The sequence below is a fragment of the Muntiacus reevesi genome, unplaced genomic scaffold (genome assembly GCF_963930625.1).
Source record: "Muntiacus reevesi unplaced genomic scaffold, mMunRee1.1 SCAFFOLD_232, whole genome shotgun sequence".
In the NCBI taxonomy this organism is placed as follows: Eukaryota; Metazoa; Chordata; class Mammalia; order Artiodactyla; family Cervidae; genus Muntiacus; species Muntiacus reevesi.
Genome location: NW_027077937.1, coordinates 1 through 71254, shown reverse-complemented (window position 1 = coordinate 71254; position 71254 = coordinate 1). Strand labels below are relative to the sequence as shown.

Here is a 71254-nt window from a genome sequence, read left to right as displayed (position 1 = left end):
TTTTCCTGCTATGTGAGGATGCAATAAGAAGTCTACAACCCAGAAAAAGTCAGCAGCCAACCATGTTATCACTCCGATCTTTTGATGTACAACTTTCAGAACTCTGAGAAAGTTCTGTTATTTATAAATTGTCCAATTTATAGTGTTTTGTTACAGCAGCCCAAGTGGATTAAGACACCAAGTATTTGCTAAGAGTGTTTTTGGATGAGATTAAAATTTAAATCGGCATATCGAGTAAATCAGATTGCCCCCCCTAATGTGAGTGGGCCTCATTTAATCATTTGAATGCCTAAATAGAACAGAAAAGCTGACCTTCCCCTGTGAAGAGGGAATTCTGCCAACTTGTGTCCTTTGAACTGGGACACTGACTTTGCTCCTGCCTTTAGACTCAAACTAAAACATTAGCTCTTCCTGATCTCAAGCCTGCTAGTTTTTAGAATGGAACATCATCATTGGCTTTCCTGATTCTCAGAATTGTGGACTTAGGCTTGAGTCTTCAGTTCTGACTTACCACCCTGCAAATACTGAGACTTCTGCATCTCTCTAATCATGGGAGCTAATTCCCTGTAATGAATGTGTTTGTGTATAAATATATACATATATTGTTATAAACACACATATATACATATTTATGCCCTATTGGTCCCATTTCTCTCGAGAACTCTAATGCATTGCCTGATATTCTTAATTTTGACTCTGTTGACCTCAGCACTCTATTATGGAACATGGTATAATTTTTATTTAGCAGTAATTACCTTATTGAATACATTTTTGAAGTAGGAGGAAAGATATTTTCTTTTTTGCAGCAATACAGAGTTTTCTTTTTTGCTATAGATGTAGATCCCAATGATTATTTCAATTAGCTGATTTAGTATTGATGAAAATGATGGAGAATATTTTTAAACCAAATTCCAATTACATAATCATAAACCTTCACACTTAATTAATCATAGTTTACATGTTTGGAAAATTAAATCACTGTTAAGGAGCCTAAGTAGTTATTTATGTATACTATAGAAAATTACAGAGGCAGGAAATTTGTTGATACTCCTTTTAAGGTTCTTTTGAATTTCCAAAATATTTTATAAGGTTTAGGTTACTTTGAAGTAGGATTCGCATTTATAAAGAAGTAATCAAAGTTGAAAGAAGGAGCACAAAACTAAAAGTCAAGTCTCTTAGAAACTAACCTTGACTCTGACAATGATTAGCTTTTAACTAGTTCACAGCAGTGGATCTCACTTTCATTATGTATGAGTACTGGTAATAATCAGATAATATGTATGCTTTTAGTATTATTTCATCTATAGGCAACAGTGTGAGATAAGTTTCTTTGTTCTGACTCATCTAAACTCATCTTACTGACTTGGGTTTTTCTCATCCTACTTCTATGACCACAGAATGACTCCCTCCTCTGGCCAGACTGCACTAGGGAAAAACAAATCTGATATTCATCTGTCATGAGTTTAAATAATTTAAAAGGGATTCAAGTGTGATTGACTCTGTGTTGCTGCATTTGTTTTGCATTTTAACAAGACCGACATTTTTAGCTAAATGAATGAAACTCAAAAGTGGAATTTCAGATGACAGTATAGTTTGGGACAGAAGTTTTCTTAGCCATTTGAAGAGCTTTCAGGGTGATTGTTTATTTGTCTTACCTATAATATTGAGAGAAGAATGTACAAGTCAGGATTGGCCAAGAGATAGAGGAACTGCTGCCAACCATACTTCATTAATTTTTAATCAAGTATTATGTACTAGGCATTGTGCCGGTTCATAGGTATGTAGGGTTAGCGAAGATGGTGCATAGAACTTATTAACTACTTGTGCTTACTTGTGACCATGAAATCTACAAACTTAGAGAAATATTGAAGACCCCAGGCCCACAATGCCCTACATCGCATAACAGTCATCTATTCTTACTTGATAGAATTTGAAACACTGTTAAAAGCTGGAGGAAAGATTAGAACAATTCTTCATATCTTACTTCAGCCCTGAAATAACCTCCACATTTTCTCCTGTATCTTTCTTTCTTTCTTTTTTTTTTTTTTTTCCTGTTTTGCTTTAAGGAAGAAAGGGCACTTAAAACAGTAAACAGGGTGATTGAGATAGAGACAAGTAAAAAAATAGTATCAATGCATTTTGATAATTGATCCCTCAAATTGTACAAATAGTATGAGATAATTGTATAATTAAATTGTAAAATTGTATAAACGTGTATGAGATTAAGTTTAATTGAAAAGAGTATTACTGAAAATGATTAAATACCGGTTAGCAACATTTATCTGCTACTATTCAAAGTCACAAGCTGGACACTAATAGTAATGTTCAAATTTATAATCAACAGTAAGTAATAAATAGACTAGAAAAAATTCTTTTATAGGACTTCTATAGCCTCTTAAATTAATTCACCAAAACTCAAATACTGTCCTTGATAGCATTGGAGATGAAAGCTTTACTTTTTAATGGGAAATCTGCATCTCATTGTAAAAATGGAACACTTCATTCCTGGTCTATACGTATTTTCAGAAACAGTAGTTTTTGGATTGCCAAATACTTCACATAAAGACAGTCTTGAAAATTCATTTCAGGCATAAGACACCTATATATATAGAAAGAGGACTATTAAAATGAAATAACCACTTCCTGGGACCAAAAGGTTATAATGATGAAAACTCTTCAAAGTGATACCTTTTGCCTTATGTTTTGCAATCCTAAGCCTGCAAGTACAAAAAAAGATTGAAGAGTGAGAAATAGATACAATTTATGATGATTATTGATATAATTGCAGTTCCTGGTACTACTTGGGTCAACTATCAAGGAGCAGGGAGAATTTCGGCAGTAAAACAGTCTTATCAGATTTATCAAATTTTTTCTTAAACTTGATCATTAGTGTCTCCTACATGCAACCATTATTACATTTTTCCTTTTGAAATTTTCCTGCTTTGCTAAGAAAGAAAATATATATTAGACTGGTAATATAGAGCCTCAAGTTTTGGTTCCAAGTTTGTGATTTGGAATAAGTCCTGTATCTTATATAAGCCTTCTATTGTAAAAGTAAAACTTCCATTTCCAAAGTTTTAGAGAACAATATTTACAGTGGGTTTAAGTTTATGAAGATTTTTTAAAAGTCCTATATAAGAATTCCCTCTAGATTTGATTATATTGACATTTGATTATAAATTTAGAAGGTGGATCATGACCCCAGTTACCAGTGCTGGGTACTTTCTACAACACCAAGATATCTCTCACCTTGAAGATCAAAAAAGTAAAGTGTGTTCAATTCAGGTTGATCTGATCTGACACCTTGGTGTTGAGACTCAGGCTAACTAACATTTGTTAATGAATGTAAGCTGTCTCTCAGTAATGTGAGTAGATCCGTTGGTATTTAGATTGAGTTTAAAGTCAACCAGTTGGAATATATATTTCACAAAGTTACATGCGTTTGTAGATCAAATGATCCTGGGATTTCTATGACTTTGTTGTGAAATGCCTAACTGATAGAGCCTCAGAAATTACCTGTAGTTTTTGTAGGAGAACATAAGGACAATGTGGCAGATGTGGCTAATGGACTGATAATGAAAAGTCATACTTTCCTGAGCTTGTTTGCAGAGAGATGGGGCCCTGTGGCTGCTTCCCCCTAAAATGAATGTAAATGAGAGCAACACACACATCTTCAGGGCCAAAGCAGTTAAGGACAGATGCACCTTTCCTAAGGTCTCTTTTCTCCAAATACACAGTGAGAGGATCCCAAAGACTGAGCCAAGGACAGGATTTCTGAAGGCCGTTAAATGAGGAAACCCCACCTGGCCATTCAAGTGTCAGAAATAACATCTGTTGTGTGAAGGCACTAAACTGTGGAGAGTTGCTGGCCGTACTGAATTATTACCAGACCTTCCTAATACAGAATTTGATTTTTTTCCTTTTCTTTTTTTTTTTGCTAGTGATAGCACTAACTCAAAGATATTTAAGGGCTGAGGAAGAATGATACCATCAGTTTGTTTGCAGTCTCTCAGTTTATATGGTTTACATTTATGTTTTTGTCCTGTTTATGCTGTTTGTCCCTACTGGGGAGTTGAGGGGCACAAATCCATAAAAACTTTACTGGAGAAACCGAGGGTTTAGGGGACTTCCCTTAGAACACATTGCCAGTGAGTGTCACAGTGCAGTGGAGATTTGTAACTCAGGCAAATGGATCCAAAGCCCACACTTTTCCAAAGTTCTTCAGCCTGAAAAAGCCTACAAGTTAGTTAATCCAAGAGATCCATGGTGGTACAGATGCAGTCTTAAGGTCCAACTATGTCCTTCCTTTGCAAGTTTTATTGAGGTGTATTCTATGTAGAGGAAAGTACAAATATCATGAATGTTTCATTTCAAAGACTGTGACAAATAAAGCACAACTGTGCACCCATCATGCAGATGAAGGCGGAGCCCTCCATACCCCCTGCACTAGTTCCTTTCAGCAGCTCCTCGCCTCCTTTAACCTAGAGACTAGTTTGACTGCATTGCATTTTATATAAATTTGGTAATATAGTGTGTATTCTTTGGTGTCTGGCTCTTGTTTTTTTTTTTTTTTTTTTTTTTTTTTGGCTGATTAGCGTATTTAAGAAAGCCTCACTGTTGGGTGAAGTGAAGATGATTCTTTTTCATTGCTTGTGTTTTCTTCTTGTTTGTGTAAATCACAATCTGTTAATCCATCCTTCTACTCACGGGCACTTGGGTAGTCTTCACTTTGGGTTTATTGGAAATAATCATACTCAGTGAGTCCCACATTTTCCCAAGGGAGCACACAAGTGACAGGACCAGAGGGCGCAGTGTCTCCTGCTTGCCGCCTCCCCTGCGTCCCAGCCCTTCACGTTTCGCTGGTCGGACTCTTAAAGGAAAGGGAACCAGAGGACCCTTGGCATCCACCTTCTATCTGATTTTACACTGTGTGTTTTGGTATTTTTACTCCTTGGATACTCTGTATAGGTTTACCTTTTTGAGTATGCTGAATGTAGGAAGTCTAATTTTAATTTATTCTTTATATACAATATTAAAACAGTTAATAAACATTTCAAAGTTGAAAATATCAATTTAGTATACAGAAAAGATCATTGGACTTTGAATTCTGGAAAAGTAGATTTAATTTGTATCTCAGGGACTTTGTTTCAAAAAAACCATCTTCAAGACTAAAATTTGCAATCTGCGTGATGGAGCTATATTCCTGCTGCAGAAACTTTTAATTGTGCAGATGTTACATTTGTGAATGCCTTTGGTAATCCTAAGGGCAGTACACAAATATTGGTCATTATTAGGGATAAACTTGCAAAGAAAGTGGGTGCTAAGTCTGAGTGTTCATAATAGCTGAAACAAATCTAAGGTCGAATTTGTTGAGATTTTCTTCATTTAATTTTCTTTTCTGTGTGTGTGTGTGTGTGTGTGTGTATGAATGTACTTTTAGGTCTACTTTTATTTACTTAGACAAGAGAGTGAAAGAAAAAGAGAGAAGGGAACGCTATCCAGGAAAAATGAAGCTTAAAATTCTTGCCACAAACTAGACAGGCTCCCCACAGAGTGAGGTGTTACGGTTATGGACATCCGTTGCCCCCTCTCTTGGGACTCATAAACTGGCTAGATGTCCTCCAATTTCTACCCCAGACATAAAACAGCTCGGGTGCATTGTCAGCAGTGATTACACCCTCCCCAAGGGACCTGAAGTTTCAAGCACCCACTCCTAATCTCCCTGCTACAACAGAAGTCCCCTGCAATCAGACAAATTTGTAGGTCAATGAGTTGAAAATTGGTTGTCTTTAACTTTCTGATTTTTAAATACATTTTGTACAAATTGGTTCCAAGGAAAAATAGGTTGGGATGGTGAAAAATAAGAGCTGCCACCTTGCATTAATATTCACAATATTGTCGTCTACTTACTTTTGGTTTCTGGATTAATGTAGCTCTGACTTGGCTCCTGTCTCTGTCAGTAATAAAAAGATAATAAAATGGGTAAATGGAAACCAGAGAATTTGCAAGCTGTATGATAAGTGTGGTTTTTCATGTTTAAAAAAAATTGTTCATCTGGGAACAAACTAACTTAAAGATTTTAAAAGCCAATTTCAGCTTAGCGGCTGGGGTTTGTTTGAAATCTTAACCACTGACTGAGGTGTGACACTTACATTTGATACAGTAAATCTTGTCGACTGTTATTTTAAAGGACTGAAATGTGCTTTTATTGCAAAATCGTCTCAGATAAAAAATGCATTTTTACAATCTCACTCTGTCATAAACTTTCATGTCAGGTTGTGGCTCCGCAATGCATGCGGGGGAAGCATTATACAGAAATAAGAAGGAGACATGTATAATATTTTATTTTCCATTTTAAGAGAGGAACAGAGATGGTCTTATACCATTCTTGTTATCAAAATACTAAATATTACATACTTGATCGGAAATGATCTGTAAGCATATCTCAAGTCATAAGACTCTTGCTTATTGTTGCAGAATCGTTTTCTTAGTTTGATATACTATAATGTCATATATATAAGAAGTTCTGTGAAATGTGTTTATACTTTCTCTCACTTATCATATTTCCTGAAATAATTATTAAAAACTCCAGGCCAAAATTCTACAGGAGAGGGGAGCTTGATTTATATGATTCTCACACTAACATTTCAAAAAATTGAGTTTCTCAAAAAAAGTTTTCAATGAATTGTGTTGTAATTAATTAAACTGTAGATTTGTCACTATTATAAGTCCTATGATTTCAAGTTTAAAAGTACTTGAAAAGATTCCATTTATATGAATAAAACGTCTACTGAAGTCTGTGTTTGAGAATGGAAGGATACAAATTTGAAATGACATTGATTAGCACAACCATTGGCATATTTGTCAATAGATATCAATGATAGAAAACAAACTGGCAAGCAGTTTTTGTCTCAGGGCCATTTCTTTTTAGAATATATTATTTGTTTATTGACCTTAGAAATCTGGGCACACATTAAAGCTTTTAAACATAAAATAATGATGGTGGGAAAATTAATTACAAGGCATTGCTCACATGTTTCAAAACACCAAAATGCTATAATTCTCAAAGAGAAGTCCTCTGCCCTTAGCCTTAGGATTTTAGGGCTTCAGTGTATTTATATATAGGCATACCTCAGAGATTCTGTAGGTTCAGTTCCAGACCACTGCAGTAAAGCAAATATGATAAAGTGAGTCACATGAATTTTTTTGGTCTCTTGAGTGCACAAAAAAGTTATGCTTACACTATACTGTAGTCTAGTGTGCAACAGTATTATGTCTAAAAAAGTACATACCTCAGTTGAAAATACTTTATTGCTAAAAAATGCTAACCATCATTTGACAACGCAGTCTTGCCACAAACCTTCAATATGTGAAAACCACAATGTATGTGAAGCTTGATAAACTAAGCACAGTCAAATGAGGTATGCTTGTATGTGTATATTCACAAATAAAGAGGGTTGTTCATATTGTTCCTTCCCTTACACTGGCACTAGAAAATGCTCTTAGGGTAATTCAAACAGGATAACGAATGTTAAAGTGCTTTGCAAGCTAAAAAAAAAAAAAAAAAAGCTTTGACTCCTGTGCCACCCCCCTGAGTTTGGTATACTCTTCACATCTGTTGACTTTTAGAATGACTTTTGTGATTATTTTTGCTTGACATGAGAGTCTCAAGTGAGCTGTGATTTCCACTTGATATGTGGGTGTTGAGCGCTTCCTTGGTGGCCCAGCAGTGAAGAACCCACTGATAATGCAGGAGACACGGCAGGAGCTGAAGGTTCAGTCCCTGGGTCGGGAAGATCTCCTGAAGAAGGAAATGACAGCACAATCCAGTGTACTTGCCTGAAAAATCCCATGGGCAGAGGAACCTGGTGGTATCTCTAAACAGTTCAACATGACTTAGCGACTAAATAGCAACAACAGCAGCAGAGGCCAACTCGTTCATAAGATTTCTGACACCAGATGTCTGGGATTTTTCCCACGCTGAATCTCCAACACCAGCTTGATATCCTTTATTCAGTTCTGACACTAACCAGCGGTAGCATAGAGGCTGCTGGTTAAGGGTTGTGAGACTGCCCCTCCCCCAACCCCTAACTTCAGATACTAATCACTAGTATAATCCTCGGGTTGCCTAAAATTTCTGACCAACTTGGCTGCAAATTGGAGGTTCCCACAGTACCCTCCCTGGATTCAGTAATTTGATCGAGCAGCTCATAGAGCTCAGGAAAACAGTTCACTGATTTTATATTTTATAAAGGTTACAAATGAAAAGCTGGATGAAGACATACGTAGGATGAGGTCTGGAAAGGTCTTGAGTGCAAGAGTCTACCTTTTATAATTGAAATGCGCTGTCCTCCAGGCACGTAGGTGTGTTCACTAACGGGGAAATACTCTGAACCCAGTACTTTTAGGGTTTTTATGGAGGATTCCTAATGTTAGCATGATCACAAACTGCACTTCCAACCTTTTCCCCTCCTGGAGAATAGGAGATGGGACCAAAAGTCCCAAAGTTCTGCTCCCAGCTTGCTCTTTCTGGTGACCATCCTCCATCCAAGAGAACAGAAAGATATTCCTATCACCTAGGAAATCACAGAGGACTTAGGAGCTCTGTGTCAGATGGTCCCATCACTCAGTAAATTAACGAAAGTCTCAAGAGCTTTGTGTCAGGAACTTGGGTCAAAGAGTAATGATAGTATCTCTCTCTACAAGTCCAAGAGATCTGTGTCAGACACTGGGGCCCTGACCAATATATATGCATATATATAATGTTTGTTTCTTATTTTACAGAGGGTCTACACTGCTGAAGAATGAGACAGCTAGGCTTTTAATCTAGGCTTCCATGATAAACTCAGGGCACTGAGTTTTCTATCACATTAATAATTCTAAGGAGATACTAGCATCATTAAAATGTTATTTAATTATACTTTTTATTAAGACGTGTTAATGTGGTTACCGAGTGCTGCTGGATTGTTAATAAATAATCTTTCCAACAAGAATTTTATGATCATGATATACTAAATAGAAAAGCTCTTTAGATTTATCCATGTTATGATTTTGAAAAGTAGTCAAGTTAGGTATTTCTGATGTCAAAAACCCAGTAAGAGTAAGCTGCTGAATTCAAGTTAGTAAAGATATTGAGACATTTCTTATCTGTATGAACAGCAAGAATCTGAAAGCATAATTCCAGCAAATACACTCTTTGAGAATCAGCCCATATGTCACTAGAAGTCTTAATATTTAAGGTGAACTAGAAAATAAGACCAGAAAGATTTCATTTACTTCCAATCTAATTCAACAAACACTTATTGAACTCTTATTAAAGGAAGGTTCTGTTTCAGAGACTGTGCATATATAGATGAATAAAACGAAAACAAACAGAAAAAGCCGACTCTTGCCGACCTCATCCGCAGCATTTATGGTGGTTGAGCTTGCGCTACGTAAAGCCTGTTTCCTCTGGTCTGCCCTACTTAGACCAGGACAGAGACTCTGGGCATCTGCATTTTCCCAGTGAAGATTAAGACCTCTGCAGGAAGAATCGACAATGATTTGCGGACCTGCTCAATCATTTCCTGCTGATTGCTATTGAAATTCCTTGGAGACTGACACTGGCTTATACATAGCTATCGCTATAGTCCCTACACACTTGTTGCTCAAAGTATGGCCTGTGGGCTAACAGTGTTTGAGTCTACTTGAAAAGTATAGATGACAACTTTTCTCTGTTTGGTAGAATTCACCTGTAAAAGCTATCTAGTCTTGGCATTTTGTTTTGGGTGCAGTTTTTAAATTATCTGTTCTGTTTCATTACTGGCAATTGGCCTGTTCCTATTTTGTATTTCTTCCTGACTCAGACTTGGGAAAATGTGCATTTCTAAGAATTAGTTCAGCACAGAGGGCCTTGAGACAACTCAAACTCTTTATTTAGTACTGAATTATGATTGGGTAAGTGTGTATGTTTCATGCTTAAGTGATTTTTATCCCACTTGTGTGTTCTTTTGGAGTTTAGATACCTAAATGTATTAATGCAGACCAGGTTATATCCTGTACATTCTAGGTAAGCATTGTGATGTGTGTTTACTGAAAATGCCCAGTGCAGTCAGTGAGTTAGAATGCTGTCTCCTGCAGTAGCTGGTCTCTGTTAGGGTTCCATAACCAGTCCCAGCTGCAGCTTCTCTCAGAGTCACTCTGTCTGACGCTTCTGGAGACGCCGTGTGGAAACAGAGCTTCGGGCGCTGAGCTGTGTCTCCTGTGCGTCGTGGGCTCAGTTTTGTCCAGCTCTCTGTGGCCCCGTGGAGCGCTGAGTTTCACATGGTCTCAGTCCTTCCTCCTCAGATCGAGTGTGTTGTTTTATTTAAGATCGATGAAACATATCTCATTCCTGTCATCTATTATTTCCATTATCTAAGATACTTGAAATTTCACTTTTGTATTTCCTCCCGCAAGTGGTTAATTCTATATTTATGTATGCATTAACTTCTGAAAGATTTGCCTTCTTACAACTAGAATACAAGTCCCATGTATTTAGAGAACATTCGCTTTGTTAACCATTATGCACCAGTTCCAAAAACTTGACTCAACCTATAGTAGTTATTAAAACATATTTATTAAAAAAAAATTTTTTTTAAACATATTTATTGAATAAATAAGTACATTCCCATACTGTCAAATACCTTTAAACCTCTTTTAGGAGTAGATTACTTATCATATTATGAATGATTTAGTTCAAAGCCCTTCTACATGTTCCTCTGTTTTTCTCTTTAAAATGCTGTCTTTATAAAATGTGGCAAATTTTACTGCTTCTCTAGGCTGATATGATCCTCTGAGTTTCATTTTTCCATTTTAGATAATTTCTACACTAATTAGAAAGCAATGAAAAACATACTATTATTTTTAGTCTCTAAAGCATGAGACTGTAGTGCATTTGTTCTTCCACTATAGTTATTTTTAAAATAAAAGGCAGTGTTTCAGTTTCATAGGTTTCTCTTAACTGCCTGGTGAATGCAGTCTTTCTTTTGGGAGGTACTTTCTGACATATACTTGGAGAGTAGAGTATAAGAGCCTGTCTTTAAAAACTCACTGTCCAATAGAATATAAAAATCTTAAGGGGTGTGCCAACAAACAGCCCCTAAAGATCAACAGAAAATCCTGAATCCAGTAAAGCTAAATTTATTTGACATATTGCAACAAGGGAAAATACACTATAGCTGTCACACTCTTGGTAACATCTCTGAAGGGGAAAACCGGGGAGGTGGGGAATAGTTGCGTGGTTTTAGAATTTTAGAGAGTAATTTTCAGGTGAATCTTGCAAGAGAGGGAACCAGCTGGGACCGGGCAGAGTTTATGCTGTAACTGCTTTGGGTTGGCACGTACAGGGAAGTGAGGGTTTTGAAGTGCGGTGTGACAAGTAAGTCTCGTCTCCACAAGTCAACTGCTCTTATTTGCTCAGCCTTCTCTTCTAGGAGGGAGTATTCCCTGGAGCAAAAACCTAATTTTACTTTGCTTATTCTCAGTATTGTTTAACATAGTCAGAGGAAGTTTGCTCAGTCTCTGTATTGTTTAACACAGGAAGAGAAAATTATTTTGGCATCAGGTTTCAGTCCTTCGTTTTTGTGATTTATCAGCTTTGGCTGAAGAAGACTATTATCATCTGATCACATGATAAATTATATATGTATCACTGTTTGAGCTATCCAGCTCTTTGGGAAAGACCCTGATGCTGAGAAGGACTGAGTACCGGAGGAGTAGGAGACCAGAGAGGATGAGACAGTTGAACGGCGTCACCAGTTCAAGGAGTCTGAGCAGACTCTGGGCGATAGTGAAGAGCAGGGAAGCATTCTGCGGTCCTTCAGGGCACAAAGAGTAGGACATGATTGAACGACTAAACACCAGCAGCACTGTTTGATGTTATGGCTGCATATAAAGTTTCTGATAATAATCACTGCAGCTGTTTAAGATTTTCTTCTCTATTGGGGGGCAGGTAATTTATTATATACATATTGTTTGATGGAATTGCAGCCATGAAACAATATTTAAGACTGAAGATTAAACAATTGAGCAGTACAACACAGACACATACTAATATGAATTATTATCATCAGAACTGTGGTTCACTTCTAAGCCAGAAATAGTCCTCATTCTTGAGAATAGATCAAATCCCACACCCACATTATCTCAAATTATATATGGGTATTTCTTGTATTTGTCCAGTTTTGGCATCAGGGTAAATTGAAATAATAGAATGAGTTGAGAAGTATTCTGTCCTCTTCTGTTTTTTAGAAGACTTTGTAAGGAATTGGTCGTGTTTTCATTAACTGTTTGACCATAAAATTCTTTGGAATTCAGCCTCAAAGCAATCTGTACACTGCATTTTTAAAAAATTGTTCATCAACTCACAAATCTACAAGTTATCTGAAAAGTTTATCTGTAAAACTCTACCTTTCCGTAGCTTCATCACATACTATGGATATTACCTTAGCACTTTATGGAGCAGTGTCACATACAAAACAAATCCCCTCTTCTTTTTCCTGAATGTAAAGTATTGTTGATTTGTTACATTGAACTCATAGTGAGCAGCACTATAAGTCATGCTTGAATGAAGCTTATCTAACACACATTTTTTCCTGAAAAGCACATCACAGCCGTCTTGTGCTTGTAGACAGCACTTCACTACAGTTGAGGCCATTTAAAATAGCAAAATCACAAAAAAAGCACAAGAACATGAAAAACTTGACACTAAGTATACGTCAGAAAAGAAACTTGTTCCGTGTGAGAGCCGAAATGACAGGGCAGTGTGTTGCCTGATTTGACCTCAGTTAGAACATGTTTTGGGTGACTCAGATGATTCATTACTTTTTATATAAGTTTGTAAATGACTGTGAACTTGCGCTGAGTGTCCGTTTGGGGGGTTACAAACACATTTTGCAAGTCGTCAAATTTGCAAATGCAGAATCCATGCAGAATGGATCCGTTCGTTAGTATGCTCAATAGTGTCCTACATTTCTCCAAGGCTCTCTTCATTGTTCCTCATTCTTATTTTTTTTCTGCTCTCAGATTCTGTGATCTCTATCAACCTGTCTTCGTGTTTACTGGTTTATTCTTCTCCTAACTCCCATTTCCTGTTGACCCCTGAAGCAGAATTTTTGTTTGGTTATTGGGCTTTTTGAACTCCAAAGTTTCCTTTTGGTTCAACTTATCATTTCTATTTTTCATTGATCTTTTCTAATAGATGAGACATTATCATCATATCTTCCTTTAATTCTGTAAGTGTGACTTTCTTTAGTTCTTTGAAGGTATTTGTAATAGCTACTTTAGAGTTTCTCTCCTCAAAGTACATTTGGGCTCTCTAAAATGCAGTTTCCTTTGCCTGTTCTTTTAAATCCTGAAACTATGCTTTCTTGTTTATTTGCCTTTCTCATAGTTGGTACTTTTTTAGTTCCAAACTGGATATTTGATAATACATTGTAGCAGTTCTGATACTAACTCCCTATTTCTAGGACTATGATTGTTAACTAGTCTACTTGTTTGTTGGCATTTATTTTCTAGTTAGTTGCTTGTTTTAGCTGAGTGAAATTAGTTTTTCCCCAAATGTGCAACCCTTAATGTTGAGCTTAGAGAGTGCAGGCTTGAGTATGACTCCTCCTACCCCACTGGGTTAAAATGGTTTTATCTCTGTCCTCTTTGATTATCTCTTTCAGTGAACTCCCTTTGAGGATACTGCTTTAGTTGCAGATGACATATCTGCATTGGTATCAGATGCCACAGTTAGCCTATGCTAATTTCTAGCTGATTGCTCTATTGTTTTGACAACACCCTGGTAAATAAATTACTCTGAAGTCTGATCTGATTCTGCTTGAACAGAAACAATCTGATTCCAGTGCTTCTACAACTTTTGTAGGAGTTGTCTTTGAGGTCACATTTTAAGGCTTCCGCCACCCCCAGGAGGACCCTGCTACTTCTTTCCTCAGTTATTTCTACTAACCTTCTAGCTGTTCTGCCTTTTCTCGTATTGCTGTTACAGAGCTATAAGCCCCAACTAATTTACTTATCACCAAAATCACCACTGGTGATTCCAGTGTCCTTAGGCTTGAACTTCTCCACACTCCATTCAATATAAGATGAGTCCTCTTAAGGAGAAGTATGGAGTGCTCTGTGCTTTTAGGCTTCCTCTTCTTCCCGGGCAGAATGTACCTGCTACTGCTTCAGAGTTTAAGGTGAGGACAGCACCCTGTTTCTCTTGCAGAGACACCCATGTTCTATGAGCAGAGTTCTAGGCAAAGATACTGTATGGTCGTCTTGGCTTTCTCCTCCTAACATGGAACCTCAGCTATACTCGTGAACTAAGACGAGGATGCTTAAGGTCTAGTATTCTCAGCCTGTCATGGCTGCTGTGGAACTTTTGTCCTACAACAAGGCCCAGGTAGAGGAAGAGAGCCTCTACCTTCTCAGTCATTTTTGCCTGAAATAGAGCTTTAGCCACATGAAGCTGGGAGAGGAAGGGATGAGAAATAGGTGGTCTGCTCCTCTTGGCAGATACCATAACCCTAGGCTTGGACTGTCATGAAAGACTTACTCCATCTTCTTAACTTCCCAAGCCTAGATTAGACCTCCTGTCACTATACCTGGGAAAGGAAGGGGGCAAGGCATGGTTCAGATGGCACTGACTCTGTTCTTCTAAAAGTTAGCAGGTTTTCTTGAATTAGTATTTCTCCATTTGTTATATGACCTTAGGATGGCTTCCAGACATATTTAAATTGTTTTCCATACTTTGATCATTTGTTTTTTATTGGGAAGAGGATCCACAGAGTTCCTCACATCACTATTCTAGAAGTGCTTCTGACTTGACTTTTCTGGGATGTGTCACTGTTTATAACATCTTTGCATGAACAGTTCCCTTGATATCTCTAATTTTCTTGAAGAGATCTCTAGTCTTTCCCATTCTATTGTTTTCCTCTATTTATTTGCATTGATCACTGAGGAAGGTTTTCTTATCTCTCCTTGCTATTCTTTGGAATTCTGTATTCAAATGGGGATATCTTTCCTTTTCTCCTTTGTCTTTCACTTCTTTTCATAGCTGTTTGTAAGGCCTTCCTAGACAGCCATTTTGCCTTTTGCGTTTTTTTCTTGTTGATGTTCTTGATCACTGCCTTCCCTGCAATGTCACAGACCTCTATCCATAGTTCTACAGCCACTATCAGATCGAATCCCTTGAATCTATTTGTCACTTCCACTATATAATTCTAAGGGATTTTATTTAGGTCACACCTGGATGGTCTAGTGGTTTTTCCTACTTTGTCCAATTTCAGTCTGAACTTGGCAATAAGGAGTTCATGATCTGTGCCAGAGTCAGCTGCTGGTCTTGTTTTTGCTGACTGTATAGAGCTTCTCCATCTTTGGCTGTGAAGAATATAATCAGTCTGATTTTGGTATTGACCATCTGGTGAAGTCCATGGGTAGAGGCTTCTCTTGTGTTGTTTGAAGAGGGTGTTTGCTCTGACCAGTGTGTTCTCTTGGCAAAGCTCTGTTAGCCTTTGCCCTGTTTCATTCTGTACTCCAAGGCCAAATTAGCCCAGAGACTTTGAAAGATGGGGCCTGACTGTTCTCTAATTGTGATATACATCTATCATCACCGTGGTGGTTTGTGAACTTGATAACAGCTGTGAAGTTTGGCACTTCCTCACAGTTAATACATGCCGGTATCTGAAATTTGTTTGTTCTGTTGTGGGATAGGCATTATTTAATTAAATAACTGTAATGTATGGATGTGAGAGTTGGACTGTAAAGAAAGTTGAGTGCAGAAGAACTGATGCTTTTGAACTGTGGTGTTGGAGAAGACTCTTGAGAGTCCCTTGGACTGCAAGGAGATCCAACCAGTCCATCCTAAAGGAGATCAGTCCTGGGTGTCCTTTGGAAGGACTGATGTTGAAGCTGAAACGCCAATACTTTGGCCACCTCATGCGAAGAGCTGACTCATTTGAAAAGACCCTGATGCTGGGAAAGACTGAGGGCAGGAGGAGAAGGGGACGACAGAGGATGAGATGGTTGGATGGCATCACCAACTCGATGGACATGGGTTGGGGTGGACTCTGGGAGTTGGTGATGGACAGGGAGGCCTGGCGTGCTGCAGTCCATGGGATTGCAAAGAATCGGACATGACTGAGCGACTGAACTGAACTGAACTGAACTGAAATTCATGAATGAGCAAACTGTTCAGAGTGAGAACTGCCTGTATAGCATATGTTGAGTAATGTCCCATGGTAAGAAACAAATACCTAGAGGCCTGTAGGATGAGAATTTGTATCTTGTTATGAGGAAGTCTTTCTCTAAGCGGAGTGTGAAATTGAGATATAAAGGAAAAAGAGAGTTGCTTTGACTTCAGAAAAATGAAAGAATTCTGCATAGCAAAAGGCAACCCAAATAGAGTTAAAGATAACTGGCAAACTTGGAAACATAAACATTTGATGATGTCTTTGGCCAGCAATTCCCTTTTTTCACCGTAGAATGAGGGGGAAATCTCAGTGAGCCAAACCTCATGAATCAATAGATAAGAGGTTAGACTAAATTTCTCATATGGTGTGGATTTAATTTTATGGAATGCAAAGTATCTTCCTGTAGGAAACACGGAGTATTAGCAGTCTTATCCAAATCCTTAGCAGTGCACGCAGGTAAACCTTGCGTAACTGTGTGATGGGTGAGTCTCTTTTCTGTTCTATAAGAGAGAGAGAACAATGAGCAGAATGTGTGTTTCTCCAGGGCCGAATTCTAGTATTGTCTCTGGACCACTGAGCTTTTCAAAAAATCGAAACGCACAGTCTCTCGCCAATCACTCTGAAACAATCAAGAGGGAAAGAAATGGAAAGGTTGATGAACTTGCCAGTCACCGTTGTGGTCCTGACTCCTGAAAATAGTGATGATGGGGAGGATGAGATGTCACATATCTGAAACTTACAGGGCATGAAGATTCAGATGTCCAGGGTGTAGATTCACATGGAGTAGGGAAGAATGCCTCTCATAACCTACCTCAGCTGAATTACTTATTGGGAATTGTTGATTAAGAAATGAGAGGATACAGGCAGGAGCAACTCCTGAAATAGTGCCTAAATAACTCAAATATTCCTAAGGAATCCTGCGGGCAACTGTGTCAGAGAGGAACTGACAAATGGAATATAATAAGCACAGAGATCATGCCCTTGTCAGCTAGCATACGGAGAGCATTACTGATCCTCAGCAAATTGCCGGGAGCCAACACCCGAGACCCTACCCCTAAAGAGGCCATAGGGGAGAAAACCTGACGGGCAAGGCGAATCAGGTTTTCAGGGGTTTTGGAAAGCTGCCCCCGGCTCTCACCTTAAAGATGATATCTGTCTTTCTGATGCCTGCCTCAATGGACTACTCCCTAATTTCTCTGACACAGGCAGGAGGGCCTTCCCCGATCTCTTCCCAAATAAGAATCAATTTAGAATTTTAATCAATAAGTTTCCCAGGTGGTGGTATTTTATGAGATTATTTAGGGTGAAAGGAGTGTTTTAATTTAAACTCCTTTGCTGGTATTTTAGTTTGTTTGGCAAATGCGTTTAGGTCCTTGGTACTAATATGCATGATTGCTTATAATATCCTAATCATAAAACAGCATAAAGAACCTGATCACCTAAAGTCTTTAGTAGGCACAGAGCCCTTCGGGGGTGAGGAAGCCCTATGAGAGAACATAAAAATATTATTCTAAAAGTGGTTATAGTTAAAGATTTAGAAAAATAAGAGTTTAAATTTGTTAATTTTAACCAGGAATGCTAAACAGGGGCTGCCTCACTGGAGCTGCAGAGTCTTTGTGTGGTAAACCTTTTAGATAAATTTAACTGATAACTTCTGCAAAAGGATTGACCTTTGTGTTCATTAAAGAATAGATTACGGAAAACAGCTTTGCATTCACCTAGGTCATAAAATGTCAATAGGCCCCAAGGCCAGAAGATAATGTACAAGACCCTCATAAACAAAGAAGTATGCAGAAAACACCCTGGTTTCGTGAAGGACAAGCTGACGTAATGTTAAACTATCTTCCCCTTAGAAATGTACAAACTTAGGGTATAAAAGCTATGGTAAAAAATAAAGCATTGCCAGACTCTTCCAGACTCTCTGCACCCGCGTCTGGTCATATTCTCTCTCTCTCTCTCTCTCTCTCTCTCTCTCTCTCTCTCTCTCTCTCTCTCGCAGACTTGGCCCTATCAATGCTAGTCTCTCGTCTCTCTCTCTCTCTCTCTCTCTCTCTCTCGCCGACGCCGTTCATCCTGAGGGTATCCCCTGGATCCTGCCGAGGCTGGACCCCGGCAGCAAATCATTACTGATCCTCAGAAAAATGTAATGTGACTGGGCCTAAAACCTGGTTGGAATTTTCCATAGATGTGTGATATTGGAGATGTGTTTGCAGCTGCACTTGCCAAATCTCCTTTTCAAAGCACAGTAGGTCATGGCCAGAGGAGCAAGGGCAGCTCTGCTCGCTCTCAGGCAGAAAAGGATTTTAGAAATGTCAGGTTCTCTCCCACAAAGGAAGGGGTTAGCAGATTATGAATTGGTGATTAGTACAAGTGTCTGTGATCCCTCAACTAATTTCCATCTTGAAGCTGGGATATAAAGACTCAGGTGCTGGGTGGTGAGTCACAATCTCTGAATAGGTGCTTAGTCAGGACGGATGGGCTGAATCCGGGTCTCGGCATCTGGTACCCAGCTCTTTTTCCAGCAGGATGCCTTTAGACATGACCCTGACACCTTTGCATCCATAGCTTTTTGTTGTTGTTTGGTTGTTTGAGTATATAAAATGGTGATAACACTACTTGGCATATTCAATTAAAAAAAAATAGCAACCTTTCATTACTCAGTGCAAATCAAACAGGAAATGCTTTCTCTTAGTAACCCTGCTTAACAATTTTCTGGACTCTTCTGCGCTGGGCCAGATTCAGAAATACACAAGTGAAAGATGAGACAGTACATCATGTTTTATTCAATTGGGTCTTGATACCTGTGTGTGACTCTTAACCAAGTAGTATGCAGTAGTTAAAGACACAGATTGAAATTGTTTAGAGTGTGTCCTAAACTCTGACTGCCAGGATTTAAACCTCAACTCTGGAGATTGTAAAACCTGGGAAAAATTGCTCTCCTAAACTTCATTTCCTGCAACCGAGAAACATAACTGTATCTTCCTTGTTGTGTACTGAATAATACCCTTGTCCCTAAATATCCATATTCTAATGCCCAGAACCTGTGAATGTCACATTAAATGACAGAAGGGATTTTGCCAATGGGATTAAATTAAGGTTATTGATAGGAAGATTCTCCTGGGTTACCTGGATGGGCACTCAGTCATCACTGGTGTCCTCACGAGAGAGAGGTAGAGGGAGATTTGACTCCAAAGAGAAAGTGATGATGAAGCTAGGTTTGGATTGATGCAGCCAGAAACCAAGGAATGCTGACAAGAAAACAGATTCTGTCTTAGAGCCTCTAGAGGGGGCATGAATGGTCCTACCAACTCCTGATTTCAGTCCAGTGAAACTGGTTTTGGACCTCTGTCTTCCAGAACCGTAAGAAAATGTGTTTCGTTTTAAGCCACCAAGTTTGTAGTAATATTACAGCAACCGTACCGAACAAATGTGCACCTCTTAGGAACTATTACCCCAGTTAAGATGTGTGCCTGGAAGCACACTTAGTGGAATAGCGGCATGCAGCAGGTTTGCCATCATAAGCCATTCTTAAAAACCTGAATCCTTGGCTTTGCGGGATCATCAGATCCAGTACAGTGGTTGCCGTTTTTCTCCTTGTTCATCCTGGTAACATGTCTGGACAGCTAGTAGAGAGAGCTCTGTCCTTCTCCACAGGTCCTCTCACCTCTATTAATTAGAAGGAAAGTAAAAGTTGCTCGGTCATGTCCAACTCTTTGGAGACCCCATAGCCCCCCAGGCTCCTCTGTCCATGGGGAGGCTCCAGGCAAGAATACTGGAGTGGGTTGCCATACCTTGCTCCAGGGGATCTTCCCAACCAAGGGATCGAACCCAGGTCTCCTGCATTGCAGGCGGATTATTTGCCAACTGAGCCACGAGGGAAGCCCAAGAGTACTGGAGTGGGCAGTTTCCCTTCTTCAGGGGATCTTCCTGACCCGGGAATCGAACTGGGGTCTCCTGCATTGCAGGCAGACTGTTTCCCAACTGAGCTACCCAGGAAGTCCTAACGAGAGGGAAGAGGTTACTTAAGTAAGACGTTACTTAAGCCACCATCTTCTTTTCCTCTCCTTTATGACTCTTCATCCAACTGGTCTTTATAAATTTTAAAGAAAACAAAGTCATTTCTCAATGGATTCAGATACTACCCCAAATTAATATTCCCCAAAAGTTCTTATTCTTATTTCTAGACCTCATCACCAGAAATTCCTGAGCCTAAACCCTGCCTAGCTTCTAGGATCAGTCATTTTCTCATTTCTCCCTTTTCCTTTTAGTTGAGTCTTGTCATTTTTGTCCCTTCCCTAAACATAACTTGTAATAAGGTGACATAGCAAAGTGATGAAAGTATAGATGGTTTGTTTTAATCCTGGGTTTTTGCCATCTACTTACTGTGCGACATTGGACAGGCTCTTTAACCTCTCTGGGCCTCAGTTTCAAAAAAATAAGTCAGTATTATAAATAATACCTACCTAAGATTGCAATTGTGAGGATTAAATGGGCTTAAGCACTTGCTAAGCACTTAAAATAGTACTTGTTGTAGTGTAAGCACCGTAATTGTGCTTGCTAATAATCATAAGTGCAATTCCCAGCACATAACTTACTCAACTTTCTGTCATCACTTTGAGGTATGTATTTGATGAAATCAGTAAAATCATTCTGTTTCAAGGGGAACAGAAAAGTATTTTTGAGCAATTGTCCATGTGGCTATTTCACCACATTTAGTGTTTTCAGATTTCTGTACAACAGCCTGGGCTAGTCCAGCAGCAAATTAAAAATGGACAGAGCTTATGTTTTGCACCCTTTATCTCACTGTCCCCCCGCCTCCCCCACACACATCCCCATCTCTTTGGACATAAGCTTTCATTTTTCCTCCATGTTCTGAAAACCTACTTCTAAGAAAGTGTCTCGGTTCATCCATGTCGCCACAAAGTAGCATTGGCATATAGACACTATCACGTGTGAAATAGCTACTAGTGGGAAGCTGCCGGATAACCCGGAGAGCCCAGCCTGGTACTCTGTGATGGCCTGGAGGGGAGTGAGGGGAGGGCTGAGGTAGGCTCAAGAGGAAGGGGAGATACAGATATAGATAATTATATGTTTATATTATATATAATGTATATATTATATATGTATATATAATTATGACTGATTTGCTTTGTTGTATGGCATAAACCAACACAACATTGTAAAACAAGTATCTGCCAGTTTAAAAACCAAAGGTGTGTGATCTCCAACTTAGCGTGAATTTAAGACAAAAGTGCCACTTGTCTCAGAGAGAGAACTTTTCAAGCCTGGTTCTGTTTCTCAAGGTTGTTTTGTTTTTCTGTCTCTCCTAGCCTTTCCACCTTGGGCAAATACGGGAGGTCCACATTGTGGCTCCAACACTTAGCACCCGCGGCGTTCTCCAGGCCTGAGAGGAGCGTCTGAGGGCGGCACCCCTGTCCCGGGGCTGCTGAGGGACCGCGCCCGGCTCCGTCTCACGTGAGGCGTCAGCTGCTGCTCAGGCAGCCCCTCGCCTCTCGTCACCCTGGGTGACGGCAGCGCCCGGTCCAGGGAGGGCCTGGGTGGGCTCAGCATAGGCAAGGGTGTTTCTGGATCTCTGAGAAGAAAATATCGGCGACAAGAAAGACATGCATTCATGAGTCTGGGATTCTCAAATCTTCCACAAGCCGCCTGCTAATTCTTGAGAGGTATATGTGGGGAAAATGCCCTGCTTGATAATAACGAGAGTTTTAGCCTGAAGTTCCACACAAAATTTCTAATCTTAAGAAATGTAAGAGGCCCTAGGTGAGATCTCACTCGTGGCCTAGACCAGTATTGGGCACAGTATGGAATAAGGACTACCTGGCTCATAATGACCTGAAGTACTGGTTGAAATCCAGATTGTTAACTCTCCCACAAGGCAAGGAAATTAGGAGTGATGGGGCCAGAATTATGCCGTTTTCATGATCAGTAACTAGTGGTTATTTCCAGTCTAACCTGAAAGCAATTTGGTCTCTTTTCTTTCAGGGTCTTATGCTTCCTTTGGTCTTAGAGCTTCAAACTGAGGAGGGGGAGGGGCAAGGGTTCTGAAAGAGGAGGGGATCCAGGCAAGGAAACAGTGTTGCCTTTGAACATTTTAAAAATAGTTTATTCTGGGGAAATGGTTCAAGAGAACAAAAGAAGGTGGGTCAGATTTTAGGAGAAGTGATGACATTTTGTGAGAAAATAGCAGTTGAAGGAAAAAGCAAACTGAAATACAGCATGAGTTTAAACAGTTGATGATAGAGACAGAAGTAGGAGCATCATGCCTACAGAGAGGGAAATACAGTTCTACCATTCTGTTGTCCCCAGGACCGAGCAGAACTTAGTTAATTTAACTTACTGGTTTTCAACCCATAGCATCAACCTGTAAATAAAACACAGGACACTTTGTTGTGTTTGCATAACAAATTATAAATATTATCATCACAGGTAAAGCAAACATGCTATTGCCCAAAGGTGAGCTGTACAAGGGGAAAGACAGAACTGGGGGCACAAGCAGTCTCAGGCATAAAGAAAATGATGAGATTAGAGTGAAAGTGAGTACTGTAGCTATGTCCTATAGCTAATATTTCCTGAGAGCTTCCGTGTGTTGGACATTGAAGGCTGCAGATGTGTTATTATTTGCATCATCACGAGCAACTCCACGCAGTGGTGGTTATCATCCAGTTCCTCATCATACAGGTGAGGAAACAGAGGCCCAGGAAGGTTGAGTAAATTGCTCAGGATTGCAGAGCTAATATACTGAAGAACAAAGCTTCCAAGCCAAGTGGTCCATCTCCAGAACCAAGGCTTTTAGCCACTAGGCTACTACTTCTCCCTTCAATAAAAGCCAGCAAAAATTGCATGGCATTACAGAAGAGAGGCAGCAGAAGTGATGAAATGAATATGATGTATTGGAGGGAAGAGGGATGAGAAGTAGTGGGGGTAGGAGTTTATCTTCCTGCCTCATGCTAGGGTGCTAAAATGGATCTACACTGGATACAGCAGATAAACATAATGTCTAGAATTATGGGGGCAACATTCCTGTGGCCAAAAACTGTCTCTGGAGAGGGGAACTGGGGTTAGAAAAGTTGAATTTCTGTATTTGAGATGCTATCATGTCCACATAGTATTTTCATAACAATATTTCCATTTATTTAGATGTAGCTTCAACTGTGTAAATGCATTAAAACATGAAATTCAAAATCATCTTTATATCTCATACATTTGCTAAGTGCTTGCCTTATCAGAATTGTTGTTTTCAGCTTTGAAGGATTTTTGTTTTTTAATGAAAAGCATTATAAATTTTAAAAGTTAAAAATTGTCCCTGGTGATGTTGTCCTGCATGGCCGAGAGAAGGTGTGGAACTATTAGAAGCAAACTGTATTTCAGCCCTGCTTCTGGTAGGGAAGGAGAGTGTCTGAAGTCAGGCAACAGGAGCTTTGATCCTCTGGAGTCGGGAGGAACAACTTGGAGTAAATGAATCAGGCGGCAGGGTGCCGGGAGGAGGCTGTCGGCCTCTCTGTGATGGTGTTCTTTGTTTTGCAGGACTAATCTCAGAAATGTTGCATTAGGCTCAGTGCTGTGCATTTTTAGGCTGCAGTATTTTTCCATCTGTATACTTCATGAAAGCAAGCACTTTTATGCTCCCTTTAAAATGGGAATCTCCTATTTGAATTGCCTGGTGAGGACATTTGAAGTAATTCATTAAGCATACATACGCATGCTCTATCTCCATCTATGTAGCTATCAGTTATCCTTTCCCTACTCACCTGCCTGTATTAGTCTGCTCAGGCTGCTATAACAGAATAGCATAGACTAAGTGGCTTAAACAAGAGACATTTCACACTTCTGGGAAGTCTTAAGAGCAAGGCAGAAACACTTCCAGGTGAGTCCTCCATTTTTGGCTTGTAGATGGCCATCTCCTTGCTGTGTCCTCCTCACATGGTGGAGAGAGAAAGCTTTCGTGTTTTTTCTGTTTCTTAAAAGAGCTAATCCTATCATGACAGCTCTACCCTCATGGCCTCTTCTAAACCTAGTTACCTCCTAAAAACTCCATCTCCTAATTCCATCACACATAAGGGGATAGGGCTTCAATATATGAATCTGTGGAGGGGGACAAAAAAATTGTCTTAACTCTCTATATCTGTCTGTCTATCTGTCTTTATGTGTAGAATAATAACAGTGGCTTATAATTCATTTCCCTGTGTTATTTTATCCTTCCAAAACTCGTGTGAGGTAAATTGGCCATAGGAAAATCACTGATTTCACTGAAACGTTTGAAGGTTGAATTAACTTTGTGATCACACAATCAATAAATGATGATGCCACAATTCAATCCACATCTTCGCCATCCTCCTTTCCTCTTCTCTTCTCCCTTCCCACTTTCTGACTTTCTTCCAGCCGCATTATTTACTAGCTTTTCCCTTAGGGCATTGGTGTCCTTCTTCTGGGCCTTGCAGAGGTTATTCCCATTATCTGGAATGCTTTTTCCTCAGGTATCTGACTCAGTTCCCTCCCGCTACACTGTTCAAACTCCACCTTCCCAGTAAGACTTATCCTGTTCTACTGTTTAACTGGAACACCTTGTTTCTCTGCCCATACACTGCTCAATCTCTGTTGCGTTTGTTACTAGGCTTCCCTGGAGGCTCAGTCAGTAAAGAATCCACCTGTAATGCAGGAGACCTGGCCCGATCTCTGGGTCAGGAAGACCCCCTGGAGAAGGAAATGGCAACCCACTCCAGTATCCTTGCCTGGAAAATCCTGTGGACAGAGGAGCCTACAGGTGGGCTACAGTCCCTGGGGTTGCAAAGAGTCTGACACAACTTAGCAACTAAACCACGCCACCAGCTTGTCAGATAATTTACACTGATTTCTGTTCTCCCCTCTGACTACAGGATAGGCTACAGAGAGTCAGGAGTTTTGCCTTTATTGAACCTCCTGGAGGCCCAGCAAAACTCTAGGGTCTGCAAGAACTGGACACAGTTATACCTCTTATGTTTGGTATTTTAGCAGCGTATCTCAGAGCCAAGCCAGTTATTGAAGAGAATCTTTTCTGATACTTTAAGCAGTATGATCAACTTGAAGTAAACTTAAATTTTCAACAATTACAGAGCAGGCATGGACTCTTCCTTTGTTTCTCCAGACACATGAACCTGGATACAAAGTCCATCCTCTCTGGGTGAAGTGGGAACATACAAAGATGACTGGCCTAAGTTTCAATTGGATCAGAAGATGCACAAAAGAGACATTTAAACGTTTTCAAAAACGAAAACCATCAAGTGTGTTTCCTCTTCACACATCAGGGATTGTCTGGCCTCTGGTGTGGTTCGAGTGGTGCAGGGGCAGAGAGAGAGACATAGAGAAGTAAGGATGAGCTGCCCTGTCTCTCCCTCCTCTGGACCTTAGTTCTTCCTGGACTGTCACTCCTTACACTCAAAGCAGATTTCAGAAGTCAGCACACATGGTCATAATGTATGCCTAGCTCCACAACCCAGCCACTGGGACCCAGAAAATTTTGCAACCTTAAGTCTGCCTCAACACATCATGACTCATATATATCAATGGGTAAAGACACACAAACAGTAGTAGATTAACAGGAATAAGTTTTTACTTATATATAAATTACCTATATACATATTTGTCCATAAAGCTGGGAAAGATAAGTGTCCATTGAGGCAAATGGGTAGGGGGAGAGGAAGCAGCTAAAGACAGCTGTAGAACTTGCCAGTTCCAAGTGTAGGGAAATTATCCAGAAGTTTGGGTCGGCCAAGTTTACAGTCAAACCAGGGATGGCATAGTGGATGATACATGCAGATTACTTTCCATCCTCCACATGGAACTTCTCAATTCTGGTATGTAGTTCTGAACTGGGCTCAGATGCTTCTCAGCCTGCACGACACACACACCCACCTTCCTCACCCATGCACATACAACACACACCTACCCGTGCATATCGCTGAGCGTGTGGTCCTTTGGCTCATTGCTGCTAAAGGCAACATCGTGCTCCTCCAAAGTCAGAGGGGTGCCCTGAGTTGGGGTCCCAGGAGTTCTGAGTGCAGACGTTCCTCTCTAAATATATATGGTGCTATCCCCCATCGTACTACGTGGGTTTGGGCTGGGGAGGCCTGGGTGCTTTGTGTGAATGGGACAGCAGAAGTGTACCCAGTCACAGCGGGTGAGGTGCTGGCCCCCGTCACCCGCTCTGTGCTTTGCATATATGAGTTCCGAGCCCAGTGGCAGGTGCTGACACTGGGGCCTCCCATCCGAGATGAGATGTGGCTCCTTCCATGTGTTCACCCATGGTGTATTGGCCAGGTGGGTCCCAGTTGTACTGATGGGAAGTGTGGATACCAGGTCCTCCATTCCTGGGAATGATGACGTTCCCTCCTATACCACCACCACTTGGATCTTGGACAGGTGGACCCGTTGTGTTTGGAAGTCAGGTGGAACTTCTAGTGGGTTTCAAGCCAGGGTTGGGTCTCACAGTTGCAAATCCAATGGATGCAGTGTTGTTCTAGTGAAAAGTTGAAATTGACTTGTCCCTTGACACAAATTTCTTCTTCATGGTGATGGGATTTGTAACTGTAGATTGTCTACACTCATGTGGGTCCTGGGTGCAGTGATGGGAAGTGGTAACACCCCGACCTCTAACCATAAGGATGGTGGTTTCCCCTGCCGTGACTCTACCACCTGGACTTGGCTGAAGGAGACCCCAGGCGTTTGGATTCAAGTTGGAACCAGATATGTGCCCGGATGCTGGGATGGGGGCTTGCTGTTCCTACTGCAGCAGCCAGCTGCAATGAGATGAGCCCAAGGTGATCTGGCCACAGTAGGAACACAGGTGGTGCTGGGTGTCCCACACAGTTCTGTGCAAAAGTGAGGTGGGCCAGATGCTTCTGAATAAGTGAGGCCTAGGGCATTCACACCAACCCAAAACTCCCACCAGCCATAGAGGCTGCAGCCCCATTAACAGTGGGCCTCATGTGGTACTAGCAAGACAGCAAGCTACTGTCTCCAGGACTGGGCACTGTGGTATCCATTCCAAAACCAGAAGTAGCAGATACATCCCTGGGGAAAATACCTGAGCTGTAGACAGAGGGCGGCTGCATGTTGATGGTGGTGGTGGAAGACAGGGGATCTGGTAAACCCGAATCCATTATCCTTCCTCTGGGTGGCTGGACTGCAGAAGAGGTTAGCTTTTCATCTTGTGCTAGGGCTAATGGGTTTCCCAGTGGAATAGACTTGTTAGGCTTCTTCCTATTGTTGGCCCCAGATGTGGGTTCAATGGTGAGTTCTGGGTTTCAAGCTTCACTTGAAACATGGGTACCTCTGTTGACCACGTCCACAGGTAAATAAGTCGAGGCTCGGGTCCAGGCATCGCTGCCACTGGGTGCTGTGTTCTCAGAACCAGGAAGAGCCATGTGGTATGAGTAGTGGTTGTCCTTGGAGTCAGAGGTAGACTAGAAAGTAAAGTCTGAGGAGGAGGTGCATCCATAGCTTTGATGTCAAAGACTGGTTTGACATCTGTAGAGATGCTGACTGCTGAAGCATAGATAACTGCCGAAGCCATAGGTGGGGGGCTGGGGGAGGCAGGAGCCGAAGCCATAGATGGGGGTTTGGGGAAAACAGGAGCTGAAGCAATAGATGGGGGGCTGGGGGAGGCAGGACCTAAAGCCATAATTTGGGGACTGAGGGAAAGAGCCAAAGCCCTAGAGAGGGGGCCAGGGAAGACAGGACCAAAAGCTGTAGATGGGGGGCTAGGGGAGAGAGTGGGCAGAACCCTAGATGGAGGGATGGGGAAGACACTGGCTGGAGTCCTACACAGTGGGGCCGGGGAAGACAGGACCCAAGGCCGTAGATGGGGTTCCAAGGGAGACATTAACCAGAGTCCCAGGTGGGGGCCCGGGGAAGGCGCCAGCCGGAGCCCCAGATGAGGGCCCGGGAAAGGTAGCAGCCTGACCCCCAGGTGGGGGCCCGGGAAAGGCGGCAGCCTGATAACCATGTGGGGGCCCAGGGAAGGCGGCAGCCGGAGCCCCAGATGGGGGCCCGGGAAAGGCGGCAGCCTGACCTCCGGGTGGGGGCCCGCGGAAGACGACAGCCTGACCCCCAGGTGGGGGCCCGGGGAAGATGGCAGCCGGAGCCCCAGATGGGGGCTTGGGAGAAACAGAGGCTCTCTGCTGCCCATCAGTGGCTGCAGATGTAGGGTGAGGGTTGGTTTGGGAGTGAAAGGCATAGTTAAAGATTGAAGCAGGGCAGGAGACCGTCGGCACAAATAGCGCTGGTGGTGTCTGGTCTCCCTGCAGTGCGTGTCTGCTCCACCCCAGTACCTGGGGGAGACTGAAAGGTTACAGCATGAGCCGGGGGAGTAGTGTCCATGTCAGTGACGTCCTGATCTGAAGGAGACAGGAAGGTTACACTTGGAGATGCTGTGACTGTGGTGGTAAAAGGGACTCCAGTAGAAGTTGTAGCAGGGGGAGCGATGGGGCGGTCTGGAAGAGGGGTGAGTAAGTATGAGGGAGGGGGAGAATCTACACACATGGGTGTTGGGGATTCATTTTTGTCGGAGGGTGGCTGGAAGGGGAGGGTTGGGGTGCTCAGGGGTGTGGAGAGGTCAGAAATAGAAGGTGGTGTTGCTCTGACTGCACACGCAGTGCCCGCATCCTCCTTGAGGGTAGTTCCCACAGTGGGATTGGAAACTGGAGGCAGAGCATCTGCAGGACTAGCAGAATGAGAGTCCACGGGGGCTGTGTGTCTTGCCACCCGATCCACATAAGGTGTCAGGCAAGGTGGAAGGCCAGCCAGATTGGGGAATCTGGAGGACAGGTCGGCCAAGTTGGTGGTGGTAGGAGGGACCTGCAACGTGTGACTGACCGGAGGCAGGGAGCCTGTGGTCCCTGGGGCAGGCGGGGCGGCGCTGCGGCATCGCATGGCCTTCCTTGCATCCCTCAGGATTCTGTTCCTCTGACGGTCCCTGTTTTGTTTCAGGGTGCCCCGGGTTTTGGCGCGAGTCATGGCTGGAAGCTTCGGAGGCGGGGGAAGGTCACTGCGACCCCAGAGCAGCGGCAGCGGGGGCGGCAGTGGCGGCAGCGGGGGCGGCAGTGGCAGAAAAAGCGGCGGGGGCGCCCACTGCCGGCGGCTCCTAGGGGAGAAGAGCTTCTCCGCGGGGTGTCTGAAGGTGGCTCACGCTGCAGCGCCTTCCCGGACATCGGTGACTCTGGGCAGCCGGGTTGGTGGTCTTCACCCAGCACCACTTCTCCTGGCCTCTCGGGCAGCAGGCTGCAGCGCGGACTTGGGGCAGAGAGCACCGTGGCCAGGGGGCCAGGCTGCGAGGGAGGCCGGCCGTCTCCAGCAGTGCCGTCTGAGCAGATGGCGGGGCTTTGGGAGGAAGGCTTCGTCCGAGACACCTGGGCTTTCTCACTGAAGTTGCCTCCTGGGTGCCCCGGAAGGAGGTTTGGAGGCTCGGGAGGGCAGTGGAGGGGCGGGAGGAGCCCGCCGGTCTCCTGGGGCCTAGGTGTCATTGTCATAGCCCCGCTGGGGTCCGGACTCATCTTTCCGTTGTCCTCTCCTTCGGCCTCTGTGTGACCTTCCTCCTCTGTCACGCCTTCCCTTTGATCTTCCTGGACCATGGCCTTACTCTCCTTTGCGCGAGGAAGTGGGCGGTAGACTGGTTGGTACCGGCTTCCCAGCCTTGGCTACCTGAACAGGTAGCTCAGGGAGTGAACGCAGGAGAGTAATTTTGCGCCCCGGTGGAGGAATTCTGACGGTTCTCGAAGGTCCGAACATCATGGAATTACGAGTGGACAGGACGGGCTGCTGCTTCGGCCGCTCCCTCAAGTTCGCCAGGGGTAGCCCGCCCACACGGGAGTACCCAGCCTGCTGGATTGGGTACCACCTTTTCGGCATGCTGTAAAACCCGGACGATGAGGGCACTGGATCCTGGTTGAGCAGCCTGCGACCAGGTTGTAAAGCAGGAGCTGGGGCGGCGGGGTGACCCCGGCCAGATGTGGTGGCACCCCGAGGGCGCAAAACCAGCGAGCGCCGGCCCAGCGGGCGCCGGCGGCGGAGCACAGAAAGAAGTTTACACAGTAAATTGCCCGTATTGTGCGCCAAATAACCCGAGAATAGAATGTGAAACTGCGAGAGCGTCTCCCTAGCTTCTTACTCCTCTCGTGGTCAAACACGCCCTGGAGGGAGGAGGACTCAGCCTGGCAATTGTGACGCGTCCATGGTATACGTGTCACAGAGAAACTGCAAATTCCGGGGCAAAGGGCGGGCCCCAGTGCACGACCCCTCCCGGGCTCTCTAGCCGCTGAGACCTCCCACTGTGGGTGGCAGGTGTTTGGCACCAGATGGGCCACCGTGCAGAGACTCTTCAGGACCGTGGGGGCCTCCTTCTCCAGAGCTCATCCCATCTAGCTCCTCATCATGCAGCCCCCTTGGTGCCTGCGTGTGTATCTGCCGGCCCTTCCCTGCCTGGGTCTCAGAGACCTGTGCAAAGCTGACTGCAGGAGCCACCCACCCTCCCGGGGGTGGTCCAGCACCTGTGGGGACCTCTCCAGCTTCTCTGCGAGGCCAGGAGCAGCTTCTCCGCCGCGGCTCCTCTGCCATCATCACCAGCCGGAATGCAGAGCCCTCACCTGGCCAGGTGCTGCACCCCACCACGTCCTTTTCTGGCGGGTAAGCCTCTTTCTTCACTTCTTTTTAGAAATTTGGTACAACAGTTAAATCTTAGACTGTTCTTCAGGGTGTGCAGATGGTAATGGCTTAGCCAGGATGTGACCCAAACCTGCTCTGGGCTGTGGTGCCTCCCCGCCATACATGCTTCACGTGTTACTGTTCTTTTCTTGTCCTCCTTATGGCACTTAGCCCTAAGTGTCATACCTATAATGAGTCTATATCCTACCCTGTAGGTTTTCTTTTGCTCAATTCATGAATTGATCACCTGCTGCGTTGGGTTCTGATCTCAGAAGAGGCAGGTTAAGGACCACCAGTTGTCAGCATAGCACCAGCGGAGGTTTTCCCTTTGGTATAGTTTGAAGGATCCAGATATGTAAAGATGATAGTCTAGATAAATCATGGGCTTTCCCGAAAGAAATTTACCAGTGCATTATTCTGTATGGATTAGAAGCCTGTTTCTGTGGCCTTCCTGGAGTGTGTTCAGTAAGGCAGCTCATTCATGTTGAGAAAGCAAACACATCACTTATTGCAGGTTCATAGTGGAGCCCTGTGTCAGCTTCAGTCAGTCAGTACAGTTTGGTCACTGTGAGCATGTCAGCTGGGTCCACTCTTTACTACCATATATAATTCTAAAGATTCTTATGCCCAGGAGAGAAGTCACACTCTTGGGTGTCTAGGACAAGGGAGACATGTTATTATTCACAAGGTAGAAGCTTCAAAAGAATAGGATAGGACTGAAAACTCCTAGTCTAACATGGCTTTATCGAGTTTGAATCTTGTTTCTTTGGCTTACTTCATTGGAGTGTTTTCTTTCTCCTGGGCTGACATTGTGTGTTACACAGCAGGCATGTGACATGTAGAGGTTTCAGAACCCAGAATTGTATTGATCAGTGAAACTTTATTTATATATTTTAGTTTAAAATCTATTTAAAATAACACTGGACATAATTCATATATTATAAATTAGTTTGCCCTCTGCTCTTGAGATTCTTTTTATAGTATGTCAGAGTAAATTTGGACTTCCATCCCCAAGAAGATTTGAGATTGGAGGACACAAAAGGTTTTTCTCAGACCTAAATTATGTCTGAAAAAAGCGAGAAATATCATAAGCCCTATCTGACCTCTCTAGGAGCAGAAATGATTTACAGCTGTGGCATTTAACCATAATTCCTTGATCTCATTTGAGAAGAGTTCAGTAAGGAACAATCTCTTCATTTTTGTTTCTTCCTTATTTTCTTGTCTTGCTTACCAACAATCCATTGTAATCCATGGATTGATATGGCAGCAGGCTGAGTGGTCTCTGGAGCTCATACAAGTAACTTTTTTCCCTAAAATAACTTTAATTTCCTTGTTTTTCAGCTCCTCTTCTTTCCTTGCCCTTTGCTATAACCAGAACTCACCGAAAGCTAACTGGCTTTGTGCAGACCCTCCTTAGGACAGTCTTTCCTTAGTTATTTTATTCATCACTCTGTTTCATTTTTTGCCTTCTCGAAATATGTTGAAATCTTTCTGTAATTGATGACTTCCACAACCTCTTGGCTTTTACTGGCTTATTAATTTTGGTATTTCTACACTTTTATTTAAGTATGGTTTCAGAAGGAACAGAAAGTAAATGTGTCCTAGTCTGCCATCTTGAGCTGAAAATCCCTGTCAGTTTTAGCATCCAGCATTCCCATGGGGTGGGGCGGGGACCTTGGCATTAATAGGTGTAACACTCAAGATTTCAGCTTTTCTTGGGCAGTCACTAAGGACATAGTATGTGGTAATTTCTAATGGGAAAATAATAACTATTTCATGGAATTTATTTGAGGATTACATTAGATAATGAACATACAAATGCTTTCTAAAGTTTCAAAGTCCATAAAAATGTTTCTTGTTATTGATTTGGTGCTACTTCAGTTTTACTTGACAGTGATTTATGACCTTGCTTATGTGAGAAGATGCCTTCTGAAACAATTATGATCATTTAAAATATTTGTTTATTTTAAATGTTTACTTGTGTAAGGAGCTGTGCAGAATGAACTGGGCATCCCCTGCCCCCTAGTGGCTAAAAAGCTGCACACAAAACACTTTTAACATTTCCAGAGTGACTTGGAAAGGGCTGAGAGCTGGGAGACGCCGCTCTAGGGGACTTGCGTTTGTGTACTGCAGTCTGTAATTGCCTGTGCCGAAAGTTTTAGCCCCTCTTTTTTTTCTGGCATGTTATCTAAAGCTGGCTAATTAGCATTCTTAAGAGTAAATCATTTGTTACTTTGAATTAGGTGTGTTTTGTTCAAGGACAAGTTAACATATGTCAAGTCATGCTGAATGTAGATTCTCATTTTCATACAAAATAATGAATATCTAAAACACTTGGAATTTATGTCTTAAAGCGTGTCCTGTGAATTGTTGAAAATCAGTAACTTTGTTTCGAGGTTTATTTAAGGGTAAAATTATTTTTTTCATTTTATCTCTCGATCTCAAGATTTATGTAAAATCCCATATGCTGAGTCTGTTCTTTCCAGAAAGTGAACTGAAACATTTATCTAGAAAGCATCTCAGTTCTGACCTCCTGGTCTTTTGTTTTGAAGCAGGAAGACAGCTGAAATTTTTGTAGTTTTACACAGCCATGATGTTGTTCTTACTATACAGATATTGAGAAAGTTTCTATTAGCTGATCCTTAGAAATTTTATAAACACATGTGAAAAATTTTTACAGAGAGAAATGGAAAGTTCAGTTAATAATTTCATTGCCCAAAATAAATTATGAATTGTAGATGCATTTTTAAAATTTCAATTGAAAGTTATTTGGAGGAAAACACAAAACATAACAAAGATAGAAAGAACAAAAATAACAGAAGAAGGTGTTACCTGGAAAAAAAAGGAAAGCAAATTGTTCCTCATGTGTCCTGAATTATAAGCATTATTGTATTAGAGCAACAGTTATCTCAGGTAGAAAAAAAAAAAAGGTTAGGCTTGTACACGTGTTTCGTTTCCGGTTTTATATTTGTTTTATAGTTTAATTATGTTTTGGGAAAGTGTGACTAAGGCCTGTTTTAACACAAGTCAATAAATTAGACTGCATGCTTTTGTTATAATAGACATGTTAACATACGCGGTTCTTCATAAAAATAAGTTTTTTTTTCATATATTTTGAATCATTTTTTTTCCTATTTTTCAGCCTCTAAATGTGACCTGTGCTTATAACTGACCTTACCTGTAAGTACAATGCTGTTGTCCTTCCTAGTTTTTTACTACTTTATTTTTAATTTTTACCCTCTTTTAAGAATCTGTTCCAAGTGGAGAAAATCAGAGTGTGACAGGAGGTGAGGAAGAGGCAGTGGATGAATGCCAAGAGTTAAATGCAAGAGAAGAGCGGGATATTGAGATAATGATGGAAGGCTGTGAATATGCAATTTCTAGCGCCGAGGCCTTTGCAGAAAGGTTGTCCAGAGAGCTGCAGGTGTTAGATGGGGTCAGCCTTTCTTGTAACGTGTGGCTAGTGATGTGTGGTAAGCTGAGGAGACTGGTGATGTTCATATTCTGCTGCCGCTGCCTTTGAGCCTAGACGGTGGGATCGTTGCTGTCTTTCCCTAGAAGCGCATCACCAGCTGCCTCCCTCTGTCTTTCACTGTTCTTGGTCCAGAGACAGAACCATTCCTATTAGGCCAGTGAAGGCAGTTGGCTGAGGTTCTGGATTTGGGGAGGTTCTTGATATGAAGTGATGGAAGTAGAAAGTAGCCAACCTGAAACCACCCTGGGGGTTGATTCCCCCAGCCTCTGGAACACTTCAGAATAGTTCAAGGCTAGAGAATATAATTTTTGTGGTTTGGGGGGAAAAAAATAGGTACAAGTTAGAAGGAGAGAGAGTGAGCTGAAAGAAGCGAATCCTTTACCCAAAGAGAGCAAAATAGTGTAGTGAAAACAGGAGAGCCAGGGCAAAAGGATGTTTGACGACTCCTCTGAACTGCTGTGGAATAGATGCTGTTTATTTGTATGCACATATCTGAGCTTGTACCTACATGTACATCTTTAGGAAGTAAAAAGCTACAAGTAGCACCTGTCTTACGAGAAAAATCTAAAATGAGAGTGTTTTGTGAGGGGGGTGTCGTTTTGTTAGGCAAAGTATGAATTTAAGAAAAACTCTGAGAATAAGGAATGTTTTTAAGACTTAAAAGAGTGTTGGCATTTTATACATGAAAGGTACAGAAGTTGTAAGGTTGAACTGAGGTCCAGAGATTACACCAATAGCCCAAGCTTACAAATTTGTAGAACTCTCTGGAAGTAAAGCCTAGAAGAGACTTCAAGATGTTGAAGTGAAAATTGTCCTGGATCAGTTCAAGTCACAGCTCTGCTGCTTAAGATTCAGTGGGTCAGAGCTCTGCTGCTTTACAGTTGGGCTGCATCTCCATGGGAGTTATTATGAATAGTATATAAAATAACATGTGAAATTTTAGCATCACCCATACAATGATACTATTTTATTTCTTTATCCAAATTTTTTCCTCATATCATGTTATCTGCCTTCTTAATGTGGCTTTGTGGTTTGTATTTTCTAGTTAATGTTGCATCTGTGTTTCAAGTCATCATATTACTTTGCAGTTTAATTTTGGGTTTGAAAGCTTCCATATTTCAGGGAATTGAGAATCAATAGAGTCTTTAGAAAATATTAATAAGGGGTCGGTGGTTTGTTGCTACTTTGTCTGGGGTAAAAAAAAAGTAGTTGCAAATGAAAGAGAAAAGAAAGAATATTGTAGAAGGAGCTATCTTATGGCAATAGACTCTTCCACATCCTATTAGTACAAATCATGCTACAGTTATAAATTAGTTCCATGTATCTGTTAAAGACTGGCATGCTACTGCTACCCTCTTAACTAAGGTATTAGCATAGGTGATTATTATGCTTTTGTTTAGGATTTTACATAAATGTTGCAGATTATAGAAAATGTCTATAGTTGATAGAGCTGGAAGCAGCGTCAGAGATGGTATAACCTAACGGCACTAATGAGAGTCCACCATTGCTGATGATACATCATGGCGCATGCCCTAAATATGCGGTATTGAGATCTGGTCCCTAACCTCCACATAAGGGGACGTGTGCTTCCCTGAAATACTGTGTGAAAAAGTGGAGTGTAAACACAAAGCAGCCAATTAAAGTAGACGTGTCGATGTGTGTGTCAGCCTTTGTTGCCGCTGCTGCTGAGTCACGCTGCTGTCAAAGATTTATGGATATTTCATTTGAAGAATATGAAGTATTACTTCTCTTTTTAACTGTGTAGGCCAACATCCAGTCTATCATGGCCTCTGAAAAGCAAGTCAACATCCTAATGAAGTTACTGGATGAGGCTCTCAAGGAGGTGGATCAGATTGAATTGAAACTGAGCAGTTATGAGGAAATGCTCCAAAGTGTAAAAGAACAGATGGATCAGATCTCCGAAAGCAACCACCTCATTCATCTCAGTAACACTAATAACGTAAAACTCCTGTCTGAGATAGAGTTTCTTGTGGTAAGCATGGTTATAAACTACTAACAACAATTAAAAAAAAACAAACTATTGATCTCTAAAGCCCATTTGCAAGTATTTTCTAGTTTCCTTAGGAGAGCAAGATTTAAAAATACTGAAGTTTCAAACACCCAGTAATAGGATTGCGTAGCATCTTACCTGTAAACTTCCTAAGAGTACACAGACAAATGGTGTGTTTATTTACTTTCCAGAGCCACATGGACCTGGCCAAAGGTCATATAAAGGCACTTCAGGAAGGAGATCTTTCTTCTTCCAGGGGCATTGAGGCCTGCACCAATGCTGCAGATGCCCTGCTGCAGTGCGTGAATGTAGCTCTTCGACCAGGTATGACCATAAAATCTGCCCAAGAACCTGGGACTAAGCTTCTGACTTAGTGTAAAGCTTTTGACAAGAAGTCCATGAGGCAGGTGGTTTAGGGTTAGATTATTAGCTATTGAAACAAGTTTCACTTACTCTCAAACATAATTTATATTGGCACGAAGAACTTGTTCATTTCAGTACCTTCTGATTGACCATCAGTGACTCTGCGTTAACACCAGCATTTTTCTTCAGCGCTGTTCACAGGACCTAGCACAAAGTAGATGTCGTAAGGCTTTGCTAGACCAGCGGTTCCTAAACTTGAGCTTGCATCGGGATCACGGCTAGGGGCCAGCGCAGAAGCAGTAGGTCCGCTCTGAGGCCTTAGAATCCATGTTTCTGACCGTTCCCAGGTGAGGCTGAGGCAAGACCGCAGCGTGAGGATCGCTGAGTTACACTGTTTTTCCCCCTTACCTTTCTTTTATAAACACACGCATAAACCAGCAAAAGGCTGAGTTCTTCAGAACTGAAATACGGCTTCTGTTATGAATGCACTCCTTAGACATCCGGGAGCTCTCTAACCCGTTGAATAAGCTGTCACGATTTCAGGCCATGACGTGCTTCTGGCAGTTGAGCAGCAGCAGCAGCAGCAGCAGCAGCAGCGTTTCAGTGATTTGCGAGAGAATTTTGCCCGGAGACTGGCCAGTCACCTCAACAATGTTTTTGTTCGACAGGTAATTTTATCTTATTATAGTACTGGCATGTTCCTGTAGCTTGAAATGAAATGGTCACAGAAAAAAAATTTTAATGTATTTAATTGGGAGCACAATATGTTCCTTTCTATATTTATTTGATTTTAATATTTTTAGATATGTATGTATTTGCTCATAGATGTTTTGGGGGCCTCAGTGGTCTCCTATGAAGACAGTTCCTTTTAGCCAAAATTCCCTAAGTTTTAAATAATTGTGCTTGCATGTTACATATACCCCATTTAGACAATCTTGTTTCTAAAAATAAGTCCAAACTTGTTACGTTTTTAATGTTTGGCCTGTTTTATTTTTCAGTATTTTCAAGTGAGAACAGGGACTTGATTCCATGTTTTCAGTATTTCATTGGCTCCATATACTTATAAATATGAGAAAAATGACTAACTCAATTGTAAATTCTAGTTGATTTAATCTTATAGAAAACCTTTATCTCTATTTCTATGTGGAAAGGGTGTTATAATTAAGGTTGTGGCAATGATATAAATGTTGCTGTTAAGTATACCTTAGAGGGATTTGACTAGAAGGTGCTTTTTTTAATAAATAATAAATTAGACTTAATATTTCTTGAATAAATTAGGTGTCATAAATTAGATTTTGTGTATTTATGATCTCTTTAATAGGGATTTGGGGCCAAAAAAAAGTTGAGTGAAATTTTGTTCATCAAGAAATGCTGACTGATATTCCAGGTTCTTATTTTGTTTTCACTTTGTAGTATTCTGAAACAATTGTATTTACTCTATTTTATTTCTGATTAGTTTACTCAGGCCCTCCTTCAACTCTATAACAGGTCCTACTTTCTTTCCGTGCCTGTGAGTACATCAACTTTGGCTCCAGCTTCTCCGATTCTTTTTTTTCCCCTGTAAGGTTTACTAAGCTTAATAGCAGCAGAATCTTTATAGTTATAATTTACTGATTTGAGCTACCTGTTAACCATATTTGTGGCAGTTTTTTTAATGTCCCATAACAGAAAGTTTATTTAGATCCAAAGGCATTTAATCTCATTCTGCTTGCTTTTCTTTCTGTCATTCTTTCATTCACTCACTCACTCCTTTATTTGGAAGTCATTTGCCAAGTGATTAAAGATGCATTCCAGACATTTCATTGGAATAGATGAGAGGCTGATTCTTTGCTCTAGTTGCTCACGATCTAGAGAAGGGCGACAAACAGACTGAGGGAGGGTGTATGTTATGGTGGTACCATGGGAGTAAAGGAAGACCAGCTAACTAACCGCGCAAGGGGGAACCAGGGGAAGACTCTCTTAACATTCCACTTGACTTGAAAAGCTTCAGGAAAAAAGTAAACCTAGGAATCACATAGGAAATACTAATGCACATTTTTCTTACACTATTATTTCAATAATATCTATTTTTACACAATTCCCTAGTTTTTTTAAATTATCCTGTTGACAGGCTATGGTCCACATTTGTAAATGGTATGGAAAATACCAGTCAGTAAATGATAATCCTTTCTCCACCCTTAATTGTTTGTTATAACATGCTATTATTTGTGATTTTTGCTTCCTTGCCTTATAAACTAATGGCTTTGTTTAAAATGAATGCATCCCAGTTCTGAAAATCTAATATGCATTGTTACATGTGAGTAATGCATGTTAAAAACCAGAATGTTGCAACAACCTGGAATGTGCTGAAGAAGATGAAAGACAGTGTCCCAAGTGCAGAAAAGAGATTTTCTGTGTGTTAAATTGAATACTTCGTGTCACCTAGCAAAGAGTTGGGAAACAAGGGGATTTCTGTTCCTGGTTGTGGGACACACGGGGAAGATTCGATTACCGCACTGGGTTACATGTCTTTGTTCACCATCAAATTTTGATTGTGTGTCTGATTTGTGTGTTACATTGTATGACAGGACTCACTGTCCTCCATATGTAAGAGTAAGAAATGGCTGCTACCCTCAAGATGCTTGTGAGGATGTGGTAAAGGTAATGTACTTAAAACTCTACAGCAGTGTATAGGGGCTACCTTAGGGACACCACAATGAAGTGAATGTGTCAGTAAAGCAAGTCACACAAATTTTTTGGTTTCCCAGTGCATAAAAAAGCTATGTTTACACAGTATTGTAGCCTATTGTGTGCAATAGCATTATGTCTAACAGAAGAATGTACACATTTATTTTAAAAATACTTCATTGCTAAAAATTGCTAAGCACCCTCTGAGCCTACCATCTGAGTCATCATCTTTTTGCTGGTGGAGGGTCTTTCCTCAATGTTGAAGGTGCTGGAGGACCAAGGCAGTGATTGCTGAAGATTGGGGTAGCTATGTCAATTTTTAAAAATAAGACAAGAGTGAAGTTTGCTGTAATGATCAACTTTTCCTTTCTCAGACAATTTCTCTGTGGCATGCAATGCTGTTTGATAGCATTTTACCCACAGTAGAACTTCTTCCAAAATTGGAGTCAGTCTTCTCAAATCCTGCCACTTGTTTTATCAACTTAGTTTATGTATTAATTATAGTCTAAATCCTTTGTTGTCATTTCAGTAGCCTTCACAGCATCTTCATCAGGAGTAGATTCTCTTTCAAGAGACCAGTTTCTTTGTTCATCCGTAAGAAGCAACTTCTCATCCATTAAATATCTGTTAAATGAGATTATAACAGTTCAGTCACATCTTTAGACTCCACTTCTAATTCTAGTTCTGCTTTCTACCACATCTATAGTTACTTCCTGTACTGAAGTCATACCCCTCAAAGTCATTCATGAGGGTTGGAATCAGCTTCTTCCAAAACTCCTGTTAATGTTGATATTTTGACCTCTTCTCATGAATCATGGTGTTCTTAAAGGCATCTAGAATGGCCAGTCCTTTTCAAAAGGTTTTCAATCATCATTACTAATTTATTTATCTCTAATAAGAAACTTTAAACAATGTCTTAATTTTTAAAGTATATAAAGAGTAAAATTCTTAGCACGATTGAATTCTAGATATGATAGTTATCTATATTATTGATTGAATTAAGCAATTTAAGTATTTTTTCTCCTTCCTATATATTTTGAAACCAGTTTCTCTTAAAATCTTTCTGTTAACACTAACAATATTTAATATATCCTAATAGTCTGAAGGTAATAATGTTTTTATATCAGTGAATTTTCACATGATGATGATCTGGAAATGCTACTTACAGTAGAAAGTTTTGAATAGTAATATATGTAGAAGAGCTTTGTAAACCGTAAAATTCTCTATAAATGTTGGTTCTTCCATTTTGCAGGAGAGATGAAGGTTTTTAATTGAAGAGTTTTCCTGACATTAAATTAAATAGTACAACTTAACATGCAGTGACCTGAGTAAACAGCTATAGAAGAACATAAACCATGATTTTGAGTCTTGAATTATTGAAAAAATTAATGAGGAAGGATAATGGAAATATATCTAATGTTATTATTAATAAGGGTAAAATATTTGGAAAACATTTATCAGCAATAACAAGTTTGTCAAATACTCCTTCCTTTTAGTTAGTGTAACTTAATTAAGGCACAATTTGGAGACATTAGCAGACTTAAAACTAATCTCTCTCTGTGTACAGTATCTAATATCTGTGAGTCAGTGGAATCTCAGTCATCCTTCTGATGTGGTAAACATTTCTGAAATGTAATGTTTGTAATGACCTTCAGCAGTTTTTGAGTCTGGTTAGAATGGTTTTGTTTGGCATGTTTTTAAAAGAAAACAGAAGTGAGACTCACATGGCTGAGGTTCAGATTCTAGCCTTCCGCCTGTGTGGCCTGTGTGGATCACTTAGCCCTTTGAATTTCAGTTTGTTCCGTTGGGTCAGCTGATCTACTGGATCCATATACTCTAGAACAAAAGTCAGGATGCATCGTCTGCCTCAGGCTGATTGAAAACGTGCTCATTTATATAAGTCATGTCAAGGATTAAAAACAAAATTATATAGTTGCTTCTGTAGAAAATTAATGGAAAAATTAAAATTACATTATTATTAGGGGTTATCCTGGAAAGGGCTTCCCAGGTGGCTCAGTGGTAAAGAATCCGCCTGCAGTGCAGAAGACATAGGTTCAGTCCCTGGGTGGGGAAGATCCCCTGGAGGAGGAAATGGCAACCTACACCAGTACTCTTGCTGGGAACTCCCATGGACAGAGGAGCCCGGCAGGCTACAGACAATCTATTGGGTTGGCCAAGAATAGGATATGATCCAGCAACTGAGCACTGAGCGCTGCCCTGGAAAGCCCAGGAAGCAGTCATCTGCAGTCCTTCCTAGTTCTGACATTCTGTGTCCTGTGCATTTTCACCTGCTGTTTAAATATCGTAGACTCTAATGGAGATATCATAGATGGAGACAATTTGTTTTGAATGACTTCCCCTGTTCGGTGTGTGTGTTTCTTAGTAACAGTTTATATCATGATATTTATTTGCTTAGTCAATTGTAAAATGTTATGGGAGAGGTAAAGTTGATTAAACTATTCATTCTCAACTACTCTAAAAGATAAAATGAGTCGATTTATCAGAGAGTCATTCTTGTGTGTTTATGACTATTTTATGGTGGTGGTGTTCAGTTTGTATACACAGGATGATTAAAAAAAGACAAGTAAGTACTCAGTTCTTATATTTCTATGTTCTGTTGTTTTTGCTTGGCCATGCTTGATCATTATTAAGGATATTTAGTTACAACAATGTTTCTTTATACTGTCAGTGATAGTTATGTCCTTATTTATTCACTCTAGGGTCATGATCAGAGTTCAACTCTTGCTCAGCGCTCTATTGAACTGACTTTACCTAATCATCATGCATTTCATAGAGACTTACTCCGATATGCCAAGCTGATGGAGTGGCTAGAGAGTACGGATTATCGAAAATATGAGGGACTAACAAAGGTATGGATTTGACGTCAGTTACTCACTGAGTATAGAGCATTATCTTTTAGAATCGAGAGGTCGTGTGTTCAGTTCCGCAAGTGACATTTGAAGCACTGTTGTATGTTCTTAAAAAAGCAGCAAGTAGTTGAATTTCTTAGTGCTCATTAGCTATGGAGAACATTTTTTTTCTTTTTCATTTATTTTTATTCGTTGGAGGCTAATTACTTTACAATATTGTAGTGGTTTTTGCCGTACACTGACATGAATCAGCCATGGATTTACATGTGTTCCCCATCCTGATCCCCCCTCCCGTCTCCCTCTCCATCCCATCCCTCTGGGTCTTCCCAGTGCACCAGCCCTGAGCACCCGTCTCATGCATCCAGCCTGGGCTGGTGATCTCTTTCACCCTTGATAGTATACTTGTTTCAATGCTCTTCTCTCTGAACATCCCACCCTCGCCTTCTCCCACAGAGTCTAAAATTCTGGAGAACATTTATTTTATGTACTTAGATGGAGAATAGCTAAATTTTGAACTTCAATATAGTATTAGGCCATACTGTAGCTTGAAGCATCATTTAGTTTAGTTAGTTAAATAATTATTTCCTGAGTTGCTTTATGTGCAATATAAAAACTAGAGAGTATGAAGTTATATTTTCAATGAGGCATTTGCTTTATAAGAACCTGTAATCTGTTCTTTTAAGCACATGCAGTGTGCCTCTTTATTAAGCAGACATTCCATTGTTCCAGGCACAGAGGAACATGGGTATTTCTGTTCCTGATTGTGGGACACACTAGCTGGAAAAATTGGATTATCATATTATGGTACATTTCTTTGTCACTCACCAGATTTTCACTGTGTGCCTCTTTTGTACTCACTAATCCATATGTAAGAATAAGAAGTGGCTCCCACACATGCTCCTACTTCCAGAGAGCGTCAGGTCTGCCCGGGAAGAGCAACTATCCTTAGCAGCCGGCCAGAGTTAAGTGCTGAACTGGATATGAGTTTAAATGTATAGCATGTTAGAGAAAGGAAATTCATGACCTGTAGCCACAGGAGAAAACTTCATAGAAAACATTGGACTTGACTCTTTTCCCGGGACTTTAAGAAGACCAGCCTGACTGAAGCTGAAATTCCATATTCTAGAAGAGTGAGAAGTTAGGTTGAAAAATCTGAGTCGTGAGTCCTAGCAGCATTCTTCAGACACAGGAAGAGACTTGATAGGGGAAACTAAGAACCTAATACAATAATGAACTGAAATGAAATCTTGGACGAAGAAGATGATAGTAGGAATAGAGATTATAAGTCACAAGAGAGAATCCCAAAACAAGGGACAGGATGGTGCCAGACTTGTGAGACGCAGAGATTAAAACAGTGATAAATACCACTTGGGCTTCCCAGGTGGCGCAATGATAAAAAAAAAATCCACCTGTCAATGTAGAAAATGCAGGCTTGATCCCTGGGTTGGAAAGATCCCCTGGAGAAGGAAATGGCAACCGACTGCAGTACCATTGCCTGGAGAATCCCGTGGAGAGAGGAGCCTGGTGGCCACAGTCCGTGGGGTCGCAGAGTGGGACACGACTGAGTGGCTGAGCACACACACACACGGATGGCCACAGCTGGACAAGAAAGAGCCATTCACACGTTCCCTTAGCAAACGCGCTGAGCATCTGCTGTGTGCTGACACTGTTGTATGCACGAAAGAGAACGGCGCTGAAGGAGACAGGCGAACACTTGCCTGTTCAGAGTACATATTCCAGTGGAGAAGGACCAACATAAAAGTCAACTTCATAGTCTGCTGGAAGGTACTGCTGAGAGCTCTAGAGAAAATAAAGCAGGGAATGCTAGGACATCAGAAAGGTTGCGGTTTCAAAAAGGGTGGTCCGAGAAGGCAACATTTGAGCACAAATTTTAAAGATAAGCAGGGGTGCGCAGTGGGAATTTCCGAGGAAAGCTTTCCCAGCACAGCACAAGTGCCCCAAGGCAAGAGCAACCTGGAGCACTGGAGGAGCAACCAGGCCGTGGTGGTGGGAGCACGGCGAGTCAGGTTCAGGATGGGAGGGCGGGCGTGAGAGGTGCGGTGGGGGGCGGGGGGCGGGGCAGGGCAGATCTGGAAGGGACTGGGCACCGGTGTTGGAATTTGGTTTTTACTTGCAGAGAGATGAGGGAGGGGTGTTGATGGGCTTTGAGTAGCAGAATGACATGCTCTCATTTAGTAAACGGCCATTGTAGCAGGAACCCTTGGGCTCAGGACTCTACTGTTGTGTTGTATTCTGATTAGTTTTGAGTCAGCAGAATTCTGATTTGGAGATAGTTTACAGAAGAATATTTGCATGACTGGAATCTTTGCCTTCTGAAGTTTTAAGAGGATTAATACTGTATTTTGAATGATTAAATATTGTTACATCTTAAGAGTTTTGTGCCAACAAGTGCTTTGTCCCCTAGTGAATATTCAAATGAGTAAAATAATCAATAAGCTTTTTGCCTGATTGTGTTCTCAGTGAGTATTATTGCCGTATCTTTATATATACGTAGCTTCATGAATGTAATTTAAAGTGAAGAAGCAAGCCAGTAGCCAGTCTAGTGCTGAAGTATGGAATCATTCTCTGCTCATGGTATATTTTCAATTGACAGTATTGATGTGCTTTTTTAAATGAAATTATCTTATTTCCAAAGAATCTTGCTTTGTCTTGTGTTTGAACTTGTGACAGACCATGCAGTTTTATGCCTGATAATCTAATTTGGTTGCTCAAGTGTTTTCAAAAATAGGAATCTTATTAATATGACAAAGAAAGGAATGAAAGGAAATGGAAGGAAAGGAATGAAAAAAGGAACCTGACAAATCAGTGTTTCTTTGGTAAGAAATAATAATTAAATCCAGATGCTATTTGTACTTGATCCTTTCCATGTAGTGTGTGCTAGTGGTAAAGAACCCGCCTGCCAATGCAGGAGACATAGGAGATTCAGCTTCAGTGTCTGGCTCAGGAAGGTCCCCTGGAGAAGGAAATGGCAACCCACTCCAGTATTCTTGCCTGGAGAATTCCATGGACAGAGGAGCCTGGTGAGCTCTAGTCCATAGGGCTGCAAAGAGTTGAACCTGATTGAAGTGACGTAGCACTCACCTTTGTACTTGGTTATTTGTACCCAGCTCACACTTTTTGGCAGGACCAGGAAAAGCTTGTCTTCATTTCTTTAGGGAAAAGAATAACTAGGCCCTGCCCCAACTCTACTTACGGCTGAATCTAAGCAAACCCCTGATTTGGGGTGTATGTAATTTAGAGCCTAAGGAAAATAGAGGTGCGTTGGGCATGTAATAAGCTCGGCTGCCCAGAATCCCTTCTGCCTAGCTGGGGCAGTAGAGCATGTAGAGCAGTTGAGCAGGGAGATGGTTTATCCTTGTTTAGGTAGGAACAATCTTTCCTCTCCCAATAGCCCCTTGAGGCCGACACATTGTCTCAGCCTCAGTCCTATATTTGTAAATATAGAAAATAAAACATGGTGTTATCTGTAAGACTCTAAAGTGAGCACAAGAAAAAGTTGGAAATACTGCCTGAGATAACAGTATTTAAGCTCAAGATAGTTGGATTTTAAGTTAGGTGCTGTATACAGGATGCTAAGAGAAATAAATACTCCCAGTGAGAAGCTTCTCTCTGAATTCAGTAAGTGAATGAGCTGGGAGTCACGCCTGTCTGTGGGCTTCCCCACCTGTGGGTTCTGTTGAGAACCTGGGGGAAGGTGTTCAGTCATTTCAATTGTATTGAAAAAGAAGGTGATTTTCAGTAGTCTGCTCAAATCACTGTTTTAAAAATAGCGACTGTTTAAATTGCTTGGGTAGTAGTGTGCACTTAGTTTGGGTATTGGAATGCAGTCTGTTATATTGAGTGAGTTGAGTAGAAATCTAATGAAGATTTTATGAATTATAAGTTGGTCAGCCATTTACATTGATTTCCAGTGATCAGTGTTTTTGTGATAATTTAAAATTCAACGAATGAGATGCTGAAAAGTGAAATAGCTGAATGAAATAGGAATAATTTTAGTGTCTTTTTAGCTTTAGATTTGCTTTTAAAGTTACACACAAAGATCACAGGAAAAAATTTCCTATTTAACTTTCCTTACGGAGAATCTGTGGGAAATGTATGTGGCATGCAAATTGGAAAAAAGAAGGCTCTATATTATGTTTCATCCAAAAATTTTTTATAAGGACATATCTATCAATAAAATATCTAAATATATATAAATATATCTAATATATTTTTATATACTTATAAAATAACTTAAAAAAATCAATAATGAACTATGAGTCAGTATACAAATAATTTAAGTGATATACCTTTGAAAGTTACATCTGATGTTTAAAGCAAAGTAAACTGTTCTAAAACTGGATGTGTTTGAAATTGAAGTGTAGATTTCATGATAAATTTAAAAGAATAACTAGGCATAGGAGTTTTTCTGCTGTGGATTTATTTAAATTTAGTGAAACTCTACATAAGGCATTTAACATAGGATTTGGAAAAATACATGGCCTCCCGCTGTTGACTCTTTCATCAGGGTATAAAATATTTTTGTATGATAATAAGCATAGATGATGAGGGAATGAGTTTGCATGTTAAATAATAGATGTTTTCATTTGAACTAGAATAAATTTTGTTTTTTAAAAAGAAATCATTTGATTATGAAAACTGTAAGATGTGGTAATTAAATTCTTATGAGAGTAACCTATTTGGGGCTAATTTACTACCCCATGCTGGCAAGGTATGGTAAAACTCAGTGTCCTGCTTCAGTGTCATTGATCCTGTCTGTTGGTATAATAATTTTTGAAACAGCATGGCATTATGGAAGAAGAGTTAAAAGATTCCCTTATTCTTTAGCACTGTAATTTTACCCTTAGGAAATTATTCCAAGAAAGCAGTTCATTAGAGATGAAAAGCTTGTTGTAACATTGTCTATCACAGCAAAACATCAAAACCAATTATGTAGTCTGTGTTAGGAGGTTGGTTTACTAAACTGAACATCAGCAGAGCATAATACTGTGCAGTCATTAGCATATGACCTGGAAAAGCGTGATTGTGCTGCCCCAAACACCCAGTATCGTATGAATGCAGCTATGTTTAAAATACATGAAAGGTAATGTGTAAATTACCATCGGATCATTGAAAAAGCAAGAGAGTTCCAGAAAAACATCTACTGCTGCTTTACTGACTACGCCAAAGCCTTTGACTGTGTGGATTACCAAACTGTGAAAAATTCTTCAAAAGATAGGAGTAGCAGACCACGTTATTTGCCTCTCAAGAAATCCGTATGCAGGTCAGATAGCAACGGTTAGAACTGAACATGGAACAACAGACTGGTTCCAAATCAGGAAAGGAGTATATCAAGGTTGTATACTGTCACCCTGCTTATTTAACTTATATGCAGAGTACATCGTTTGAAATGCTGGGCTTCGTGAAGCACAAACTGGAATCAGGATTGCCAGGAGAAATATCAAAATCCTCAGATAAGCAGATGACACCAGCCTTATGGCAGAAAGTGAAGAACTAAAGAGCCTCTTGATGAAAGTGAAAGAGGAGAGTGAAAAAGTTGGCTTAAAACTCAACATTCAGAAAACTAAGATCATGGCATCTGGTCCCATCACTTCATGGCAAATAAATGGGGAGACAATGGAAGCAGTGAGAGACTTTATTTTGGGGGGCTCCAAAATCACTGCAGGTGGTGATTACAGCCATGAAATTAAAAGAGGCTTGCTCCTTGGGAGAAAAGCTATGACCAACCTAGACAGCATATTAAAAAACTGAGACATTACTTTGCCAACAAAGGTCCATTTAGTCAAGGCTATGACTTTTCCAGTAGTTATGTATGGGTGTGAGAGTTGGACTGTAAAGAAAGCTGAGCACCGAAGAATTGATGCTTTTGAACTGTGGTGTTGGAGAGGATTCTTGAGAGTCCCTCGTACAGCAAGGAGATACAACCAGTCAATCCTAAAGGAAATCAGTCCTGAATATTCATTGAAACAACTGATATTGAAGCTGAAACTCCAATACTTTGGCCACCTGATGCGTAGAAGTGACTCATTTGAAAAGACCCTGATGCTGGGAAAGATTGAAGACTGGAGGAGAAGGGGACAACAGAAGATGAGACGGCTGGATGGCATCACCGACTCAATGGACATGAGTTTGAGCAGGCTTCGGGAGTTGGTGATGGACAGGGAGGCCTGGCATGCTGCAGTCCATGGGGTTGCAAAGAGTCGTACTTGACTGAGCAACTGAACTGAACTGAAAGTATAAAAGTGAAAATGTGAGTGTGATTATTCAACTTCATATTTTTACAAACTGTTAATATTATGATGCCAGTTCAGTTTTTTTAAAAGATGGAAAATAGCCTTCTTGTGTCCTATGAAATGCATCAAATATTTTCAGACCACAAAATTGAAAACAAGCACAAAGGATATGGGGGGATTGAGAAATGGAAATTGTTATACTTGTTTTATTAATGAGTATGTGTTGTTTTCACTTTTAAGAATTGCATGGATTGTTTGTCATGACTCTGTGAGAGAGAAATTAAAGATGTCTTTGAAGTTGCAAAGATCAAGATGACTGGCACAACTAAAGAAAGCAAGAAGCTTGGTAAGCTTAGGCACCTCAGTCCCCTTGTTTTCTCTTCTACTAAAAATTATTTATCTGTGACACATAATTTTAAGACTTTTTAGGCAAGGTGGAAGGAGATACAATAGAATTAGTAAAAGAATAAATCTAATGCATTGGTTTGATTTATAGGTTTTTCATGGAACAAGTATGTCTCTAAAGCCTTATTTTTACTAATTAAAATTCTGCAGTATGTGAACTTGACAGCAATTGTATATACATGCCGTGTCTAATAAAAGTACAGCGCAGACGCGGAACCCGTGAATACGGAGGACCAACCATGGGACTTGAGCATCCATGGATTTTGGTGTCCACCACTGGTGCTGGAACCAACCCTGCACAGATACCAGGGACAGCTGTGTATAGTCACAGCAGCAGCAGTTGGCCAGAGAATGAAGTGCAGTCTGGAGAGAAAGTACTAGATTAAGAGACAGATGTTGGAAGTTCAGTTTCTGATTTCCTAAAAGACCTTTTGTACCAGTTGGAGGCAAGTCTGTGATCTCTTAAGTCATTGCACTCCACAGGGAAGTGAAGTGATGCCTGGCTTCTTACTTGTCACTGGCTATTTTGAATCAAAAAGAAAGTTGCTAAGTGTTTTCTCCCCTGTGAAGGGGCTGTAAAAATGTCACCAAAATTTCTCCTGTAATTATACTTTATTTTTCCAAAGAGTTATTTTTGAAACAAGAGGGGTTTTTGTTGCTTCTAAATATGTTAAATAAACAAAAAACTTGATTTAAAAGGATAACCAGTGAAAGTATCAAGTTGCAAGGAAATGATTTGCCGAGGCCACGTTCTGCTCTTGCATGTACCCATCTCTGGGCTTTCTGGATGGAGTTCTGTGCCTGTCGGAGTCAGAACCTGGCCTTAAATGGCTACAGTGTGTCCTCTGTGTCTGCATAGCTCCCCTTTAGAACCATGAGTGTAGCATTTGCTTGTTGAAAGGAGCCTGTGCCCTGATTGAAATTGATAGCTCGTCTTTCCATTCTTTTCTTTAGGACAAAGAAGACTATCTTTAGTAGTGGGTAATTATTTTGTGATTCACTGGTTTGTGGTTTGTTTTTGTTTTTAATACAACACTAATATATTGGTGATACTAGTTCCGATTTTTTAAATGGTTTGAATCTGTGTATTACACTTTGGTAAAGATACTGATAAAAATATTGGGACAATAGGCTTTTGGAAACAGAAATGCTAACTCATCCTAAAGGTTACTTGTTCTTAAACGGTGTGTTTATATCCTTGTTAATGTTTCACCATGGATATGTTAAATTGAAGAAGGAATTCATAGGGCCTGGACTCCATCTCAGGCCTGTCCGTGCTGATCGTGCTCGGCTGCCTCTCCAGTGGACTCTGAACTCTCTGCTTAGTGCCTGTGGGAACGACAATGGAAGGATAAGACCCCCTCCAGACAGGGGAATCTTGAAGATCACATCCAGGTTGCTCATTGCCTAAGAGGAAGCATACCGTAATCACCCCTGTCTCCGGACAGGTCATAAACTTTTCCTGTATCTATCAGGATGTAATCACAGGCTTATCGATTATTAACTGGTTGGAATGTAACTCCGGGCTTATTGACTATTGACTGTTTGAACACACAACACTTGAATGATGGGGTTATTGTAGTTGTATTTACCCTACCTTTGTTTATGTAAGTCTCAACGGAATTGAGGTGGTGGGTTTGGACACGTACACATGGGGTAGGTGGTGGGGTTTGGACACGTACACATGGGGTAGGTGGTGGATTTGGACACGTACACATGGGGTATAAAAGATTTTCACAAATGCTGGACGGGGTCCTTGGCTAAGAGGAGACTCTGCCTTGGGCCCGCCGGTGTAATAAACTGCACTCCACTATCTGCATTGTCCTTCTGAGTGAGTCTGTTTCCCGGAAAGCGTGGCTATAACAAAATCAGTTTTTCTTTTTAGTAAACAACATATTAATACAGTTACATGTTTAATGTTTTCATTTAGTATATTTGTCATCACTTGCTACTGCAGTAAAAGGGAAATCTTTCTAAAACTACCTCCTTGGGAGGTTATTAATGCCCCTGTCATAATATTAATTTATCAAGCTTAAGATTCTCATTGAGATAAATGACATAATTGGAATATAATTTAAATCAAATACAATACTATCTTAATGGTATCATTGCATTAACCTAAAACCTTAATTTTTTTTTCTTATTTTTTGAAGTTCTTAAATTATCTTGTTAAAAAATTTTTAATTAACCTAAGACAAGTTTAGAAGATACTTTTAAAACAGGGTTAAGATTACATCTCTCGTATGTATCCATTAAGTAGTAAGAAATAGGAGAGTAACCAAAAAATTATAGTTTCTATTACTTTGATGTTATCAGTTACAAGAAAGGAAAAACTAAATAATAAACAGAATTCAGAGGATAAAAACTATTTTGTTCATCTTTGAAAATGTAGCTTGTTGGTCAACATTTAAAAATAAATTTCAAGTTAAATACAAATGACTTCAGAAGTTCTAAATAGATAGAATGTAAACTTTTTAAAGATACCTTTTCAAGGATTCGAATTATGTTTAAATCAGTTCTTAATAGTAATTACAGTTAAAAGAGAAACCTAAAATTTGGGGAAGGTAAATTTTCAATGGCTCAAAATTAAGGAATTATGAATAAAATTTTAAATTTGTTTTGTCTTTTCCTTGCTCTGAAAATGCTGCATCCGAGATACTAATAAAAATAGAAAGTCAGCGGCGGGCGGTTAAAAAAAAAAAAAGAATAGAAAGTCAGATTGAATGTATTTTACAAAAGGAAATTGTGTATAGTCATAGAGATTCAGGGGAATTCTCTCTTTTTGAACCATTCTTTACTCAAGTCTTTAACATCTACTTAGTTTAGATAATTTAAAATAACGTTAAAATGCCAGTAAAGCACTTTTTCTTTGTGGTAAGGTTTTTATAAAACCTTTGCCTTTCTAAGGTCAGAAGGTTACCCTGATACTCTCAGAGGTGTGGGATTGTCCTCCCGAGATTGATACTTTGGTGTTTTGTTTTTCTTCTGTATTCCTCAGATGTACTGAATGAAAAGACAGGCAAAGGATATCTAGTAATAATTTTTTAAATTGCCCATTTTTTTTCTTTTTACTACTAAGATAAGACACACAAGTATTATTTGAGTCCATTTACATAATAACTTCCTTATCTTTAGTAATCCAAAACTTAAAAAATGATATGCCAAGCACATTTTTTCCAGTGTTTGTCCACTGAAATTAAGAAATCTTGTTGACTCCAAAGGGAGTCTTGAACACAAGACTACATTCAGTCCTGAGTGGATGATTCATTCAGTAAATGTTTATTAATTACCTATTACATGATAATCGCTGCTCGATACTGAGAATGCAGCAATGAGCAAAGACCCTACCCTCTTGGTGCTTGTACTCTAGCAGAAATTGTTTAAGGATATTTAAAATTTACCAGAATATTGTTACTTCTTGCTGATAAATAATATAGACTTTTGTATGAGCCCAAATAGGGCACTAGTAGTATTTATTAACTACTTTAAAAAAAGAAAACTATATGCAGAATTAGGCTTTGCTCTGAAACTGGTGAGCTTAGTAGAGTGACACCTTAAGATCGCCAGCAGGTACTGTTCAGATTGACAAGCTAGTGGCTCCAGTGCATCCCCCGCTCCTGGTTGCTGTGTGTCCAGCCTTATCATTTCATATTCCTTTAAACTTCAGGCAGACAAGGCTGGGAAGATTGACATGTTTTTGGTGTGGCAAATTACTAGTTTATACTCGAGCTTTTGCCTAGCAATAGCAACTATCACTATCCCTGTTTGGCAGGAGTTGACACCTTGTTTTCCGTTTCTTAAATATTTCTAGAGTTATATTCATTAATTTTCTGTTTTATTCTATAATTTCTTTCTTTGCCATTCAAGTTAGATTCTCATTTGGGTTTAGAATGTTTCACAAAACGATCTCTACAATTGATCTAACAAATACTAAAGAGAGGTTTTAGATAAAGGAAATGCCAAATGACCCTGAAAGAACTCCAATTCCCACATTAGACCTGTCTCTCAGCTTTACCCTTCTACCTACCCATCTCCCAATAATTAGTGTTTTGATACATGTGTTTTATTCTCAGTGTTCACAGAGCCAGCTAAGTTACTAAACAGTTTAGCTTATTATTTCTAAAATGGTTTTAAAACTCCACTCATAATTTTTTTTATCAGAGGGAGTATAAAATTATTTAGTACAGTGGAGATTCCTTCCAAGAGCTTTCAGTGAATACAGGATTGTTAATGCATTTAATGTATAAATGTGCAAGTTCATTCTATTAAATTTTCACTGTATTAAATTATTTACTTGAACTCTGTTTTCTTCAGAAATCAGAACTTGGAAGTGTAGTCTTTAAATTTAAGTACATCAGCTTAGGAGACTTAAAAGTGTGGGGGAGGTTTACACATGTAGATATTTTTACCTGAATATTTGCATCAAATAGTACATTAAAAGACTAGTAAAGGTTTTTCTGTCATGTAATTTCTCAAGCAGTAGCTGACCAACTAAACATATGTTGCCTCTCTCGTTGCTTGGTGCTCCTGGTTCTTTGCATGTGTCTTTTCAACTAGAGCTTTAACTTCCTCTTGTGCGCGGTTTGTGCAGATTGCAGCTTGCTAACTTGTCTTTGTCTGTGACGCGTGCAGCCTAACCCGTCGCAGCCACACTGCCTGGAAAGGCAGTGCTGTCAGACGGGAAGCCGAGAGTGGGCGTGCTCGGCGTGTCAGCAGGTGCTCTCAGTGCGTGTGTGTGTCTAGGAGCCAGTCGTTCATCCTGGAGAAGCTGCGCCAGAAACACTGCTTGCTCTGGGTTGCCAGGGCTTGGCCAGAAAGAAAACCAACAGAAAGGAAGTGGGATGACTGCATCCAAGAAATGTGTGGCATGGTTAAACATGTATGGTGGGTAGTCAGAAACTTATAAAAAGTCTTAACCGTTATACTTTTGTTTTCAGGCTGTGTTTAGAAACTATAAAATTTCTTGTACGTATGGTCAGATTTTGCATAATGAAACCAAAGTTTGTCTCTAACTAACTGTATATCATATTTGTTGTTGTTATTTTTTACTTTACATATACAAATATGATTTGTATATCATATTTTTTATCACTTATTTTATTATTTGTCCCTTCTGACCATCAGTGAATAATACAGGTTTAGCTGAGAAATAGTCAAGAAGAATAAAAATGTTTTACTGTTTAAATTTAATTCTGAATAGAAACATCACATTTTCTTGTAAAAATAGAATCCTTTAATAGTTTGGTGTATGTAGGATATTGTGCAGACATATTGTTCTCATTTTTCCTCATAGCTATGATAGATACCTATGTTTATACCTAAACTCAGATGTCCCATATTAATATAGTTAACTATGTATGTGTTATGTTAGTTGTATTTTAAATACAACAAATATTCAGGGTTTTGTTTTTGTTGTTAGTTTTTCTCTTTTCGTTTTGTTTAGTTTTTAAAAGAACTTTAATCAATTCACTTGCTGAAAAAACAGGAATGTCTGAGTTCAGGAATGTATTAAGTTGAGTCATGTGTAATTGACGTTTTTAGTAGGACAAGATTAATTGAGTGTTGGTAGTTTCATTTGGTTCAGCCTAATATGTTGATTCAATGTAGAGGCAAATAATATTGGAATATGGCAGTTTTTTTCTAGAAATACAATCATTATGTTAGCTAGTATTCTAGGGGGTCAGTGACTTTCATCCATAGTCATGTCTTCTGAGTGGAAAAGAACTCCTCATCTACTTTTGAAAAATCATCAGACAACTGTGATGAGACTGGGCAGGGCACAGTGTGATCTCTAAGATCCCTTTCAGTCTTATTCTGTGATTCTGTATGATTTCACCTGTCTTTACATAGGCTCAGAAGTAGAACACAAATCTTAATGAAAGAGGAAGACACTCTACATCCTCTTCATGTGGCAGAGTTGTGCCCTAACCCATATGAGCCCCAGAAGAGCAGGACAGCAGAAGGGAGCCCTGATGGATGCCATGAACCTTTCATTCGTGAAGGTCACAGCTTTTAAAGGTTTATCATTTCCCAGGTCTTCACGGGAGTTCCGGGAAATTAACCGGGTCTACTTCCAGTCTAAATAAGCTCAGTGTTCAGAGCTCCGGGAACCACCGGTCTCAGTCATCTTCCTTGCTGGACATGGGAAACATGTCGGCCTCTGATCTCGATGTCGCCGACAGAGCCAGGTTTGATAAGGTAAGATAAAATGACGCATGTTTCTTAAACATTACTGTCAGTTTTCTAGCACCAGTTTGTTACTGCTTTAATTGTGTTCAAAGATTTGGGCTCTATTGACTCTTTTAATTAACCGTGTCTTACTTTCCATTTCTGAATCTAAAAAAAAAAAAAAAATAACTGGTCAAATGGCAACTGAAATGTGATTCATCAATTAAATGACATAACAGCTTTATTAAAATTTGTTATAAATCATAAAGAGCTTGCATTGTCAATCCAGTTATTTGAGTGACTACAAAGAGGAAACAACTTTTATGAAGCTAAATTGTTTAAATAAAGTTTTATCACTCTGTTCCTCTTTCCAGATTCCAAGTGAGTAATTGTTGTCAGTTTTGTTTTAGGTATGTTCTGACCCTGTTATGCCTCATCAATACTGCATTGTCTTGTCAATCTTGGAAGTATTTGTTTGGGGGATTCTATTAAGATTATAGATAAAGCTTCCCTGGTTGCTGCAGAAAAGTGATTAAATGTGGAATGTTATTTTAAGCGTTTTGTTCAGTTCTTTGTAGAATCATTTTGGTTTTCTTCAGATCTTTGAACAGGTACTGAGTGAACTGGAGCCCCTGTGTCTGGCAGAACAAGACTTCATAAGTAAATTTTTCAAACTACAGCGACATCAGAGTATGCCTGGAACTGTGGTATGGGTGACATTTATTTACTAGCTCATATTTGTGATCTATATCATAATTAGCCTAATCATTATGTTGTCATAATTTCAATATCAGAACAGAAAGAATTTACATTGTAAGGATTTTTAAAGTAATTTTTATCATATAAGATAATAAAAAAAAAAGGATAGTGTTTGAGCATCTAATCTAATATTCTAGACTATCTTAGGCCTAAACATTCTCCAAATTGATGAGTGGGGGAAATGTCTGAGTTTACTTGGCAAAAAATATTTTTAAAAAGCAAATTTATTGTTTTAGTGATCAAGAAAAAGTAAATAGAATTAAAAAATTACAATGATGTTTTAATGTATATTTGTTGTTATTTAGTCACTAAGTCGTGTCTGACTCTTTGCAACCCCGTGGACTGTAGCCCACCAGGTTTCTCTCTCCATGGGATTCCCCAGGCAAGAATACTGGAGTGGATTGCCAGTTCCTTCACCAGGGGATCTTCCCAACCCAGGGATTGAACCCGTGGCTCCTGCATTGGCAGGCAGATTTCTTTCCTGCTGAGCCACCAGGGAAGCCCCCATGGTCTTAAAAAATAAATGAAAGCAAGCAAGAGAAAAATGGAGAGCCTCAAATCAGAATCTTTCTTATGGCTTTCTTACTATGAGACTGAGAGAGTAACAGGCGGGAAGGCCAAGGGTCTCCAAATGGAGGAATGAGGCTGTAAGTGCCAGACATTTTTATCTCTCCTAACCGGCAGAAAATGAAGAAGGAATTCATAGGGCCTGGACTCCATCTCAGGCCTGTCCGTGCTGATCGTGCTCGGCTGCCTCTCCAGTGGACTCTGAACTCTCTGCTTAGTGCCTGTGGGAACGACAATGGAAGGATAAGACCCCCTCCGGACAGGGGAACCTTGAAGATCATATCCAGGTTACTCATCGCCTAAGAGAAAAGAGACACTAATCACCCCTGACACTATCTATCAGAATGTAAGCACAGGCTTATCGGTTATTAACTGTTTGGAATGTAACTGCAGGCTGATTGATTATTGACTGTTTGAACACATAACACGGGAATGATGGGGTTATTGTAGTTGTATTTACCCTGCCTTTGTTTATGTAAGTCTCAAGGGAATTGAGGTGGTGGGTTTGGACACGTACACATGGGGTATAAAAGATTTTCACAAATGCTGGACGGGGTCCTTGGCTAAGAGGTGACTCTGCCTTGGGCCCGCCGGTGTAATAAACTGCACTCCACTATCTGCATTGTCCTTCTGAGTGAGTCTGTTTCCCGGAAATCGTGGCTATAACATTTGGTGCGTTGGCTGGGAAACTCCTCGCTTTGAGGAGACAGGTCTCATTTGAGGCCACCCCGAGGCTTTGTAGCTTGAATCTCCTAGAGGGGGGAAGGCGCCTCGCCCCTCTGGAAGGATTCTGCTTTTCAACGCCCGGACCTTTCACGTAAGCAGGTAGTGGACGGCAGCAGGGGAACTGAGCGCTCAGGTGAGGAGGAGCCCACCCAGCAGGGTGGAAGAGGGGGCCTGATCACCCCCCTGGGAGGGACTAGAAGGAGCGGGGACCCACAGGAGCCTGGAATAGGCAGGTGGCGATTGCTTGGTACACAGGTTGACGAGCGTGCTAGGGTTTAAGAAGGAAATTTGTGAAGGACATTTAGGAGGTGTGTCCACGCCGTCTCGGGGAAAATTATTACCAAGCGATCGCCAGGGGATTCTTAGGATAAGAAACTGGTCCGTGTATGCTCGTATTCTGCCCTCCCCCAGGAGGTGTCCCGTCTGCTGTGAAATTCTTGACCCCCTCGGAATTGTTAGGCTAGAAGGAGGGGGATACAGAAGTGAGTATGAATTGGCTTTTCCGGAGATGGCCTGGGACATGAGATATTTAACCCATCTGTGTTTTCATCCGCACCTGATCAAGCCCACCAAGGCAGAATGGACTTTAAGGGAGAAACAGTCTCGGACCATGTGATGTTCTGGTTCAGCTGTGCTGACCGGCAGGTGAAGACACGCCAAACCCCCTTCTCCCTCTGGGGTCTGGCAGGTAAGGCTCTTCTCTCCCCAATTAGAAAGGAGGCAGAATGGCAATTTAAGTGTCACTGAGTGGAAATATGAGAAGTACATAGGGTACTGAGAACTTCGTAGACAGAACGAAAAGGAAAAGTAGAAGAAGGTCCGAGAAGGTAAGCGAGATGGGGGAAAGTGAATCTAAGGCAACTGTATTGGAGTGCATGATTAAAAATTTAAAGAAGGGATTAGGAGGAGACTATGGGGTGAAGATGAAGCCTAACTGCCTCCACATACTCTGTGAGGTCGAATGGACCCCAATGGGAGCAGGATGGCCACCAGAGAACACCGTGAACTTAAAAATAATGGAAGCAGTCTACACAGTAGTCACAGGCGAGCCAGGACACCTGGATCAATATCCATCTATTGACTCATGGCTAGGGTTAGCTAAAGACCCTCCTACTTGGACAAGGTTCTGTATCCAGAAGGGAAAGGGAAAAATATTAATGGCACAAAAATTGACTGATGATAAAAAAGGAAATTCTACAGGATTTGGACGGGGATGACCTGACCCCTCCCCCATGCTGGATAATGACACGCCTGCCTCCCAGTGCTTCACCAGGACCGGAGGCTGCCTTAATGCCCGATCCAGGGCCAGGTGAAGTTTCTGCAACAGCCACTGCTCCTCCGCCAGCTTTCCCGGAGTTCGTAGAGCCTCCGTTTGGGCAGGCTCCGATCCCGGTGACAGAAGCCTCTGGCCAACACTGCCAGGATCCGGCTCCAACCGAACCGCCCAAGCTATACCTGCCTCTCCCGGTGAGTACTGACAAGAGGGGGAGGGAGACGTTGGAATTAAGCAGAGACTGCGCTCTGCCAGAGAGCCGGAGGGAATAAAAGAGAACAGACAAGAGACTTACAGTGCTAGCTGCTGCTCTGGGAAAGTCTATCTTGGGCCCTCCAGAAAACCTCATCTGCCCCAGGGACAGGACAGTCCTTCAACGGTCCCAAGGGAGGCCCCGGTCCCCGTTACAGCCAAACCAGTGTGCCCGGTGCATGCTTTTGGCCACTGGAAGAATGAATGCCCTAAGGCAAGGAGGGAAGAGGAAGCTCCCGCAGTTGTGGGGCTTGCTGACTTGGAAATTAACTAGGGCTGCCAGGGCTCAGAGATATCAGGTCCCTGAGAGCCCATGGTAACCGTAAAAGTGGGGGACCAAAACATTGACTTCATGGTGGATACAGGAACAGAACTGTCGGTAGTAACAAAACCTGTGGCACCACTGTCCAAAAAGACTACCGCTGTAACTGGGGTGTCGGGAGAAGAGATGATTAAATCGTTTTGCCAGCCCAGAAAATGTCAGATGGAGGGGGGACACCAAGTGACATTCCTGAGTGCCCAGTACCCCTGTTGGGAGGAGAGCTCTCCAAACTAGGAGCACAGGTGACTTTCTCCCCTGAGAAGAGGCCCACCTTCTGGACGGACTCTATGACTTATTTGCCCTCTCTCTCAGTGCCAACCCAAGATGAGTGGAGGTTGCATGAGCCCCTGAAGGCAGAGCCGGGTGGGCCGGAAGAGCATGAGAGAGCTAACTCAATTGTTCCCTGAGGTCTGGGTGGAAGACAACCCCCCCTCCCCCCAGGCTGGCTGAACATCACGCCCCAGTGATAATGGGACTCAATCCAGGTACCATCCCAGTTAGAGGGCACCGGTACCCGCTATGGATGGAGCCTGAGCTGGCATATTGCCCTACATCAATAGATTGAAACAAGCAGGCCTTCTAGTAGAGTGCCAGTCGGCTTGGAATACGCCAATCCTGCCAGTCAAAAGGGAAGGAGGACAGGACTATAGGCCTGTACAAGATCTCAGGCTAGTCAACCAGGCTACTGTGACTTTACAGCCCACTGTTCCAAACCCCTATACCTTGCTTAGCCTCCTTCCGCCGAGGACTAAAGTTTACACTTGCCTAGATCTCAAGGATGCCTTCTTCTGCGTACACCTCGCCCCAGCATCACAGCCCATAATTGCCTTTGAATGGGAAGATCCAGTCGGGAGCACCAGATAACAAAGGCTAACTCCACAGCCATCTTTGGGGAAGCCTTGGCTTCTGATCTGAACTCATTCCATCCGGAAGAGTATGGATGTCAGCTCCTACAATATGGAGATGACCTGCTGCTGGCTGCCTGAGACCAAGGAAAAATGCTAGAAAGGGACAAATGCACTGCTCCAGCTGTTGATGAAAGCAGATTACCGGGTGTTGAAAGAGAAGGCACAATCTACAAAGAGGAGGTAAGGTATCTGGGGTTTGTTTTAAAAAAGGGCTCAAGGTTCGAGACCCTAATTGGGTCTTATATACTGATGGCACTCGCATGATAAAACAAAGACAACAGCTGTTGGGTTAGCCAGAGCAGAAGGGGCCATCAAGACTGAAAAGAGATGGTGGGAATTGTCAGGTGACAAATTATTGGTACCAGAGGAGCTGGCACACACTCTGGTAAGCCAAACACACCAAGCGACCCACCTAGGCCATGCTGTCTGCTCACAGGTTAATGCTGCCTCTCGGGTATTCAGACAAAATCCTCTGGGTATTCACCTGAAAGGCATGCTGCCCCTTGAACACCTGGGAGTGGACTTCACTAAAATGAAACCTCACCGACACTACCATTATCTGCTGGTCATGGTATGTGCATTCTTGAGATAGGTAAAAACTTTTCCTACCTGGACTGAAAGAGCATCAGAAGTAGCCTGGTGGCTGCTTAGGAAAATGGTTCCCAGATTTGGATTTCCTACCAGCATTGGATCAGGCAATGGCCCGGCTTTTGCAGCTGATTTAGTACAAGTAAGCAAAACTTTAAACATCAAATGGAAACTGCACACTGCATATAGGCCCAGAGTTCTGAGATAGTGGAATGAACCAACCAGACACTTAAAGAGACTGACTGCTCCTGAGTGGACTTGCTTCTGACGGCTCTGCTCAGACTCAGGATGACCCCACAGTCCCAAGGCTATTCTCCATACGAAATTGTGTATGGGAGGCCTCCTCCCATAATAAAACAGGTGTCAACAAATTTGCCTCAGGTAAGGGGGGATAAGATTTCACAGCAGATGGAACTGGGTAAGGTAATAAATTGGGTAACTAAGTTTGTACAAGAAAGGGTGCCGTTCCCCCTTGGGGAACAGATTCATGAGTTTACACTTGGTGACCAAGCATGGGTCAAAGATTGGGAACATGATTTGCTAGCCCTTTGGTAAAAGGGCCCTTATGTTATTCTAACTACCCCTACTGCAGTTAAAGTTGCAGGTATTGTCCCTTGATCCATCACACCAGAGCAAAGAAGGCATACCACGCTGACCCGGAGGACGCCAAGTGTACCACCCAGAAGGACCCCACCGACCCACGGGAAACCAAGATCATTCTGAGGAGAAAGAAGAAAACGAGGTCCCGGACGAGCCCTCTACAGGATGGAGCTGGGTAAACGACTCCTGCTGCTCGGCCTCATCAACGCAATTCTGAACCTGACCACTGCTCCTGCACAGGACAACGTCTTCATCTCGTGGGCCACAACTCTGCCAACTGTTGGGTGTGTGGGGCTATGCCCCTGTCAGTAATGGACAGACTCCCCTGGTGGGTATCGCCACTCTGTTCCTCTCTCCAACCATAACCTGTCTTTGCTCTCCTGGTGTAAAAAGAAGCCATCAATGGGCCAGGGACATAGGGTTACATTTAACATGAGCACCAGCCTTACAGAAGTAACAAAGGCTTATACCTCATATGTGAAAAATAAAAAGGAGAAGTGTTCTTTACAAAAGGGGGACAGGCCTCCCGGTACCTTGAGCAATACTACTAGGTCTGGGATGAACATTTCTGGATGACTCCTGAGAAAGGACAGTTGATTACCCCTGCTACTATTTGCTGGGAACAAAAAAAAAAAAGAAAGTTAGATTTGGAGACCACCCCCTAGACCCAAAAGAATTAAAATATATGGGTTATTTACCCCCTGAACAATGTAAACAAATCTTGGAAGTTACCTATCACCCCAATCAATCTGTTCAGTGACCTGTTTCCGACTGGAAATATAATCCTGGAATGTGCTGGGTAGCCCCCAATGGGACCCAGTGGCTCTGTGGGCTTAACTTATGGCCATGGTTACCAGTTGGCTGGGTGCGGCGTTGCACATTAGGATTTGCTTTCGCCCATGGCAGAATTAAGCCTAGCCTGCACCAGCCTCCAGTAAACCCGCCTTATCTGCATGCAAAATGGACACGATCTGTGTTCCAATGGTATGACTATCTTGCTGCCTTGTTTGTACCCTCTGTAGGGACAACGGATATCATGGTTAAAGTAGAGGCCTTAACTAATTTCACTAAACAGGCCCTCTTAGACAGTACAAAAGCCATTCAAGCTTTGAATGAGAAACAAATTCAGATGAGGAAGGCAGTAATTCAAAATAGGATGGCATTAGACATACTCACAGCAGCCCAAGGAGGGACTTGCACCGTAATTAAAGTTAAATGTTGTGTGTATATCCCTGACCTGTCTGAAAATGTATCTACTGCCTTGAAGGATATGAAAAATCAAGTGAAAGCCATGTCTAATGAAAATATTCCCTTTTGGACTTCAGTTCTCTCCTGGGTAAAGGGAGACTGGTAGAAAACCATTGTAACTGTTGTTATAGTAATCTTAATCATACTGCTCTGTGGGCCCTGCTTCCTATAATGTCTTGTGAATTTTGTAACCCAGAGGTTGATAGCATTCTCTCATATGGGTGGCAGGAGGGCTAAGGTACAATATATCTCAATAAATGATGCTCGTTATGGAAACTAAGAGCATCAAGAGGGGGGAATGAAGAAGGAATTCATAGGGCCTGGACTCCATCTCAGGCCTGTCCGTGCTGATCGTGCTCGGCTGCCTCTCCAGTGGACTCTGAACTCTCTGCTTAGTGCCTGTGGGAACGACAATGGAAGGATAAGACCCCCTCCGGACAGGGGAACCTTGAAGATCATATCCAGGTTACTCATCGCCTAAGAGAAAAGAGACACTAATCACCCCTGACACTATCTATCAGAATGTAAGCACAGGCTTATCGGTTATTAACTGTTTGGAATGTAACTGCAGGCTGATTGATTATTGACTGTTTGAACACATAACACGGGAATGATGGGGTTATTGTAGTTGTATTTACCCTGCCTTTGTTTATGTAAGTCTCAAGGGAATTGAGGTGGTGGGTTTGGACACGTACACATGGGGTATAAAAGATTTTCACAAATGCTGGACGGGGTCCTTGGCTAAGAGGTGACTCTGCCTTGGGCCCGCCGGTGTAATAAACTGCACTCCACTATCTGCATTGTCCTTCTGAGTGAGTCTGTTTCCCGGAAAGCGTGGCTATAACAAAAAGAACAAACCAGCGATCTGTTTTTCCTTCTCTATACAAAATTAAAAGGAGGTTTCTCCTAACATTCTGTGTGGCCATGACACCTGGTCTCACCTAAAGCTAACTACTCCCAAACCTTGAGTTAACCAATACATTTCTTTTTCGTATGGAAATGTTGTCTTAAGCTATGTTAATGAACCCCAGACTCCATCTTCAAGTTGGTTCCGCCAAAGGGCCTAACTTACTTGTTCAGGTATTGTTCCCCTAATCTATGTAAACGAAACTATTTGTTGGTACAAGGTGCAAGTCAATAGTTTTATGGCCTGGGATGAATTATCTGGTGCCATTCTAGATTTTATGACATTCCTTTCTTTTCATTAACAGACTGTGAGTGACTATATACCATACAGCTAAAGACTAGGAGGGGGGTACTCTTTTGCCCCCTTCTGATGCCTATGTCAGAAGCTTTCTCTATCTCCTTTATACTTTAATAAAACTTTATTACACAAAAGCTCTGAGCGATCCAGCCTCGTCTCTGGCCCCGGATTGAATTCGTCTCCTCCGGAGGCCAAGAATCCCGCGTCTTATCGTTCAGCAACAACCTTTCATCTTGAGGGCTCGTCCGGGATCCTTCAGGACAAGGTAAGGATGCTTGGAGCTCTACTTCTTTGTTCTCCTAGCGAACACGTTTTCCGCTGTTCTTTACTAACTCTAAGGTGTGCTTGTGTGAATGAATGAAAGGCCCTGCTCTGCGCTTCCTCGGCGACCTCATAAGGCTTATGGCAGAAACTTGTCGGGGGTTTATACCGACCTGCCAATGCCAAGAGGCAACCAGTGTCCCCTTTGGGAGCCGGCCAGAAACGGGCAAAGCATGTGGACCGAACTCTTTTTTCTCGGTCAAACTTTTCGGTCTCTGACCATTTCATAACTCCTTGGGAATTAAAAGTACTAACCTTATCTCTCGGATCTTAGGCTTTCAAGAGACTTGTAACCTATGTTGCTACTCTACTGTGGTCTAGGTCTCAAACTTGGATTGGTAGTTAGGAAGCGCCTAGCCTCGCTAGGCATGGAAAGTTTGGAAGCTAGATGGAGCTCTAACTCCCAGAGCATCTCTGATGTTAAAGGTTACTTGGATTGGAACTGCAATGGTTTTTTTCTTTTGGTAACACTGGCTCTTACTGGAGCAGAGGAGGCTCTTATACCGGTGTGGTGACTCTTGGAAGGAACATCTCAGTTTCATGTTTGTATCAGTCTTATTGTGGTCAGGAATATACTCCGGGTCGTGCACAGGCACTCAGGTGACGAATGTGTCCCCCAGAGGTCTTGGCTTGGGAGGCATTCCGGAAGGTTACTCTGATTGCACCCTGGGTGGCATCAGAGGCAAGTGAGGTGAAGAGCTGGACGTCAGTCAGGGATGCCATCAGGTCTACCCTGGGTGCATCCCCACCCCGTCTCGGTGGTAGAACCGGGAGGGACGAGTGTGACGCCTGCGTCGGTAAGGGACAGACTAAGTCCGACCAGGAAGGAAAAGCTTTTGGTGTAATGTCTGTCTACACCCCCATCTAGAGCAGGGAGGGACGCCTCCGGTAGAAAAATGGCGCTGGTCGCTTTTTTTCTCTCTCACAGATGGGAGCTAACAATTCCAGCCTCACTCCTTTGAACTGTATCCTGCAAAACTGGGATAGATGTGATCCCCAGGGCTTAAAGAAGACACACCTGGTCTTCCTATGTGATACTGCATGGCCGCGGTACCCACTGGAGGATGGCGAACGGTGGCCAGTTGGAGGGTCTCTTAAGTATAATACTGTTTTACAATTAAAACAGTTCTGTAAAAAGCAAGGGAATTGGGTAGAAGTAGTGTATATTAGAGTGTATTAGAGCTTTTAAAGGTGTTACTCTGCATTATGACCTTACTTGGAAGGATGTGATGTATATCTTGGGACAAACGTTGACTGCCGACTCAAAGCCTCGAGTTTTGGGTAAAGCGGTTGCTTATGGAGATGAATGGCTTGGTAATGAATCAGTGGGAAAGAGGGAGGACGAGATGACTGCCCTCCCCACTGGGAGTCAGGCGGTCCCAGCTACAGAACCAGACTGGGACTCTAACACTGCTAAAGGAAGATGGGATCAGAGTCATTTTGTCAGATGTATTCTTGAAGGACTCAGGCAGGCGCGTTCTAAGCCTTTAAACTATGGCAAACTGGCAGACATAGAACAAGAAGAGAAGGAAGCTCCTGGTAAATTCCTAGACAGACTGAGAGAAGCCCTTCGCAGATTCACTGAGATTGATCCCGAAAGTGAAGAGGGGAAAGTGATCTTAAAGGATAGATTTCTCACTCAGTCGGCTCCAGATATTCGCCGTAAGTTATCAAAACGGGCGTATGGACCAAATCAGTCTGTAGATAATCTGTTACAACTGGCTCAGACAGTCTATTATGGTAGGGAATATGAGGAAAAGAAAGAAAGGCAGAGAAAGACGAAGGAAAAGGCGGAAGCCCTCGCAATGGCTATGAAAACCGTTCTTAAACAGCCTGAGAAAAATGCCCAGAGGGACCCAGGTGAAAAGGGATGGGCTTGCTATGGCTGTGGAAAGGAGGGGCATCTCAAGCGGGATTGCCCTCAGGCGTCTGAGCCGCCCCCGGCTCCATGTCCGGTCTGCAAGGGACCACACTGGAGGAGAGACTGCCCCCAGAGGTGTAGGTCTCAGGGGTCTGACTCTCAAGACAATCAGGACTGAAGGTGCCCGGGGGTCCCCACACAAGCTCCCGTCCTAATTACACCTGAGGAACCCCGGGTATTGATAACGGTGGGAGGCCAATCCGTCAATTTCCTTTTAGATACTGGGGCAACTTACTCCGTGCTTACTGAAGCCCCTGGCCCACTTTCTTCCCGATCCGCTTCCGTAATGGGACTGTCTGGACGAGCCAAAAGGTATTACTTCAGTTATTCTCTATCGTGCAACTGGGATTCTGTGCTATTTTCACACGAGTTTCTTATCGTGCCAGAATCACCCTCACCCCTTTTGGGGAGAGATATACTGAGCAAGGTCCATGCCTCTGTTTTCATGAATATGGAGCCCTCCCTTTCTCTCCCTTTAGTTGAAGAAAATGTGAATCCTAGAGTATGGGCTGATGGAAAATCTGTGGGTCGAGCACAAAATGCTATTCCTGTAGTTGTCAAGCTCCAAAGACCCACACTTATTCCCACATAAGAAGCAGTATCCACTGAAACCTGAAGTTAAGGAAGGGTTAAAACCCATCATTGAAAATTTAAAGGAGCAGGGACTATTAGTTCCCTGTAACAGTCCATGCAACACTCCTATTTTGGGTGTAAAAAAATCAAATGATAAGTGGAGATTAGTTCAAGATTTACGAATAATAAATGAGGCTGTGGTTCCTTTACACCCCGTGGTGCCTAATCCTTATACGCTACTGTCTGAAATTCCTGAACGAGCCAAATATTTTTCAGTAATTGATTTAAAAGATGCCTTCTCTTCAGTGCCTTTGGCAGAGGAAAGTCAATTTCTATTTGCCTTTGAAGACCCTACTCAGCCAGCTTCTCAGTTAACCTGGACAGTTTTGCCCCAGGGATTTCGTGACAGTCCCCACTTATTTGGACAAAGTTTGTCACGGGATCTACAAAACTTTAATAGCTCTAAAGCAGTAGTGTTACAATATGTAGATGATATTTTGCTCTGTGCTGAGACAGAGGAAGCTTGTTCACGAGCCTCAGAATTCTTAAACTTTCTGGCAGGCTGCGGTTACAAGGCATCAAGAGAAAAGGCTCAGCTTTGTCAACAATCTGTTAGATATCTGGGCCTAATCATATCAGAAGGGACTAGGGCCATAGGCCCCGAGAGAATTAAACCTATACTAAACCATCCCCTACCTATGACTTTAAGGCAATTGAGAGGATTTTTGGGAATCACAGGCTACTGTCGTATTTGGATTCCGGGTTATGGAGAACTTGCCCGGCCTTTATATAAACTTATAGCTGAAACTCAGCAGGCCCAAACTGACAAACTGGTTTGGTCTCCAGATACTCAAAAGGCTTTTAAGGTTCTTCAGACTGCTCTCCTGCAAGCTCCAGCTTTGAGTTTGCCCACAGGGTCAGAATTTAACTTGTTTGTCACTGAAAGGAAAGGTATGGCCTTGGGAGTTTTGACACAACCCCGGGGGCCTCACCAGCTACCTATTGCTTATCTAAGCAAAGAATTAGATGTAATTGCACGTGGGTGGCCCCACTGCCTAAGAGTAATTGGGGCAGCTGCTTTATTAGCACCTGAAGCTTTAAAAATAATTACTGGACGAAACCTTACTGTACTGACTTCTCATGATGTGAGTGGAATCTTAAATTCTAAGGTTAACATTTGGATGACAGACAGTAGGCTTCTTAAATATCAGTCACTGTTGTTAGAAGGACCAGTAACTAAGCTTTAAGTTTGTAGAAATTTAAATCCTGCTACTTTCCTTCCTGAGAAGGAAGATGAAACACCTGATCACGATTGTTCCCAATTTCTAACTTTAAACTATGCAGCTCGGGAAGATCTAATGGATACCCCATTAGACAATCCTGACATGGAAATATTTACAGATGGCAGTTCTTTTGTTCGGGATGGAAAGCGTAAAGCAGGTTATGCTGTGGTGACGGCTGAACAGGTTTTAGAAGCAAAATCTCTCCCCCAGGAAACCAGCGCCCAGTTAGCGGAGCTTGTGGCTCTGACCCGAGCTCTAGAGTTAAGCAAAGGGCAGCGAGTAAATGTCTACACTGATTCTAAGTATGCTTATTTGACTTTGCATGCTCATGCTGCAGTATGGAAAGAAAGACAGTTTCAAACAGCAACAGGGGAACCTATTAAGCATTTCAGAGAGATCCAGAGACTTTTAACTGCTATCTATTGTCCTAAAGAAGTAGCGGTTATGCATTGCAAAGGGCACAGCAGGGATGGGAGTAAAGTAGCCACCGGTAACCTGTTAGCAGACTCTCAAGCCAAAAAAGCGGCACTTTATGAAACCCCCTCCCGAAGACACGAGAGTTGCTGTAAACCAGTCTCCGGGCTCCCGGGCGTTTGCTCGGGAGCTGAGGGCCCCAGGCTCCCAGCCTCCCAGGCGCGGGTTAGGGTGGTGCGGACCCCAGGCTCCCAGGCTCCCAGGCTCCCAGGCGCGGGCTCATGTTCTGCGGACCCCAGGCTCCCAGGCTCCCAGGCTCCCAGGCGCCGGCTAGTGTGCTGCGGACCCCAGGCTCCCAGGCTCGCAGGCTCCCAGGCTCGGGCTTGGGTGCTGCGGACCCCAGGCTCCCAGGCTCCCAGGCTCCCAGGCGGGGGCTCGGGTGCTGCGGACCCCAGGCTCCCAGGCTCCCAGGCTCCCAGGTTACCAGGCGCGGGCTAGGGTGCTTCGGACCCCAGGCTCCCAGGCTCCCAGGCTCCCAGGTTACCAGGCGCGGGCTAGGGTGCTTCGGACCCCGGGATCCCAGGCTCCCAGGCTCCCAGGCGCGGGCTCGGGTGCTGCGGACCCCAGGCTCCCAGGCGCAGGATCATGAGCTGCATCTCCCAGGCTCCAGTGCAGGCACGGTAGCTGCCTCCCACAGGTTCAAAGGCAACCAGGCGCGGCTTCTGGAGCTGCGGGCCCAGGCTCACAGGCTCCCAGGCTCCCAGGCGCGGGCTAGGGTGCTGCGGACCCCAGGCTCCCAGGCTCCCAGGCTCCCAGGCTCCCAGGCGCGGTCTATGGTGCTGCGGACCCCAGACTCCCAGGCTCCCAGGCTCCCAGGCTCCCAGGCGCGGGCTAGGGTGCTGCGGACCCCAGGCCCCCAGCCTCCCAGGCTCCCAGGCTCCCAGGCGCGGTCTATGGTGCTGCAGACCCCAGACTCCCAGACTCCCAGGCTCCCAGGCTCCCAGGCTACCAGGCGCTGCTAGGGTGCTGCGGACCCCAGGCTCCCAGGCTCCCAGGTGCGGGCAAGGGTGCTGCGGACACCAGGCCCCCAGCCTCCCAGGCTCCCAGGATCCCACCCGCGGTCTATGGTGCTGCGGACCCCAGACTCCCAAGCTCCCAGGCTCCCAGGCGCGGGCTCGTGTGCTGCGGACCCCAGGCTCCCCAGCGCGGGCTCGGGAGCTGAGGGCCCCAGGCCCCCAGCCTCCCAGGCTCCCAGGCTCCCAGGCGCGGGATAGGGTGCTGCGGACCCCAGGCTCCCAGGCTCCCAGGCGCGGGATAGGGTGCTACGGACCCCAGGTCCCCAGGCTCCCAGGCTCCCAGGCGCGGGCTAGGGTGCTGCGGACCCCAGGCCCCCAGCCTCCCAGGCTCCCAGGCTCCCAGGCGCGGTCTATGGTGCTGCGGACCCCAGACTCCCAGGCTCCCAGGCCCCCAGGCGCTGCTAGGGTGCTGCGGACCCCAGGCTCCCAGGATCCCAGGCGCGGGCTAGGGTGCTGCGGACCCCAGGCCCCCAGCCTCCCAGGCTCCCAGGCTCCCAGGCGCGGTCTATGGTGCTGCGGACCCCAAACTCCCAGGCTACCAGGCTCCCAGGCGCGGGCTCGGGTGCTGCGGACCCCAGGCTCCCAGGCTCCCAGGCGCGGGCTCGGGAGCTGAGGGCCCCAGGCTCCCAGGCTCCCAGGCGCGGGCTAGGGTGCTGCGGACCCCAGGCCCCCAGCCTCCCTGGCTCCCAGGCTCCCAGGCTCCTAGGCGCGGGCTCGTGTGCTGCGGACCCCAGGCTCCCAAGCGCGGGCTCGGGAGCTGAGGGCCCCAAGCCCGCAGCCTCCCAGGCTCCCAGGCTCCCAGGCGCGGGATAGGGTGCTGCGGACCCCAGGTCCCCATGCTCCCAGGCTCCCAGGCTCGGGCTCGTGTGCTGCGGACCCCAGGCTCTCAAGCGCGGGCTCGGGAGCTGAGGGCCCCAGGCTCCCAGGCTCCCAGGCTCCCATGCGCGGGCTCACGTCCTGCGGACCCCAGGCTCCCACGCTCCCAGGCTCCCAGGCTCCCAGTCGCTGCTAGGGTGCTGCGGACCCCAGGCTCCCAGGCTCCCAGGCGCGGGCTAGTGTGCTGCGGACCCAAGGCCCCCAGCCTCCCAGGCTCCCAGGCTCCCAGGCGCGGTCTATGGTGCTGCGGACCCCAGACTCCCAGGCTCCCAGGCTCCCAGGCTCCCAGGCGCGGGCTCGGGTGCTGCGGACCCCAGGCTCCCAGGCTCCCAGGATCCCAGGCTCCAAGGCGCGGGCTCGGGAGCTGAGGGCCCCAGGCTCCCAGGCTCGCAGGCGCTGGCTAGGGTGCTGCGGATCCCAGGCCCCCAGCCTCCCAGGCTCCCAGGCTCCCAGGCTCCCAGGCGCGGGCTCGTGTGCTGCGGACCCCAGGCTCCCAAGCGCGGGCTCGGGAGCTGAGGGCCCCAGGCTCCCAGGCTCCCAGGCTCCCAGGCTCCCAGGCGCGGGCTCAGGTCCTGCGGACCGCAGGCTCCCAAGCTCCCAGGCTCCCAGGTTCCCAGGCGCTGCTAGGGTGCTGCGGACCCCAGGCTCCCCGGCTCCCAGGCGCGGGCTAGGGTGCTGCGGACCCCAGGCCACCAGCCTCCCAGGCTCCCAGTCGCGGTCTATTGTGCTGCGGACCCCAGACTCCCAGGCTCCCAGGCTCCCAGGCTCCCAGGCGCGGGATAGGGTGCTGCGGACCCCAGGCCCCCAGGCTCCCAGGCTCGCAGGCTCCCAGGCGCGGGCTCGGGATCTGAGGGCCCCAGGCTCCCAGGCTCCCAGGCGCGGGCTAGGGTGCTGCGTACCCCATGCTCCCAGGCTCCCAGGCTCCCAGGCGCGGTCTATGGTGCTGCGGACCCCAAACTCCCAGGCTCCCAGGCTCCCAGGCGCGGGCTCGGGTGCTGCGGACCCCAGGCTCCCAGGCTCCCAGGCGCGGGCTCGGGAGCTGAGGGCCCCAGGCTCCCAGGCTCCCAGGCGCGGGCTAGGGTGCTGCGGACCCCAGGCCCCCAGCCTCCCTGGCTCCCAGGCTCCCAGGCTCCCAGGCGCGGGCTCGTGTGCTGCGGACCCCAGGCTCCCAAGCGCGGGCTCGGGAGCTGAGGGCCCCAGGCTCCCAGGCTCCCAGGCTCCTAGGCGCGGGCTCAGG

At 43.0% G+C, this 71254-nt stretch overlaps 2 protein-coding genes across 6 annotated transcripts; both read left to right on the top strand.

The window, feature by feature from the left end:
• Window positions 1-30820: 30820 nt before the first annotated feature.
• LOC136155265 (exocyst complex component 1-like) lies at window positions 30821-50753 on the top strand. Its single transcript, XM_065917098.1, has 8 exons — window positions 30821-30875; window positions 34142-34329; window positions 36134-36361; window positions 36571-36703; window positions 37286-37410; window positions 38199-38252; window positions 42130-42279; window positions 48774-50753. The coding sequence occupies exons 1-8, from the start codon at window positions 30821-30823 to the stop codon at window positions 48795-48797; spliced, it is 957 nt and encodes a 318-aa protein (XP_065773170.1). The 3' UTR covers window positions 48798-50753.
• A 2817-nt stretch (window positions 50754-53570) lies between these two features.
• On the top strand, window positions 53571-67548 carry LOC136155263 (exocyst complex component 1-like). 5 transcript variants are annotated; one of them, XR_010660751.1, is made up of 5 exons: window positions 53571-53822; window positions 54973-55136; window positions 55706-55813; window positions 63689-63818; window positions 64803-67548. XR_010660751.1 is itself a non-coding variant. In XM_065917095.1 (5 exons), the coding sequence occupies exons 1-4, from the start codon at window positions 53780-53782 to the stop codon at window positions 56733-56735; spliced, it is 501 nt and encodes a 166-aa protein (XP_065773167.1). In that variant the 5' UTR covers window positions 53571-53779; the 3' UTR covers window positions 56736-56778; window positions 61094-63681. The 5 variants fall into 5 exon arrangements, 3 of the variants coding, with proteins under 3 accessions (XP_065773167.1, XP_065773168.1, XP_065773169.1); XR_010660750.1 differs by lacking the exons at window positions 63689-63818; window positions 64803-67548 and adding exons at window positions 56550-60093; window positions 61094-63681; XM_065917095.1 differs by lacking the exons at window positions 63689-63818; window positions 64803-67548 and adding exons at window positions 56550-56778; window positions 61094-63681.
• Window positions 67549-71254: the final 3706 nt, after the last annotated feature.

Excerpts from the sequence above, each read along its gene's own strand:
- LOC136155265 (XM_065917098.1), top strand. The coding sequence starts at position 30,821 with ATGCAGAGCCCTCACCTGGCCAGGTGCTGCACCCCACCACGTCCTTTT. Across the intron at positions 38,253-42,129 it reads CCTACTTTCTTTCCGTGCCT|GGTCATGATCAGAGTTCAAC; the intron begins GTGAGTACATCA and ends TATTCACTCTAG. Across the intron at positions 42,280-48,773 it reads AATATGAGGGACTAACAAAG|AATTGCATGGATTGTTTGTC; the intron begins GTATGGATTTGA and ends TTCACTTTTAAG.
- LOC136155263 (XM_065917095.1), top strand. The coding sequence starts at position 53,780 with ATGACTGCATCCAAGAAATGTGTGGCATGGTTAAACATGTATG. Across the intron at positions 53,823-54,972 it reads GGCATGGTTAAACATGTATG|GTCTTCACGGGAGTTCCGGG; the intron begins GTGGGTAGTCAG and ends ATCATTTCCCAG. Across the intron at positions 55,814-56,549 it reads AGAGTATGCCTGGAACTGTG|AAAATGAAGAAGGAATTCAT; the intron begins GTATGGGTGACA and ends CCTAACCGGCAG.